At 37.7% G+C, this 58,987-nt stretch overlaps 5 protein-coding genes across 10 annotated transcripts in view; 3 read left to right on the top strand and 2 right to left on the bottom strand.

Annotated features, from left to right (window-relative positions):
• Positions 1 to 6,804: 6,804 nt before the first annotated feature.
• LOC131958338 (transcription factor TFIIIB component B'' homolog) lies at positions 6,805 to 22,763 on the top strand. Of its 6 annotated transcripts, none has more exons than XM_059323310.1 (11): positions 6,805 to 6,856; positions 10,934 to 11,317; positions 11,712 to 12,039; positions 12,343 to 12,452; positions 12,790 to 12,957; positions 13,101 to 13,228; positions 13,467 to 13,561; positions 16,590 to 16,644; positions 17,578 to 17,715; positions 19,006 to 19,060; positions 19,511 to 22,763. In XM_059323310.1, the coding sequence occupies exons 2-11, from the start codon at positions 10,959 to 10,961 to the stop codon at positions 20,553 to 20,555; spliced, it is 2,481 nt and encodes an 826-aa protein (XP_059179293.1). In that variant the 5' UTR covers positions 6,805 to 6,856; positions 10,934 to 10,958; the 3' UTR covers positions 20,556 to 22,763. The 6 variants fall into 6 exon arrangements, with proteins under 6 accessions (XP_059179293.1, XP_059179291.1, XP_059179296.1 ...); XM_059323308.1 differs by having other exon boundaries at positions 6,808 to 6,880; XM_059323313.1 differs by having other exon boundaries at positions 6,808 to 6,999; positions 11,715 to 12,039.
• A 1,390-nt stretch (positions 22,764 to 24,153) lies between these two features.
• On the top strand, positions 24,154 to 26,311 carry LOC131958341 (glutathione S-transferase 1). Its single transcript, XM_059323316.1, has 2 exons — positions 24,154 to 24,254; positions 25,426 to 26,311. The coding sequence occupies exon 2, from the start codon at positions 25,435 to 25,437 to the stop codon at positions 26,047 to 26,049; it is 615 nt and encodes a 204-aa protein (XP_059179299.1). The 5' UTR covers positions 24,154 to 24,254; positions 25,426 to 25,434; the 3' UTR covers positions 26,050 to 26,311.
• Positions 26,312 to 29,692: 3,381 nt separating this feature from the next.
• LOC131958336 (uncharacterized) lies at positions 29,693 to 40,031 on the top strand. The gene is made up of 6 exons (XM_059323305.1): positions 29,693 to 29,983; positions 30,654 to 32,126; positions 33,699 to 33,932; positions 34,922 to 36,360; positions 37,189 to 37,495; positions 38,496 to 40,031. Exons 1-6 carry the CDS (start codon positions 29,797 to 29,799, stop codon positions 39,956 to 39,958), a joined length of 5,103 nt encoding a protein of 1,700 aa, XP_059179288.1. The 5' UTR covers positions 29,693 to 29,796; the 3' UTR covers positions 39,959 to 40,031.
• Positions 40,032 to 44,277: 4,246 nt separating this feature from the next.
• Positions 44,278 to 46,007, bottom strand: LOC131958340 (glutathione S-transferase 1-like). Its single transcript, XM_059323315.1, has 2 exons — positions 45,845 to 46,007; positions 44,278 to 44,926 (listed from the first exon to the last, which is right to left on the bottom strand). Exon 2 carries the CDS (start codon positions 44,923 to 44,925, stop codon positions 44,308 to 44,310), a length of 618 nt encoding a protein of 205 aa, XP_059179298.1. The 5' UTR covers position 44,926; positions 45,845 to 46,007; the 3' UTR covers positions 44,278 to 44,307.
• Positions 46,008 to 57,173: 11,166 nt separating this feature from the next.
• Positions 57,174 to 58,987, bottom strand: part of LOC131958342 (S-crystallin SL11) — a 3,907-nt gene continuing 2,093 nt past the window's right edge. The window contains exon 2 of the mRNA XM_059323317.1: positions 57,174 to 58,079. Coding sequence (XP_059179300.1) covers positions 57,449 to 58,069 — 621 coding nt within the window. The 5' untranslated portion in view covers positions 58,070 to 58,079 and the 3' untranslated portion in view covers positions 57,174 to 57,448. The remainder of the gene's footprint in view (positions 58,080 to 58,987) is intronic.

Raw genomic sequence — 58,987 nt, 5'->3', positions numbered from 1 at the left:
AACTTGCTTTCGCGTCTGTTTGTTTGTTTGTTTGTTTTTCCAATCAAATCTTGCGATCGAAATTTCGGGCACTTCCCAGTTAGTTCGCGCGCTGAAATTTTCAGGGAAGCTTTGTTTCTGATGACAATACAATATTCAATTATTATTATTACTAAATTGATCCATGGAAAAATTTTATTGATCATTTTAGACCCCTATTGATTTGTACAAAAAAAATGCATAAAAAAACGTTTTAATAACAAGCTTTTATGTAATGATGCACTAAAAAGTAGAAAATAAATTATAGACAGTAGCGTACGCAGGGGGGGTGCAGGGGGAGCGGCCGCTCCCCCTCTGGCCATTTTCAGCAAAGTGGCGCCTTTTTGGAAACTTTTTAAACTCAAAGTTTTAAACAATGATATTTGTAAAAAACATATTTTTGGTCGGCACATCTAGATTTATGTAAATCACAAGATTTCTTATCATGCAGCAATTAAGCATTATTGTACTAGTCCAGTAGTGTCTACGTTTACAACACGTATTAACAGCTGCATCAGTTTGCCATTCTAAAAATAACCATTACGATGCATTGGTATTTTTTTTTAATAACCTCTACCGTTAGTACTACTTGGCAATAGGGGTGTTAAGTTTAAGGCAACTGTATAATGTATTTGCTTACGAATAATTGCATTAGAAAATGTTATACATAAAACTTCACACATAATTACTTTGTATATACAGTTTAAATCGTGTGATTAATTTTTTGAAAATTACAATACAGAAACAAATACAACTGATGTGACACCTCTATTTAAATTTACTTATGGGCAAGCTGCGTAGTGGTGGGGAAATTTTGACAAGTTCAACAACGTCATCACGATGAAGTAGTAGTATTATTACAGTTATGGCGATAGTGATACGATTACAAATTATATGAAACAGTTACAACCCTCCTCCCCCATGGACCCCTCTGTAGAAAAAAATATTGTCATAATACCACTGCTACTTATTTAAATCTATTTCTGAATCAGTATACATGTGTAATATATATGTATGTTTAGAACAGTCATCTAAAAACTGACGCTATGTTCACTCTGAGTTCGTTATCTCCCCCCCCCCCTCCCCCACACCTCACCACCACAATTGTGCAGAGCGACATTAATGTCACACCTAGGTATACACTGGGTTGGATAGTTGACCTAAAGTGACCGGACAGTAAAAAGGTGTTTGAGCAATACAGTGATCTAACCCATACCTATCACTATGTTAAAAAAAATTTCGTTAAAGAACACAAAAAAGCAGTAGTTAATTGAAAAATATATGATCGGATTTAAAAGACCGATCTTTAGTTAAATGTAGGTTGTTATTCCGAATGTTTTTCTTTGAAATCGAAAAGCGTTGTTTTATACCAACTCTGATTTAAAAAACTTTCATTATGCTGTAATACTTTAGCATTTATGATGGCGATATATTTAATTCTGATTATAAACAAAAACATTTTGTTAACACAAATTGTGTTAAATAATTTCATTATATTCTAAAGTAATTATTTATTTGTTTTGACATTTATAATTAAATGTGTAGATATGTACATATTTATATTAAGAAAGTGATTATTTCCCCTATTTCACTTGTCTTAAATAATTTCCCAGGAATTATTATGTAAGAATTTTTTAACAAGAATTACAAAACAGATTGTGTTACATTCATTGTTTTTGGTTGTAGTATGTGTATATTTTGTTTGCTTTTTGTTTAGATTGATACAATTTTTGTTTTGTCGGCCTACATTGTGTGTTTTCTTATTTCTTCAGAGTGCTACTTTCAATTTATTTTACATCATAGCGAAGTAATGACATACAGCTAGTAATTATATAAATAAATAAATAAATAAATATATATATATATATATATATATATATATATATATATATATATATATATATATATATATATATATATATATATATATATATATATATAAAATACACGTTTATAGAACGTGTTAAAAATTCGGCGCCTTTTTTTTGCTCTTTTCGCTCCCCCTACAACGAAAACCTGGATACGCCTCTGATTATAGACTACTATTTAAATAACTATAAAGAAAAGCGTGGGTCACTTTAGTATCTATTGGATACCTTTACTAATGTTAAGGAAGACACCCACGCTTTTCTTTATAGTTATTTAAATAGTAGTCTATAATTTATTTTCTACTTTTTAGTGCATCATTACATAAAAGCTTGTTATTAAAACGTTTTTTATGCATTTTTTTTCCAGTACTTTACATGTTTTATCACGTTCAGTAGGCGCGCAATGGTTTTTGAACGCAGCCATTACGTGATGGCGCAGCTATTGAAGGTGATGACGCGTGTGGTGTGGTTGGCTAGACATGCCTACTAATTCGGTCCAAATTTTAATTAATTCATAAAAAATTTATTAGGCATCCAATTAAGTCAAATTTAGATTCAGATTGCATTGTCTTCATGTCTTGACCCACGTGCCAACTGTGAATCGTATCGGTCAAGTAGAACTGTCCGAATTTTCACTCCTGCGTTTCCGTCTAGACAGACAGACTGTCGAGGAAGTGAGTTAAATAAAAGCTTGTAAAAAAGGGACATAACCTAGTAATTGTAATTTGATAAAACAAGGTTCGGTACTTTCCCTCTTCTGGCGAGCACGCAATTGGCTGAGTAATGGTCACGCGGTGTTTGTGTACAAACCTATGCAAATCTGACTGATCAGGAAGTAGAATGTTGATGGTCGAATGGTTTGAAAGAAACGGCAACACAGAAGAAACGTCGATTAGAAAAGGCACGTGTTTTTTACGAGTTGTCTTCGTTTACCCAAAAAAAAGTGAATGCGAGAAGATAAAATCGATAGCAAGGTTTGAATGCAAACAAACAGACAAAGACTAAAAAGGAGAAAATAATTATCATTAAACAAGTTAATAAAAAGTCTAGTGACAATTTAAGCGCAATTTCCTTAATTAATTTTTTGTGACCGAACGAAAGGATATTTTTTAAAACTTTCTTCGGCAGTATTGTTCTAAATTATGGCAGGAATCGATTGGTAAATGTTTCTAGTCGCATTTTTCGATATTTTTTTTTTTTTTTTTTTTTTTTTTTTTTTTTGCTTTTCCGGGAAATCCAGGAAGGAATTCCGGGAATTTTTTGGCCCACAATCATCCTCGGAACTTGCTTAACATATTTGCTTTGGAACTAGTCCTCAATATTGCTTCGTTGAGGAGGAGATACGACTTAAAGCCGCGCACATCCATCCATCCATCCGTCCATCCAGAAATGACGAGTTAATAATCGCAATTCCTGTAAGGAAAGTGCGCTAAAAAGTTTTTAAAAACTCACGTTTTCTGATTGAACTAAAAAGTAGAAAATAAATGCTATACATCACAATAATGCAAGCGATCACTCTACTATAAACGATCGCAAACTTGTCGTACCCACAGTGTTTTAAAGCTTACTTTACTTAAGGTATTTAAGTACATGTTCATCCAGTACATCTGTACGTGCTGACCATCTTGACTCATACTAACGTTCTTGAAGTTATGTGAGAAAATGGAGTGGTGTGGTTTGGGGGTGTGGCAGAGGCGTAGCGACCCATCCAGGCGCCCGGGGACAAACTTTCAATTCCTCTTCCTCCCCCGCCCCCCCATATATTTTTAAAAAATATTTATGCTTTTATAAAGCTTTTAATTTTGTCCAACCCATTTTGGCGCCCCCTACAGTCGGCGCCTGGGGACATATGTACCCCCCCCCCCCCCCGCTACGCCTCTGGGATGTGGGGCGGGTGGGAGGGGTTTGGTCTACTCTGTGTGTTGAGAGGTTTTTGTGTATAGTGGAGTAGGCTGTGGTGTATTGGGATGGTATGGGATAAGTAACTGGTTGTAGATCATGTAGGTAGCGCGGCTGAGATGTGGGTTGTGCAATGTAAAGTGATATGAATCCTGGACAGTGGGTTTTAAATATACATTGTAGCAGTAGCGGAACTAGAAATAAAGGGCCACCCCGCAAAAAAAAAAATTATATATATATATATATATATAAACTAAATACGAAAATATGAACGTTGAAAACTCATTACGGGCTTATTCGAAACTTGGAAACATTAAAAAATTTAGTTTTTATTATTAATTAAAATATGTTACAACAACACATCATTTGTGCGAGTGCTATTAAGTCTGTTTTGAAATTCTGTGTTTTGATGTCTGACGTAGTGCTTTATAATTTATAAGTCGGTCAAAAGAATATGAAGCATGAAAGCTTTGTATGTGTAATGGTTTCTCCCCTTATGTTTACTTTTATGTTTTTATGTATTTACATTATTAGTTTTTAATACATTTCCTTTTTGTACTATGTAATTCTTTATTATGTTTTTTAGCGCAATTTCCATTCTGGAGAATTGCGTTTATTAACTCGTCATTTCTGGGAATGGATGGATGAATGTATGGATGAATGTGTGTCCGGGCTTTAAGTCGTATCTCCTCCTCAACGAAGCAATATCGATGACTAGTTCCAAAAGCAATTATGTTAAGCAAGTTACGAGAATGAGCATAGGCCATAAAAATTCCGGGTTTCTTTCATGTATTTCCCGGAAAAGCCAAAAAACCTCGAAAAAATTCAGTTTTTGGCCCATATCTCTGCAACCAGACCACTTAGCGACTTGAAACATGTACCAATCGATTCCTGCCATAATTTAGAACAATATTGCCGAAGAAAGTTTTCAAAAATATCATCTCGTTCGGTCACAAATTTTAAAATTACATAAACACCTACAAACCGATTGTTCTTCTAGCTTGAACGCACCCCAGCATTATACGTCAGAGCTATTTTTAGATAACATAAGGAAATTGCGCATAAATATCACTAGACTTTTTTAATTAACTTGTTTTAAATAATTAAGAGAAGTAATTGCTTTTAAATTTCTTAAGTGCAAATCTATTAAAAGTTTCTTAAGAGCACACATATTTGACTATTTAAAAAGGGAAATGAGTCATGGAAGGGGTTTGAACGTTTGCCTATCTTTCATAATACAATTCATGTAGCTTATATATATTTTTTTCCTTTACGAAACAGCGTGTGTTAGCTACTGTAGTACATCACTACTGTAGTAGATCTGTTTTTTACAAGAAAATTATTTTTTTAACTATTAAAAAATTGATTATGTTCTGCCGTGGGCCCCTAAACGAACGGCCTGCCCCCCCCCCCCCCCCCTCCGCATTGCGGGATCTGGCGGCACTGTAGTTCCGCCCCTGCATTGTGGGGTGTTGTGTTTTTGTGGGTGTGGTGTGCGATGTTGTGGTTCAGGATGTCGGGTTACGTTCAAGAGTGTGTTGACGTGTGGGCCGGAGTTGTGTGGGGGTTTGGTTAGGTGTGTAGTTCATGGTGTCGTACTGTGTGAGGTGGTGTGAGTTTTGGTATGAGTGTGGTTCGGTGTATGGTAAATCGTGTGTATAGTGTGGGATGAGTGACTGGGTATAGATCGTGGGGTTAGCTTTGGGTTATGCTAATGAAGTTTATTTTTAAAATATTACTACAATTCAAAAGGGCAAATAACCATTAAAAGGATTAGAAATCCCTCTATCAGCTAGCTGAGGGCGGTGACCTGGTGATAACGGCTGGTTGGTTTTAAGTCCAATAGCTGATCAAAGACTTGGAAGGGGAAGAGTATTGTCAATGATGAGTTGCAAGATTATACAACTATGTGCTATATACTTCCTTAAAAATAAACTGAAAGAATTATTAAATTGTGTAAATAGCAAGGTTGTTTATACATAATTATAAATATTTTTTTTTCAAATAAAAATCTTGTGAAGCTAGCTAAAAAAATAAGTAGTGCCTTCCTTGTGACAAAAGGCTCTGAAACAGATTGAAAAATAAAGTCTTTCTCCTTTTTGATGTTTGTATCATTGGCGGGAGACATTATAGAAAAAGTTTTCTTGTACTTGTCCTGTAGGTGGGTAGAGACAGCTGCTTTCTTGTACTGGTCCTTTAGGCGGATAGAAACAGCTGCTTCTTTTGTACTGGCCATGTAGGAGCTTTTTACAAACAAGGGTGGGGAAAACAATATAAAAACTTCCAAAATTGGGTCTGTGAATGTGACCATTCTGTTGTTAGAAGCGTTGTGCCAGACTAGACAACCCGGCCCACCACTGGCGATGAACTAGATAACCCGGCACACCACTGGCGATGCACTAGGCATCCGTTCCGACACAGGCGATGGACTAGGCATCCGTTTCGACACTTCCAATGGACTAGGCATCCATTCCGAAACTTGCGATGGACTAGGCATCCGTTCCGACACTTGCGATGGACTAGGCATCCGTTCCGACACTTGCGATGGACTAGGCATCCGTTCCGACACTTGCGATGGACTAGGCATCCGTTCCGACACTTGCGATGCACTAGGCATCCATTCCGACACTTGCGATGGACTAGGCATCCGTTCCGACACTTGCGATGGACTAGGCATCCGTTCCGACACTTGCGATGGACTAGGCATCCGTTCCGACACTTGCTAGTGATATAGATAACTTTAATTTAGTCGATTAATATAAACTACATGTAGCCATCGACATTTTTAAAGTGTTGTAGTTAAATCTCAGATTTAGTGAGAAATCATATTAAGTAGCAGAATACTACAGTTTAGTTACATGCGTTTGTGTATGTTTTAGAGTATATTTAATAACGTATAATTAAAATCTGTATGTTATATATTAGTAGTACTTTTTAATGGGGCTTTTATGTTATCATGGTCACACCGGAATCAAAAATTGCACACTCGGTGTTTAGGTTTGCGTCACTCTGTCGTTTAGTTTTTCCTCAACACGTGAAACAAATCATTAAACATTATTTTTATCAACAATGTAGACTACTTAGACTACTCAGTAGTACTTACTATTTACTTAATTTGACTTAGAGATTAGTTAATATTATTAGAGTAAATAATTAAATTATCTAATCAGACTTTAATTCGTGTATTTTTATTATGTAAACTACGGTCATTGGGGTGAGTTTTTATGACTATTTTATTTTTCCTACTGTTAGGCATAGCCTAGTGAATGTTGTAGTAATGTAGATCTCGGTGTACCTGTTATCGATAACTGAACGGCGTTTAGAATATCATACAATAATTTAGAATTTTTAGATGTAGGTAGGGCCTAACCAGTTCCCGGAGTAGGCCTAGATCTATATCTAGAATCACTTTACTCATTGTAATCTACTAGTGTAGAGAGAATAATACTTTAATACTAGATCTAGTTAGTTAGTAGTAGTAGTTAGGTACAATGAACGGTAATCTATCGTTTTGGGTACGTAAAATCGCCCGCGATTTGTAATGTGAAAAACAGGTGACTCCTTAAATTTTAATAATTATTTCACATTTTGAGGAGGATTTATGTTTTTAAAAATTCAAAAATGTTTCCTTGATTCATTTATGTACCTGTTTTTAAACAATTGAATTAAAACTTTTCCGTAATAAATGAAGACTAGCGATGTTTCCAACAGATGCAATCATGCTCATTTACTATAGCAGCCATCTTGTCTAAGTTTTATTTTTATAAGCTTTTAGCGCCAAATTCAGGGGGAAGTCACTCTATTTTACAAATGGCTGCTGTTTATATAGCAAATCTTGCTCTCAGACACTGCTGTTTAAAGTTAATTTCTGGCCTATATCGATATATTTAGCCATTGATTTAGGTTTATTATTCATTTATCTATAATATTTGACACAAAAGTATGACAATATACTTCTATTAAAGCCTTGACAATGTGGTAACGTTTTCGTACATAAATAGCCGCGGGCGATTTTACGTACCCAAAACGATAGATTACCAATGAACAATGCCCAGCTGGTAAAAGTAAAAACTTAAAAATATAATCGTGTTTTAGTTTTAGGAAAATTTAGGTGCGTAAAAGTAAAATAAAAAAAAATCGACCGATGCTAGATCTAGAAATGTGTGAAAAAGTTGCCTCATTGTTAAGATTTATTTAAGATAGATCTAGAAGAGATCTATCTATAATGATAGGCCTATCGGATATCGTGATATATTTAATATTTGTGTCAAATATTATAGGGCCTAGATAACTGAATAATGGTAAAACCTTAGTTTAGCGTTGGAAATTATCGGGTAATGTTTGTTGAGTTTCGGTAAATAGAGTTTATTTGACCATTGAAATATAAATAAATTGAAAGTCGATTGTAGTAAATTGATGTTTTAATTTTTTAAGTTTAATCGACAAAAGGAAACAAGAATAAATATAATAGTAGATTTAAATTTAGTAGATCTAAAAAAAAAACATATATTAATATAAATAGCCTATAAATAATGAAGTCAAATGACGAATGTAATAATTTAATGTTTTTGGCTTGCAGCGGATTTGCGACCATTAATTAATTAGATCTAGCTAGATATCTAGCTGCTAGGCCAAGTTAAAAAATCTAGATTACGAAAATAGTAAAAATGGTTACAAAATGTAAAAATGATTACAAAAATAAATCTATCCAAATTTTAAACATTCTGTATAAAAATAAAAGATGGCGCCAAATAAAGTATGGTTTACAGTACTTCCGGTGAATTCCGGAAGTGTGTGACAGACTTTGGCATTGTTTTACTGTTTTTTATTGCTATACTATAATAACCGACGCTAAACTAAGGTTTTACCTGAATAATAAATAAATATAGTAGGCCTTATATAGCAATATAAAAATACGAGAAAAATGGCCCGTTGAGGAAGGATACAACGGGCGCTAGGTAGATAGTGCTGTCTATTTAAAATTTTCTCTAAACTAAAACCAAAATCACCAACTTAATTCAATTTAACCGGAAACGAAAAAATGACATTGAAACGGATTTTTATCCAGAATCGGTACTTTAATTTATACAAAATATAGTCATAGGCATATCCCTAAACCATGCACCTAATCTCATTCATGACAAAAGTCGCATTTAGAGTTTCTTTCGGGCAACTCTACTTGGGAGGAGGGGGCTCCACCCCCCCCCCCCCCCCCCCCCCCACAACCCCCAATACATGTCTACCGTCCCATTCATCGAAATATAATTATATACTTTTTTCCAGTGTCCGCCCCTCCCAGAAAATTCTATCCCCGCCCCCAAAAACTTCAAGTACCCCCACCCCTCGCTGGGAAGGAAAAAGTCTGAAAGAAACACTGGTCGCATTTGTAGATCAAACAAACTAAAGGAAGAACCTGGGCGGGGAAGAGAAAAAAACTGTGCACGCTAAACACTTTTTAGATTAGAAAAAGTTCCCCCCTCCGGGGAGGAAAAAGTCTGAAAGAAACACTGGTGTCGCGCTTAGCCACTACCTGAAGAATTGCATGAAACAAACTGCAAGCAAACAACTTTTAAGATTAGACACATTAATTAGGCGGTAATTTTTATTATAGAGTATCGATGAAGAAATTTCTTTTGAGTTGGGGGGGGGGGGCGGCTTAGATGTTCTTTCGCGAGGGTGGGGCTTCGCCCCTACCCGAAGAATTGTATGAAAGAAACTCTTCACGCAAACCACTTAGATTAGACAAAATTGCCTTTTTATTCAATGTTTACTAGAGAATCAATAACGTCATATTACTGTGTGCACTATCCGGCTTGATATTATTTTCTACTATATGCTGAATATGACGTCATATTTCGCTTCCGCTTTACTGTGCATTTTTTAAGTTGCTTGTGTTTTCTCTAGAGCGTTCTTGTCAGATAAATAGATAGATAGATACATAGATAGACAGACAGCGAAACTATTAGTATTAATAGTTTAATATTAAATATAGGCCTAGACCTAAGCCAGAAATTAAACTTTAAACAGCAGTGTTTGCGAGCAAGATATGCTATATAGTACTATATGATTATATAGGCCTACCTATACTATATACTATTATATAGGCCTAACTATATTATATACTATTAATGCTAGGCCCGAGGCCCTATATAAAAATATATATGATAAACAGCGACCATTGTCTACTGACACTGGTGACTATCTAACTGCAACTTTCCTACATACTCCAATGGTCAATGTTCAACAGCGACTGACCTAATATGTTTGACTGATACACAGTTTATCTCCAATTGCTAACTAAACTAAACACGTCTACTGTCCAATTCTTCTCTAGTGCTACCTATCTCTAACCTCTGACATACGCTTCAGTGGTCACATGACTGGTCATTTTCTGCAATTTTATTGTTCCACCTGACTACTCTGTCTCTGCTCTCTTCTGCTTGACTGTAACATATAACTTGCATCATCACAGGCCTATAATAATTAATTATTTGATAATTATTTTATCAAAATAAATTAATAAATGTGAATTGTGTGAGTGGCACTGGTAGTTGATTTTCGTCATTAATTTTAAGAAGATTCTATTATTGTGGCACAGATACAGGGTCTACTTGTATTATAATCGAAATCTAGTGCTAGTTTGTCAGAGTCTAGTTACTCTTAAGTAGACTCAACAAGAGTATGAATAGTACTTAATATTTACTAATCTTATGTTAAGTTGCTATGGCTAATGTCTGGGGATTGCGTGGCCTAGCGATTAAGTAATATACTGCTAACCTGAAAGTTTCAAGTTTGAATCCAGGTTCAAGTCGGTTGAACATCCCTTAGTCCACCCAGCTCTGATAGGTACCTAACTCACATTAGGGAAAGTAAAGGCGGCTGGGCATAGTGCTGACAACACTGTCCCTTCATATGCTGAGGTCATAGAAATATGTGAACACTACTTCAATTGTCCCTTGGACTGTCAGGTAAAAATAGCTCACCGAAGAGCATGCAAAAAAACTACATCAACAGTTGCGGTCCCACAGGGGCTGCAACCCAATGAATTACAACTTTATTACTTATCCCCCCTTGGCTGGTAACCAAATGTGTTACATAAGATTAGACTGTTAAGATTATTTTAAATTTAATTATGTTGTATATTTCAGAGTAGTTTCATTCATAGCAGTAAAAATGTCCACTGCAACAACATTAACGCCTTCAAATTATGATCAAAGCAAGCCTGAGACAACCTCTAAAAGTGTTTCCCGAAGACCACGATTTGTTGTAAAACCTAACATTCGGCCAGGTCCTTCTAAGGCAACAGCTCCTGCAAAGACAAAACCAATAACAGCAGAGGCAACTACACCTTCCTCAAAATCACAAGCTGCCAATGAAGATATTGTACAGACTTCACTTGATCAAACAGATAACAACACTGATAATACTAAGTCTAGCCAAGAGATTTTGAAAGAAAGTGCTTCTAAAAATGATGTATCATCATTGGAGAAAGTAAAAACTAATCAGGATGTCACAGTCAGTGATTTTGATAGGTAATATTTTGTGTAAATAAATAAAAATTCCCTAAAATTAGTAAAAACAATCCTTATGATTGGAAAAAATGAATAGTTTAATTCTTAATTTTATCAATAATTGAGAAATATTTATGCCACAGCTCTCATTTTTTATTTTGGCTCTCTTGTTTTGAAAATGAAGTGACATTTACAGGACAGTAGTCCTTGATTTAATCTATTGTTATGAATTATATTAGTATATCATTTGTAATGTTGAAACCACTATAAAAAACAAGTATTTCAATCTATTTCTCATATTTTGTTAGCTTGCACTACAGTTGGCAAATCATACTTCTAGCGATGTTGTTTTAAACAATGCTTTCTAGAAATAATTACATTATTTATATCTTAATGTTATCTTATCTTTTCACAGCAGTTCTTTAGAAAAGACAAGGCCAGAAGAGGAAAATAATTTAGAAATTTCTGTAACAAAGACATCTGTAGTGAAGGATGAACAGCCATCTATTCTTGGCCAGGGTGGGGATTCAGTCTCTGATGGCGATGCTGAGCCAACACAAACTTTAAAGGAGATTAACCCAAAACTCGAGCAGATTAAAGGCAAAGAGGAGAGTAAAGGCAGTACTGAGCCATCCTTGTCCGAGGTTGATGTCTCCTGCATGTCTGATGCCCTGTCTTTAGAAGCAGATGAAGAAAGACAAGCTGATGCTGATGATGATGTGAAGAGAGTTAGACGAAAAAAGGTGTGTCATATTATCTTTTTTTATTTAATGAGATATTGGTAACAGTGCATGACTGCTAACTCTGAAGTCTTAAGTTTGCAACACTGGCTTGAATCAGTAGTATGTCACCAAGTCCATCCAGCAGTTCTTGGCTAACTTTAAGTAAAGTAAAGGCTGCTGGACATAGAATTGACTATACAGTCCCTTAATGTGAAGAGATTGCTTAATAATCATTTCCCCTACATACTTAAAAAACAAAAGGAAACACTTATGTCACATAAAATGCATGTAACAAACCATTTTGTATAATTTTTTGTTTTGCAGACAAAGAAAGTACGAACTGAGCCTCTTCCCAGCAGAGAAAAATCACCTGATCGACAGAAGATGAAAATGAGTGATCTACTTTGCTGGAATCCCCAACAAAACTTCCTACAGTAATTTTTTGTTTTAATTGTTATAATTGGAATTTCGGCCTTTTTTTAAAGCACAGCTCAGCACCAAAATTTATAATTTGAGGTGTTTATGTTTTTTGGGCTAATAAAATCAAGTATTGAAAGCTGGCCTCAACATCATTTATTTGTGAGATGACGTGTGGTCATTTAATTGTTCTTTTGCTATGCTACAACAATTACCCACATATTCTACTGTTACTCAATACTTAAGCTGATTTTAGCTATTACATTTTTCATCAGTAGCTCCATGAACTTCCCTTTATAGGATTTTCACCCTAAACTTGTAGCTAATAAATCCTGATTAAAATCATCACTACAGGAGGAAAAATAAGAAAAAGTCAACTACCAATGTCAGCACAAACTCACCAGTGGCAGCGGCGGCACCCATTTCGGTGGAAGACAAGGAAGAGAGTAATCAGAGCGTGTCATTGCCAGCTCCACAAATTATGATTGGTCCTGATGGGAATGTTGTGCTCAACACTGAAAGGTATTTGTTGAGTTGCGCCCCTTTTAATATTAACTAGATATTATCAATATGTTTATCATCGCAGTTAATTTTATTTTATACCTTGTGTTTAAAAAGTTTTTACTGCAGTAATATATTGAAAAGATTGTTTATTTTGTCGGCAGTTTAATGATTCAAACAGTGCAGGAAGACCACACGCCACGAGAGGTAATTGAAGAGGATGATGAAGATCGTTATTTGAATACAAATACTTACAGGAAACACAAACAAACAAAGTTTTGGACAGAAGGAGGTAAATTATCTATTTCATTCAATTTTTTTTCATATGTTTACCCTTAAAATTACTTGCGAATTTGATTTCTCAATTTTCTTTATTTTAATTGATTACCTCAGAAGAGTAAACTTACCATATGTTACATGTATGCTGGCCATTAATTGTGCTTTGTTAAATTTGTAGCTTTTACCTGCCAACTATTCTAATAATTATACCAATAAAGTTTATTTTGAATACTTTTTTATCCGTTTTTCAGAGACTGAAAGATTTTTTATTGGGCTTAGCATGTGCGGAACAGATTTTTCTTTACTCACTAATCTCATGACTAACCGCTCAAGGAGGGAGCTTAAGGTAATTAATTTACTTGTTATAGCCATCAGAAAAGTAGAAAACAATTGCCAGTCTGTTGACACAACAATGCCAAGACAGTTAATTACAATGGTTTTGTTGACTGTCTATTCTCATCATATTCTACATTTATTAGGAAAAACCGGAATTAGTTATTTTGTAAATCAAACAATACAATTGTATCAATCAGGGATGTGACTTTTCCGAATTTTAGCGGAAATCCGATTTTTCCGTTTCCGTTGCGATTTTCCTCCGCTGATTTAATTTTCGCCGAATTTTTCCGCTGACTTTCAATTTTTGTCGATTTTTTACGAAATTTTAAAAATTAGGAAAAAACACGGAAATGTCTTCTACGGAAAGGGCCGACTTGCTCATTCCACTTATTCGTATTTAAATTTAAATCGACAACTACTGTACTTAGGTCAAACGGACACTGGAATATGCGCATTTCTTTTCGATTGGTCAATTGCGCTAGGTCTGACGGTGCTAGATCAAGATTAAATATAGATTAAGATTCGGAATTTCGGCGGACTTTCGAATTTTTCAGAGCACACTTTTTTTAGTTCAAATTTTCCGCTGATTTTTTCAGTTAACTATTTATCAAAAACACGGGAAAAGGTAATCTAAAATAATGCAGTTATCAAATGAAACTTACATCTCTTAAGCCTGGTAATCTAGCTATCGATATAGCCTAATTTACCTATCGGTATTTTAACCCGCCTAAATCTAGAGTTTCTCTCTGATTCTATTTTATTTCGCAATCTCATATTTATATTGAAATCCTTGCAAAAGGTGACTATGAGGACTAGACTAACCCGCCCCACCTCGTAGCAACGGTGGCTCTTGTGACCTCACCTTGACCCCAAGTACGTTTTCGGTACTGCTTGTGGGGGAAAAATGACGTCACAGTCAATTTCAAATAGCTGTTCCTGCAATACGTATGCTTCGTAGGCCTACAGATTTAAAAAAAAAATACTAAACTCAACGTGACTACGATCGTGTCTTGTTTGTGGAAGAAAAAATACGTTCAGAGGTCTTCCATAAATAACGTCACACTTGTAAGATAGTGTAACGTCATATTTTTTATATTTAAAAAAAAGTAATGTTAGAAACAACTGTATTTTAGCCTCTATTAGAAAACTGTTGTAAAACATTGTAATAGAAATTGAATAAAATACCCTTTGTTGGTCGACCTCAGTCAATATTTTAGAAAAAAATCGATGTTTAAAAAAAAATCAAATTAATTTCGAGGAGGGGGGAGCATTTGTTGGCTGAGATGTGACGTCATTATAGGGGGCGGGGGGGGGGGGGAAGTCTGGCTTTTGTAGGAGAGAGGGGAGGTAAATATCGTCAAAAAAACCTGGATAGCCCCTAACAATTTACATTTATTAAAAAAAAAACATAACTATCGACATGGCTTGGCTATCAAAATGATTAACTTTGGTTAACACGTCAGACCCTTTCTAATTTTAGCTAACCTGGTCCATTTCATTTTTCCATCACATGAACCTAAAACTTTAAAATTATAACTAATCTTAATCTAGGCTCTTTACAGTTGAAGACAAATATTTTTACATTAGGCCCCCTATTTAAAAATTGAAAACATAGTACATCTAGAATGTACACTAGATTAGTACAGTTTAAGTTAGCTTAATGGTAAAATATAACTTAATTGCTACTTTTGTTACATTGTAATTTTTAAAAAGTTGTTTATAAGGTAAACATTAAATTGCAATTAGACAAGACTTTCAATGTTATTTTAGAGTAACATAAACTTCTTGTATTTAAAATATTAACTTCATTAAACAATTAATTAGTACAGTAACAGTATGAAGCTGCTTAACTGCGGTATGAAGCTGCTTAACCGCGATAAAAAATAGATAAAACATATTGAGTTATTATCCGAAGAAAATTTCCTAATTTTTTTTCCTGGTCTGGTCACATCCCTGATCAATCTCCAGCTCTTAGTTCTATAGACTTGGTGTACTGTTGCGGCTTCATCTTTGTCCTTCTTCGTTTCAGTGGCTCTCATATTGTTCATTCCTGTTCATTCAGTTGTACCATATGAGTTTTTGTATTTTAATTATTGGATCCTGTCTCACTGCATTATTAAAGATACTGTTATTATGTGATATTCTAGTGACTTTCTTTTCCATCGCTTTACTTTTACAACATTGCATTTTGTGGTATAGTAACATTTGTATTAATACCCCATATGCTGTTAAAAGTAAAATGCATAAACTGGAAGTTCAGACAGGGTGTCTGTGGTACTTTAATTTTGTCATCATTACTATGGACTGCCTGTGGAACAAAGGATGCAACCACACTTCTCCATTATTGTACTTGATTTTGGGGCGACATCCACACATACCATGATGTTTTGGCTATTGGTAACATTCTGGCTGATTGTTCTTTATTGACAACTGAACTTTTCCATGTTTGTCTTTTTATATTCTTTTCTTCTCTTTCCTTGACGATTCTAATCTTGTGCATGTCTGGCGGTGTTTTTGTGTTTTACTGCACATAGATTTATTTTCAATGGATTTTAAGGCCAGGTAAACTGTACTGACCAGTACATAGTACTGACCAACATAGATGCTTTTTAGGATTGAGTATTCAACTCCTGCATGCGGAGATTATAGCAGGTGATCAGTGGGCATAGGCGAATGTAAATCTTATTATTGTGTTAAGATGCTGTGTAGTTATCTAATATATTGTTGCTAGCAGATTATGTACAAAAAAAGGTTGTGATTGGGATATGTGTTTACATTGTTGTTAAAGGAACAAATTGCTTGATTAATTGTGTAATACAGTAAAGGTAAATGAGTGTACTGTTGTTGATTTTAAGGTTGTGTTTCAAAATGAGAAATATGTTTGTTGAAATTGTGTTGTTGTAACATCAGATTTACACTTTAGAAATTTCATGCTTCTAACTTAAGCTGTTTTTTATTTTTAAAATTGTCCATGTATCAATAGGAATTTGTACTTGGTTAATATATTGTAATAATATACATAATATTTACCATTACAGAATAAATTTCAAAGAGAAGAAAGAAGGAATAGACCGCTGGTGGATAAAGCCTTGGGTAAAAGTCAGAATTTTTTTTTATTCACACACGTGTGTATATGTTTGTGTATATATATATATATATATATACTCACATAATATAGTAATAATAATAAAGTAAGTGGGTCTTACGATGACAGTGAAGATTTCAAAATAATTTTAATTGTAACTACTAAAGCCATTTAAACTTAACTCAATGAATCAAGTCGTTTGTTTATTGATATTCTTTTTTATGTGAGTTTTTTTTTACATTAAAAAAAATACACAATCAATTTGCTACATATTTTTTAACCGCAAACAATGTTGATTGAAAATATGTCTATTCTCATCATATTCTACATTTATTAGGAAAAACCGGAATTAGTTATTTTGTAAATCAAACAATACAATTGTATCAATCTCCAGCTCTTAGTTCTATAGACTTGGTGTACTGTTGCGGCTTCATCTTTGTCCTTCTTCGTTTCAGTGGCTCTCATATTGTTCATTCCTGTTCATTCAGTTGTACCATATGAGTTTTTGTATTTTAATTATTGGATCCTGTCTCACTGCATTATTAAAGATACTGTTATTATGTGATATTCTAGTGACTTTCTTTTCCATCGCTTTACTTTTACAACATTGCATTTTGTGGTATAGTAACATTTGTATTAATACCCCATATGCTGTTAAAAGTAAAATGCATAAACTGGAAGTTCAGACAGGGTGTCTGTGGTACTTTAATTTTGTCATCATTACTATGGACTGCCTGTGGAACAAAGGATGCAACCACACTTCTCCATTATTGTACTTGATTTTGGGGCGACATCCACACATACCATGATGTTTTGGCTATTGGTAACATTCTGGCTGATTGTTCTTTATTGACAACTGAACTTTTCCATGTTTGTCTTTTTATAAACAATGTTGATTGAAAATATATATATATGGTTGACATATTCTTTTATGACTTTAGCAAATCGCCAACGTTATGACCCCTCAGTTCTAGAAAAACTGCTCTCAGAAGAGGAGGAGAGGCTAAAGCGTTTGGTCAAGAAGAAAGCTAAGAAAATGACAGAAAAGAAACAAAGACAGAAAAGGAAAGGAAGAAAGAGTAAGTGGATAATGCATTCATACATATTGGCTCTGTGCTTTTTTAGCGCAATTTCCATACGGACAATTGTGATTATTTACTCGTTCAGGATGGATGTGTGTCCGATCTCCTCCTCAACGAAGCAATATCAAGGACTAGTTCCAAAAGCAAATATGTTAAGCAAGTTCCGAGGATGATTGTGGGCCAAAAAAATTCCCGAAATTCCTTCCTGGATTTCCCGGAAAAGCCAAAAAACCTCAAAAAAATGCAGTTTTTGGCACATATCTTGGCGACCAGACCACTTAATGACTTGAAACATGTACCAATCGATTCCTGACATAATTTAGAACAATATTGCCAAAGAAAGTTTTCAAAAATATCCTTTCGTTCGGTCACAAAATTTTTTTAAAAATTACATAAACACCTACAAACCGATCGTTTTCCTAGCTTGAACGCACCCTAGCATTATACGTCTTGTGTTTTGTCCCCGTGTGTGCTTTACGCTACGACAGAGCTATTTTTAGATAACATAAGGAAATTCAGCTTAAATTGTCACTAGACTTTTTATTAACTTGTTTCTTTTTAGTCTGCTTTTTAACACAAGCCTACAATTTTCGTTCTTTTAAAGCAGAGAGCTAATTGTTCTACGAATTTTGATTTAAGTTCACAAGTTGTTTGCAAAAATTTTGGAAGTTAGAATGTCATTTTTTTTCAACTGTTTAAGGTACAATTTTAAATGGGTTTTTTCACATTATCAATTATAATCCCTAGTTGTTTGTTTTAAAGTTTTTATATTTATAAATAATATTTTAATTTATAAATTTAAAGAAAAACATTCTATAATTTAATTCTAGCTGAAAATTGTACTAGATATACAACTTAACGAATAGTTACAAAAATCTATACAAGTTAAAAAATGGTGTCTTACACCTGATAAAATCAAAATTGTTAATAAAATCCTGATTCAAAGATTGTAATCACAACTAGAATACAAGCAAGGGTCTATTATTGTCAAACAATACATAATTATTGGACCTACTATTTTTCATTTATATTCCAAAAATTTGATTTAGAAAATACTTTGTGGATATTGGTGTATTACTTAATACAAAAGTTGTAATTTAAAATAAGGTTACCTAGATTCATCTTTGGTTTATAGAAAATGTATATAAGGAAATTTCATTAGTTCAGTTGTTTTTTTTATAATAAGCTTTTTTTTCAGGATAGGTGGATGTAATTCTTTTTATACATTTTAACAATTTTTAAGATTCACAAAATTTAGGTAAATATTAAAAACAAAATTTCTTTCAGGAAAGAAGGTAGATTCAGAAGACGAAGAAGATGATATGGGACCAGAGTATGATGAGTTCGTATATTTTCAAACAATCCATTGTATTTTACTTATTTATACTACTTAGCTAGCCGATAATTTAGAGATACTATATAGACATGTTGTGCAAATTATTTGCTAATATCATAAACCTTGATTTACGGTAGTTTGTACTTGTCTTTATCTTAAATTAAATATAGAAGGACAAAACTTTAATGTTTTGCTCAAAAGTGAGCGTCTGTTTTATCTAAAGTATTCTACAAAAATGTATATTGTGAAAACTAGTTATTATCTTTTTTTTTATCTGGATTGGCATTTTTTAGAGGTTAGGACAAAATCCATGTTTTCAGTTAGCTGCTTAATTTGATATTAATATTCTAGTTGAATAGTTCATTAATAAATTTAAAAATTGTTTTTATTAATTACATCACCAATGCTTTTAATAAAAAAAATAATAATTTTTTGTTTTCAACTTAATTGTTCCAGAAATGAAGAACAGGAAGAAGCCTCCAAAGTTCCGGCTAAAAAGAGTAAAAGTAACAGAGACAAAGATTCCAACGTACTTTTTGTCTTGCAGTCTCCAGACAGGGGCTTCCCACCATATGGGTCTGAGACCCCCAACACAAACAGGTCAATCAGCATTGGGAGAACTGACTCGCAAGGAGAGGCAGCGTTCTCCACCAAGCAACCGCAGAGTAGCAACATCATTGACAGCACCGCCTTCACCAACATTCAGTCAATCCCAGGCTCCACCCAAGTTCAGATTGAAATGGAGGGGGTCAGTACACCAGTTCAAGGTGTTCTCATTCCGTCAACCATGGTACCCATTATTGGCCCTCATCTGGGAATTCCGGACAACCTTGGTTCTATTCAGATTCTTCTAGTTCAGGAAGATTCAGCCTCTGGAAATCTTGTTCATGTTTACGTCATTCCTGAATCTGATAAAGAGACCAACCCTGTACCTACCTCCGCCGCACCAGGTCCGGGGGGCCTCTCAGTACTTAACTCTCCTATTCCAAGCCCCCACCCACAGAGTCCACTTCCCAAATCCCACCACCCACAAACAAATGGTCACACAGGCTACAATGCCTTAAAAAGCCCACCTGAACCTAGAAATCCTCATTTCGTCGTGCCATCTTCCAACAGCACAGACTTGCATTTATCAACAAACCAATTGACTACTGAACAACGATGTCAGACCACAGCTTCCTCCCCACAAATTGCGTCACACACAGGGAATACCTCAGAGACATGGACTTCAATCACATGTACCGCCATGTATGACACCACCGAACGTGTGCTGCCTGTTGGACAACACACAACCTCCAGCAACTCTCATAGTGTAGTGTTCTCACCTCCCTTTGCTTCTACCTCAGTGGTTCATACACAGGCAGCAAACTTTGCCTCACAAGCCCAAAGTAATGACAGTCATAATAATGCCCAGGAAACATTTCTTGAGGATGACAATTGTGTGATCATAGTTGAAAACTCAGATTGTACAAACCGGAAAGCTACTTTCATTAATCTTTAACTAGAATTGACCCCCATTCCCTCCCCCCTTCTACCTGTGTTGTTTGTGTATATGTATATTACACTTTAATGTAAAACAATGTTTTGTTTCACATTTTTTTTGTCTGTTACTTTGTTCCTGATATATTTATTTCTAATTTTATTTTGTGTACATCTGATTTTTCTTTAAATACGTGTAACATTTAAAAGAAAATCCTGGTGCTTGGTTTTTGCTGATGTCATGCTGAAGAATTTGTTTCTGTTCATTTTTTAGTACCATAGGAGGATAGTCTCAGAAATAATACTAGGGGTCATCCATAAATTACGAGGGGGTAAAGGTCATAAAGTGTTACATTACATATTCGGGTTTAAAGAAGTAATCTTTTAGAGTGAATTTTAAGCTGTTTTGCATGTTTGAGACTTGTAATAAAATTAATCTTGACCCATCTTTTATAATTTTTTTAAATTGATGAGGGTGTGGGATAAGCTAAAGTGTTATACTGATTGTAGTCTGAATTTTTGTGACACTGGGGGAAATAAAATGGTCACAAAAATGGTGAATTAATTTGTGGATGACCACTAGCAAAGTTGGTGAATTAAAACCCTGAAAATATGTCAAAATCTTAATGCCCTAAGCAGTGGTTACAGTTACAGTTTTCTCTTTAAACAACTAAATCTGGCTCTTAATGAATTAATGCCATAGTTACTCTGCCTTATGGATCATCAGATCTTAATGGGTCCTCTACTTGAGTACAAGAATTTTTTCCTAAGAACATCATTTGTAGACATGTTTACTGATTTATTTTATTGTAATTTCTACATCTTGAATTCTAAGTAAATATTTTTACTGTGACGTCCAGTATACTGTAATAAATATGTCTGCTGAAACATTGCCGGTAACACCTGTTCTTTTTCTAAAAATATCATAATTTTTGTTGCTATGATATTTGAGGCAGCAGAGGACAATAATATTCATTGAACAAGATCAATGTATTGCCAATGCAAACTTCCTTCCAGTCATGTGCCATTTTCATTGATTTTAATCTGAAAGCTTGAGATGATACAGAAAGGAAATAGGGCGTGGTCGAATGGTAGAACTTTCATCTGCTATCCCAGTTCGGGTCCCAGGCTAGTCGTAGCATGTCTCTGAGTCCACCCAACCCTAATGGGTACCTGACTTACATTAAGGAAAGTTATGCAGAGGTCACAGAAACTGGTGAACTCTACTTCACCTGCCCTGGGCTGCCACGTCCGAAAAGGATATTTACTTTTTACAGAAAGGAAAAACAGATTTACAAAACTAATTTACTTGTGAACCTTAAGCAAAATCTATTTCTGCATGTATCGTCAAAGTGTATTTTTTATCCAATTTGCATTGATCTAAAATAACACTTTTTTAGGAATAGGTAGTACTATCAAAACAGAAACAATTTTTAAAATGTTATAAAATTTATTTATATATTAGTTATACATTTTACAATTTTAGATTTAAATTGCAATAACCCTTGATAGTACTTAAACCTTGAATTTGGAAAATGTGTGTTGGATATACATGAAAATAATTATAATTGTTAGTCTGTAAATAACACTTAGAAAAGTTATTATATTACCACTTCAAAACGACCTCATTGTTACTAATGTGTGTTTAATGAAGCTATGATCACTTCTCTTTGGTGTGTGTGTGTGTAAGTTATATTACTGGCATTAATTACCACCAACGTTTGTGTTGTCAATGAATTAACTTCCTACCACTATTGTTTAATTGCTGTATCTGGATAAATAGTCAAGCTGTTTGATTGTGCTTAAGTGGTACACACTCTTGGCTTATCAGTTGATGAGATTACTTGTGTGGGTCGTACCATACTAGGCTTGGAGTGGATGGTAGGGCAGCTCATGCTGCATACTCTGGGCTCATTAAATCTTCATAAGATGGTTGAGACAAATGTAATTACTATGGGCATTTCTCGTTACACGTTAGATATTTTTTTGTAAAATGAGAGAAAAGCAAGCTGTACTTGATGGTATAAGACAAAAGTAAAAATACACAATTTTTTTGTAAAAATAAAGTGGCACATTGATATTGTCAATAATTATAAAAATAATTTATTTTGAAAATGTAAAGGAGCTTTACACTGATATTGATATACTGACAGTAAAATATTTTTTTGTGTGGAGAAAATGTTTACATGGATATTGTTATTTTGACAGATGTTTAAATAAACTTTAGCTGCAATTTTCATGCCAGCTTTGACTTGTACTCATATTTTTTTCAATATTGTTGTCAAAACTCATTAGGTGCTACTCATTAGAGAATTTACTCCTACCTTTAAAACTTTAATACAGTGACACTTTCTAATTAATTTTCTTAAACACTCATTCCATAATGGAAAATGCATAGGAACTATTAAAGAATGTGCTGAGGGACACATTTTAGATGTTAAGTGTGATGTCACACTATTTGAAATCCCCCCCCATTCTTACACATCCCACATGCTGTATTAACTGGAGACAAAAAAAAATGATGACACAAAAGCTTCACCACATACCAACTATATAGACTCCAACCAATAAGCAAACACTAACAGGTTTAGAAATTTGAATACTTTAAAAGATGCTGAGTAACTAAAAGAATGTTCTAGTCTGAGGATATACACCCCCCCCCTCCCCATCGAAAGGTATTCTTAAATTGCTGAGTAATACTAACAACATTAGCTCATAATTTAGTCTATAATTTTTGTGTTCATATGGAGTTAATAAGATGATAAATATTTACTTTATTAGTTAGGCCTGCCTATAACAATACTCTTATTCAAGTTATTGTTCTATTTAAAAAAATTTCTACCGAAAACTCAGTCTATAACTGGAACGTAAATCTACTAATACCCTGATAGATATCAAGTGAAAAGATAATAAAAATCTTAAATTTTTTTGTTCCACTTTGACCTCACTTTTTCCCTCAGTGACATGACCGTGACAAAGCAGCTTTCACAGTGCATCATACGTGTAAAACACATGACTCGCCTCCCCTTGGTGTCGAATACAGAAGGTGAAAAACTTTTTGCAGTTAACCGAATTGTAACAAGATTTAAAAGCTGTAGATGGTTAAGTGTTGATTTCTAATATATATATATATATATATTTGAAGCTCACAGTATGAATTAACAACTTTTGAGGAAATGCATCGTATGCATTAAATAACTAGATCTAGGCCTATTTATTCATTTAAAAATTATAGCTTTACAGTTAATAATAGGCCTGGATATCAAATAAATAGTTATAAGCTGATTGGGAGTGGTACGCAATATCTTTTAGATAGGCCTCTAGATCTATATTTTAAAAATCTATTGAAAACTACTTCTCTGAAATTGCTTGGGGAAGGGGAATAACATTACTAGTTTAAAATCTTAATTGTATAAAGTAGCTTCCAATATCCAAACATACGATTAACCGGATTTTCTGTCAGGTGAGCGATAGATAGGTCAAAATGTATAATAAAGAAGAAGAGGGGATGGGGGTGGAGTTTTTTAAGTAGAAATGTCAATAGAACGCTCTGCAGGGTAAAAAAAAATCGTTGGTCTCGCAGCCGTTGTCTTACAGGCGTATATAGATCTAGAGTCTAGATCTAGCTGAGCTCAAGTTTGCATACATAATCCATAGCCAGATAAGTGTTGAGCAGACGTCGGGTCGAGTGCGTCGTTTACGTTTTTAAATTCTAATCCAAGTAAGTCCTAAATCTAGATATAGATCTAGATTCTAGATCTACTAGATCTATATCTAGATCTAGATCTTCTATATCTACACAGTCCGCTTAAACTTTTTAATTCACCGAGTACCGGTACGATCTATTTAAATAGATCTACTAATAAATAGTAATAAATACGGCCACGGTAGGCCTAGCTTACTAACTACTAGAATCTAGATCTAGATCTAGATCTAGAATCTAGATCTAACTAGATCTAGGCCTAAGTTATTTTTTTTGGCTAGATCTAGATTAGATCTAGAATCTAGTCTAAGTCTAGTCTAGTGTAGTAGATCTAGATTCTAGCTAGGATCTAGAATAATCTAGATTATAGAGTTTAGTGATCTAGGGTTAGATTCAAGGATCTAGATAATAGTATAAATAGATTATTTGATTATAGAGTTTAGTGATCTAGGGTTAGATTCAAGATCTAGAATCTAGATCTAGATCAGTAGATTAGATCTAGTCTAGATCTAGTTAGTTAGTAGAATCTAGTCCAGTAATAATAGTAGTAAGTCTAGAATCTAGATTTATAATAAATTGGTCATTAGGCCTAAAGATTCCTAGTCTATATAAAATACTAAGGCATATTTTAGTTAAGGTAGATCTATACAATAGTGTAGTGTATAGTGTATAACTGTATACATATTAATTAGCCATTAGGCCTACATATTACATAACTAGCATATAGATCTAGATCTACATATGGACCCTTTTACGCTAACTACTGATGCACACATTAAACATTTAGAGAAGGATAACATAACACATTAGTACATTCAACTACATTGTTGGACATTACAGTGCACAACTGGGACAGCCATCACAAAAGTAGTGAGTCCCAATCCACATATGGATCGAAAGAGTAGCTTTACTCCAGCTGTCTAACAATATGTTGGTGCCTGTTATAAAAAATTTAGTAGGCAAATAGACATAATTTGTATTTTCATTTGTCTCCAAAATGTGAATTTTTAATGCATCCCTTTTTATTGCACTGGTGTCTGAAAACAACAGCCACCAAAACAGAACAGCTATCATGACTTGTAATTACTTGTAATTAATACTAATTAATAGGATTCATCATTTTTTACATTAAGAAATAATGCACCATCAGAATTCTTCTACTATTTCTAATTCATTATTTTTTCTCCAGATAAAAAAAATGGCCAGTGCTAAAAGTATTAAAGTCATCTACTTTGATATCACCGGGCGAGCTGAGATTCTTCGTCTCCTGTTGAATTTTGTGGGCAAAGAGTTTGAAGATGTCAGGCTTGCCAGAGACAAATGGCCTGAAATCAAACCAACAACACCTTTCGGCCAGGTCCCAGCTATGGAAGTAGATGGGGAAATGTTTGCCCAGTCCAACGCCATGGCTAACTATTTAGCTCGGGAGTTTAACCTGTACGGCAAGACAAACAGAGACGCACTGAGGATCGACACAGTCTCCAATCTTACAGAAGATCTGATTCAAGCTTTCGCTAAATCCTTCCGTGAACAGGATCCTGTTAAGAAGGAAGAAATTCTGAAAGAGGTTAAAACCGAAGCCGGCCCACGATTTCTCGGCTTCTTTGAAAAACTATTGAAAGAAAATGGCACCGGGTATTTCGTAGGCGACAGCATCACTCTTGCTGACCTTGTACTGTTTGACATTTGCACTGGTTTCCTCAAGGTCACAGTTGAAGATTCAATCGCCAACTTCCCATTGGTGAAGAAACTTGTTGAGACAGTGGGAGAGCAGGAGAACATCAAGAAATATGTTGCTGCTAGAAGTGCCTAAATCTGTTCATAACTTGACAGTTTTATTTATAAATCGATTCACATACTTGATTGTTGCAAGAGCAACATTTTTATGTATTGTTCTAGTTCAAAGCTTGATTAATTAGAGATTTTTTTTTTCTTTTCCTTATTGCTTATTAATGAGCACTAGGTACAAAAAGCTAGCTGGCAAAGTATCTGACCTGTCATTCAACCAGTTGTCAGTATTTTGCAGAAATTATGACAGTACTATGACAGTTTTATAATAAATGTAATCAATATTTCTCTGGTTTTTTTTCTTTAGTAGGCTTACATGTTAGTGTCTTTTGTGTTTTGTGTTAACCTTCTTCCTTCCCTTAATGAAAGAGAATTACCCTCACTGATTATACACAATACATGTCTTAATACAATCTAAAAGTAAGCAATACAGTTAATGTAATAATGTATTTGTAGTGCATTACTTCAGTGTACAGTCACCCTTTTGTGGGCATTGTACGTTGTGTTATTAAAAGTAAAACAGCCTAGATTCTAGATCTAGATTCTAGATCTATATCATCACCCCTTGTGGTAATAAAACAGCCTAGATAGAGGCACTCTATTCTAGGTCTACATCATCACCCCTTGTGTTAATAAAACATCCTAGATAGAGGCATTTAATTGAAACAATCACTCCTCTTGGTGGTACCAACATACTTCTTGAGTTCTTACAGTAGCATGGTATAGCTTATGGAGGTTGAATCCTTTCCAATAAATATAATTTTTACTTAACATTAAAGTTGCAATGCACCATTTAACTTAATTTTTAAAAAATGTTTAAGGTTTTTGTTTTGTTTAAAAAAAAAGTCAGCACATAGTTGTATTAACACAAAGGCCATCACATATTCCAGTCAGAGTTTCTTACAGGCATCTCTTCGGGGGGGGCGAAGCCCCCCCGAAAAATTTTTACCGCCCCCCCGAACGAAATGAAATTTATATAATTTATATAGAAAATACATACTTTTAACAGTGTCCGCCCCCCCGAGGAAAGTTTACCGCCCCCCCGAAGATTTTAAGTGCCCCCCCGGAGAAAAAAGTCTGGAAGAAACACTGATTCCAGTTCTAAATATCAACAATTTAAACTCTAGCCATGGGCTGCGTGACAGAAAGGTCAAAAGGTTGTATAAACGGTTTTCCAATGACCTTAACATAAGTGCACTATGTGAAATACCACAGAAAGTAACTGCACGGAGCATGGCATATTTAGCTATTTTTTTTGTATGGACAAAAAATGTAAGCAAGTTTACAAATATTTGCAGCATAATTATCAGTCGATCACTGAATTATGCATCGATCAGGCAAAACCTCAGTGGTTGAATTGGTACTAATTATACATGAACCCAGAGGCGTAGCGAGGGGGGGGGCGGAGGTGCGGACCGCACCGGGCGACACCAAGGCAAAAAATAGCAAAATATATGAGAAAAATTAAATAGAAAGTTTGAAGAAGGGGGGGGGGGGTGCAAATCGAAAATTGAAAGTTTGTCCCCGGGAAGGGTCGCTACGCCTCTGGGGGGGGGGGGGGTGACACCATTAAGTGCCGCACCGGGTGACACCCGACCTCGCTACGCCACTGCATGAACCTCAGATTAATAAGTTGTTTTTTTTTAAAAATATTTTAGTAGATTTAGTCGTGTATTGTGTACGTAGTATGTTTTTTTTCCATAGATCTAGCAAACAAAATGGCGCCTTGCTGTTTTAAATGGTATAGCGCCAAAGTAGCGCCCCCCCCCCCCCCCCCCCCCGAAGAGATGCCTGGAAGAAACTCTGTTTTGGGTGTGGGGGGATTAAGTGACAAAATGTAGACGTTCTTCGGGAGGGGGAGGGGGTCACTAACCCCCTAAGAGATACCTGAAAGAAACTTTAGCAACATCTTGCTCATCTCAACATGCTACTTTGCGTCTGGATTTCCAAGGCGCAATCATTCAAACTTCTATCAGACTAAAACCCACCCCGGTCATGCGGGCGCCACACCGGGCGCACACCCCATTATTATAGTTCCTCAGCTTAATCTACGTTTGAGTATATGTGTAGGCTATTACAAACAAATATTTCCATGAATTAAACTGCTGTTAAGTGAGTTCAAGTAGGCCAATAGCAAATATTTCCTTAACTTAAACTACTGTTATAGGGGTCGTCCATAAATGACGTCACACTCGTAGGGGGGAGGGGGGGGTCCGTAATTTTGTGACGGTGTGTGATGAGGGAGAGGGGGGGGGGGTGTTCAGATGGTGTGACGTCACACTTTTGCATTATAAAAAAGCATTATTAGAAAACGTTATTTCGCGTTTTAGAAAACGGTTTTAATAAACTGTAGTTGGAATTGATCAAAATACTCTATGTTGACAGTAATGACATAACTCAGACAAGATTTTGGAAAAATATCGATGTTTTAAGAAAAATTCAACAGCAATTTTGAGGGGGGGGGGGGGGTTGTGGGCTGATGTGTGGCGTCATTTTGGGGGAGGGGGGGGGGGGCTGGCTTTTTGTGACGATGTGTGACGGAGGGGAGGAGGAAACCCCTAAGTGAGTTCAAATGGGCTAACAACAAATATTTCCTTAACTTAAACTACTGTTAAGTGAGTTAAAGTAGGCTAACAACAACTTGATATAGCAATTTTTCCGGTAAAATTATCACAATGTCTAATTACTTGTGTTTTCGCTACCACCCGGACAATTGAATATACAGTGACAATAGACCTAACACATCCATCACTGTAACATATTGAAGACAAGTCAAGGGGTAAAAAAAAATGTTACAGTTCTGAATGAGATTTATTAGTCTGTTACTCAGAAGGGGCGGGGGTGCGGAACGCACCGAGTGACATTTAGGGAGGTGACACCAACTGCAAACTTTACAGAGGAAAGAAGGTTTTGTTGAGTATTTGGAATAACTGATAAGTCATTCAACAACCGGGGAGAGAGTGACACCAAAATCTATTAATTTACGATGAAAACGCTTTTTTTCACTTGAATTAATAGTTAGATTAATATAATGTGAGTACAAATTGACACAATTAGGCGTAGACCTTTATATATAAATTTAATTTTTTCAGGGGGGAGGGGGACACCATGAGGTGCCGCACCGGGTGCCACCCGACCTAACGACGCCACTACTGTTACTATTACTATTACTATTACAGGCTGGCCTGTTCCAAGCTGACGGAAGTGAATATGGACATCCGGAAAAAATCCCGACGGGCCGCCCGGTGTATGAAAAAAAAATGCGTTATGGAAATTAAAATTGGGATGTGGGCGTTTTTTTTTTTCTGGGTCACACTCACCCTGCAACCTGACCTCTCTTTTTTGTAGCTTATCCCTTATCAGTCTCCTTGTAGCGAATCTTTAGGCTACCTCTTCATGTCCAAAACGTCACTGCTATCTTTATGGCGTTCACGTAGCAAACCGTCCAGCCACCAACAGGACTGTTCACCCCCCCTCCCCCCCCCCCCCCGTCCTCCATCCAAACGTTCTCCTTTCTCACCCGACATGTTGCCCGGCCCTCTCCGATGTACTGTTCTAGAACTGTGATATTTAAAAAAAAACACAAACCAAACAACTAATTACAAAGATAAGGATTCAAGTGTGACGTCTAAAGCACTGTCCCACTATTGAAGCTGCACATTTAGAATTTTAAAGTGTGTCAGCAAATGTTAAATCCCAGGAAACTTTTAAAAACTTCAAAATTAAGGTTACACACTTGTTGATCGACTGAGATCTTCCAAAATAGCTGAAGATGGCGGCAAGTGTGTTTTCTATCGGCGCTGTTGTCGCGCTGTTCGCCCATGTCCTGAGTGTTACAGCGGATGATGTGGTGGTCGAGTTGGCTAGCGGTGGACAGCTGAAAGGCGTGACCAAACAGTTCAACTCCGGGCAGATGGTAGACGTATTTTATGAGATCCCGTATGCACAACCCCCTACAGGTGAGCTTGGTGTCACAATTGATCTGATACTATCTTTCATTACAGACAATAGAAAAAATATACAAATACCAGAGTTTCTTCCATGCATCTCTTCAGGGAGGGGGGGCGAAGAAAGTCTACCGCCCCCCCCTCCCGAAATGGAATTTATATAGAAAATATATTTTTTAAACAGTGTCCGCCCCCCCCCCCCCCGGAAGTTTGAGTCCGTCCGTCTGTCCGTCCCCCCCGCCCCCCCCCCCCCCCCGAAAATTTCAAGTGCACCCCGGAGAAAAAAGTATGGAAGAAACACTGCTAAATATCCTCCCTAAACCCAACTTCTGCATTTTGAAGTTAGTGGGTGACTCACGACTATGAAAAATATAATGTGTAAATAGGCCCTAAATGTATTTTGAATATACCTCACTGCTGCCACGCCCTCTTTACTGCACCATCACCTCCCTTTCTTATCGAAATAAATAGATTTACATATTTACTACTTTAAAATAAATAGCTTTAAAGTAAACATTAACAATAAATAAATATTTGTCTTCACCGTAACAAGAAAGGTAATCAATTAGCCAAGGCCCTTAATAATTTACCTTTTTTTCCCCAAATAGATTGATGGCGACAAAGTGTTCCTGCTGTAATACAATTAACGAAATATACATTTTTAAATTTTAAAACATTTCAGGTGACCAGAGGTTTCAACCCCCGACCCCAGCAGCCCCCTGGACGGGGGTCAGGGACGCTTCTAAACCTGGGGTCATCTGTCCACAAAAACCCGGCGAGATCATGTTTGAGAGACGGTCTGAGAACTGTCTTTATTTGAATGTCTTCACACCGGATGTCAACGGATCACTTCCGGTCATGGTCTGGATTCACGGCGGCGGTTACAGAACCGGTTCTTATTTTAACGACGGGGACGGTTCCACCTTAGCCCCTCACGGGATTGTCGTCGTTGCGATAAATTATCGTTTAGGGCCTTTCGGATTTTTGTCCACGGGCGATGACGTCATGCCTGGAAATTATGGGATGTTGGACCAGGTCCTGGCTTTGAAGTGGGTTCAGCAAAACATCAAGGTGTTTGGTGGAGACCCAGGTCAGGTGACTATAGCAGGGGAGAGCGCTGGGGCTTTTAGTGTCGGATTGTTAGTCGTCTCCCCTTTGGCGAAAGGTCTTTTTAAACGCGCCATAATGGAAAGCGGGTGTTCTTTATCCGGGGCTGCTATTGAAAGACCAGGCTCGCTGTACAAGATCAAAGACTACACGTTCAGAGTTGCAGAGCTGGTAGGCTGCAACCACACAACTTCCTCTGAGGTGTTCGCTTGTTTGCAGAACGCAGATACCGAAAGTCTGCTCATAGCTGCCGTCGATGTCGGAAAATCGATGGGGTCCGACACGATAGCCATCCCCAGAGTCGAAACCAAGTTCGGATTTTTACCCGACTACCCGAAAAACATCCTGGACAGTAAAAACATCAACGCCGTTGACACCCTGAGGGGGTATAACTCTGGGGAGATGTCCTGGCCAGTACAAGACCCGGACGATAACGGCATCACCAGAGACGAGTTCAGCCGTTATTTCAGGGGCGTTCTTAAGGTTGTCTCCTACGTCAACAACGACGCCATACAAAAAATTGTTGAAGAAATGTACCTCTCCGATGAGACAGATCCGTTTAAACTTCGCGCCAACCTCGTCACGGCTTTATCGGATATGGCTTTCGGCGCCAGCGAGTACTTAGAACTAAACAAAACGATAGCAGCTTTAGGGAACTCGAAAAATCATTACTTCTACCAGTTCTTCTACCTCGATAGCCACAACAAGAACCCGGCCTGGCTTGGGGTGCCACACGCGGCTGAAAGACCGTACGTCTTCTACAACCCGGACTCCACCACCATGTCAGACACGGACAAAAAAGTCGGCGCCGGTGTCCAGAAGATGTGGGTCAACTTCGTCAAGTACGGCGACCCCACCCCAGCCGGACAGAGCGACGGGTTAGTGCCGTGGAGCAAGTACGAGGACGAGAGCTCGAGTATTCTCAACATTGATGCCAATGTCAGCCTCGTTCTGATGCCGCGTCCTGGAGTGTCAGCTCTCTATCAAAGAGTGCTAAACCTGATGCATGTGACGTCAGTCATTGATAATACAGATCCTATCATTGGCTGAGATCTCTACAGTGGTGAAATCCCTATATTTTGGGGATCATTACTAATAAGTAATCTATTTTAATGATGAATCCTCGTTTACATAAACACTATCATAACTTTTAAGTAATGATTTGTTTGTAAAAATAAAATGTTAAGGTGTGTTGAATTATTTTTAAAATGAAATATCAGTAAACACAGGATTTAAGTATGTGTGGTTATTATTTAACAAAAATAGAACATCGCCTTAAACTGTAATAATGATGAGCTTAAATGGAGCTCTACAAACCCTGAGTAACTTTGAACAGCTGTCTATATTTAACTGACAATGAAAAGTTGGTAAAGAAAATCTCACAATAAACATTTGACAATGAAGAAGTAACAATTAAGCAATGAAACCTACATCGACATTCATTGATCCACTATAGATAGACGGCTACTTTCTTCTGATCTCCAAGTAGCTTTAGTAGAGGGGCGCTTGTTGCCTTCTTCTTCGTTCTTATTTTTAGTGTTGGAAAGGATCGAGCCTGATCTGCCAGAGGGTTTGAACTCGAGGCTTTTTCGAATTTGTCAACCATGAGCTTTTGCCGACTCGACCACGCCTCCATCACAATCAAGGATACGTGTCAACTGGTTATGCGCCATGGAGGCCATTGACTCCGATTTCAGCCTGCTTTTCTTTTTGGATTTGCTTCCATAGCCTTTGTCCAACCAAGAAGAAAAAAGGCAGCAGTTGTTTGATTTTGGAGTTGTTTTTCTTAGACAGGTGGCTCTCCTCAGCTAACGAGCCTCAAAGCCCGAGGGTTCGAACTCGAGACTTTTCGGTTTAGCAACCATGAGCTTTACCGACTCGACCACGCCGACCCATGTTGCCTTCTGATCTCCAAGTAGCTTATATAAAGAGGCGGCAAATGTCTTTTGATCTCCAAATAGCTCATATAAAAGATGACCGAGTACAGATAAACTTCACTCTCCTACCCTCCACACAAAATCTTTCGGGTTGAAAGTTAACCGGGATTAAGTTTCCCATAAAAATAGATTTTATTTTTAGTGTCACGGAGGGGAAGGACAATTTTAGCAAATTAACATTCTTGCCCGCTTACCCCCCACCATCATTTCGTCACTACTCCCAATGTGTTTTTTTTTTTATTGACGACATGAGCTGTGAGTAAAAAGTTAGCTAAAATCACATCACGTGATAAACTATTAACAAACTAATACATGTTGTTCGCTAGACATAGTTCTAGCTGATTCATCGTTCTTGTATTAATTGATGACAGTAATTACTTTGTCAACAAAGTTACAGCGCAAGCAGGCGTCGGTACATGAGATTATTATTTTTTTTGCCTCGATGTAATCAAGGGGAGGGAATGGGGATGGATAGTGCTTGGAATGTAAAGCGTCTAGCAACATCAGCATGATGGTCCTGAAAGTTGAATCCTTCATGCAAGCATAAAAAGGTAGTTCCAAAAACACCTGGCGAAGAAAACTCGATTCAGATTATGACGATAAAGATGATGATGTCACACATATTATACAGCTGTTAAAGAAACATTGAAACCAGTTCTGGAAGATGGCAACACATATTTGACACTCGGTGTCTGAAACATACGACATCAACTTTCGTTCAGGAAAGATGGCAACCAGTTTGGTTGTTCTCGTGCTTACGTTTGTTGTTGTTGTGATGAGGCCTGTCTTAGCACGCGGGGAAGACATTGTGGTACAGTTAAATCATGGAGGAAAGCTGAGAGGTGTGACGAAACAGTTCAACTCAGGGCGGGAGGTACAGGTGTTTTATGAGATTCCTTACGCACGGCCGCCCACAGGTGAGTTGATACTTAATCCACCCTCGCGTGTAAGTAAGGGTATGTCCAAACATAGATCACGAGGAATCATAATTGTAGTTCTGTTATTTTTGTATCTTTAATGCATGTTTATGATATACAATGTACATAACTGCAGATCATTGTAGAATACCTAATCAAATGTGGAGTTCAGGTCGATGGTTGGGGTTGTGGCACGTCCCAGAGTCCACCCAGCTCTAATGGGTACCCTTACTTACGTTAGGGAAAGTAAAGATGACTTAACATAGTGCTGAGCACACTATAATTCATATGCCAACGTTACAGAAACAGGTTAACTAAGTTTTACATACCCTGTGGATCATCAGGCTCGAAAAGGAACTTAAACTTTAATCAGGTGTGAAAAGATTTTAAAATAAAGAACTTTTTTTTTTTAGATTCGAAACTCCCAAAAACGCCATGGGTTTTAAATTTATATATTTTTGCTGAAATATTCTATTTCTAGCCTAGAAAATAACCCTGACCCCGCGATAATAGTGCCAATAAAAGTCGGTACTATACTACGATGCTGTACGTAGGTTTCTAGCACAACTAGCATTGTTCACACACGATGTTAGGGAGCAACCAATGGCATTAGGCTCAGACTATGACGTGAATTATCTTGTCTATCTGCTTTAGACGATTTTAAACATGACACTATGGGAAAACAAAGTGAGAATTTTTAACTGAGCTTCGAGAAATCAAACGACATTTTGATGAATGATACGGCAGTTCTAGTTTCAAATATCAGCACAGAGCTAAGTCGATAACCGATTTCAAGATTGATAAACCTGTGCAGATAGATAAAGAGAACAGACTTGTCCTTCATATCATAGACAGCGGACCAGACTCCATTATTTGTCATTAACAGAAGATACACTATCTGGGCCTATTAAGATCTTAATAAATTATAACATGATAACGACTTCGAAAGTAACGAAGTAATTCAGCATTTGATAATTTTTGTCTTACAGGAGACCTGAGGTTTGAACCCCCGACCCCAGCAGCCCCCTGGACGGGGGTCAGGGACGCGTCTAAACCTGGGGTCATCTGTCCACAAAAACCCGGTGAGATCATGCTTAAGAGGCGCTCTGAAGACTGCCTCTATTTGAACGTCTTCACACCGGATGTCAACGGATCACTTCCGGTCATGGTCTGGATTCACGGCGGTAGCTACAAAACCGGTTCTTACTTCAGTGACGGAAACGGCACGACTCTAGCGCGTCTTGGTGTCGTTTACGTGGCGATAAATTACCGTCTGGTGCCCTTCGGTTTCCTGTCCACGGGCGATGACGTCATGCCTGGGAATTATGGGATGCTGGACCAGGTCCTGGCCTTGAAGTGGGTTCAGCAAAACATCAAGGTGTTTGGTGGAGACCCAGGTCAGGTGACTATAGCAGGGGTGAGCGCTGGGGCTTTTAGCGTCGGATTGTTAGTCGTCTCCCCTTTGGCGAAAGGTCTTTTTAAACGCGCCATAATGGAAAGCGGGTGTTCACTATCCGGGGCTGCTATCGAAAGACCAGGCTCATCGATCAAAGCAAGAGATTTTACACTTAACGTCGCATCGCGAGTCGGATGTAACGTTTCAAGCTCTCTAGACATCTTGGCATGCCTGAAACGTTCAGACAATCTCTTGATAGCAGCGTCAAACGCTGGCGGAGACATAGGCCAACAGCTGATCGCCGTCCCCAGGGTGGAGACCAAGTTCGGGTTTTTACCCGACTACCCGGAGAATCTCCTGGACAGCAAAGACTTCAACGCTGTCGACACGCTGAGAGGCTACAACTCCGGTGAGATGTCTAGGCTAGTCAGAGACGCCGAAAACGACGGAATCACCCGAAGCGAGTTTAGTCGTTATTTCCGGGGTATCCGTAGATTGGCTTCATTCGTCAACAACGACGCCATTCAGAAATTGGTGGAGGAGATGTATATTGCTAATGCAACCAAACCGTATGAACTGAGATCGAATCTTGTCTCTGCTATAGCAGACATGTCATTTGGCGCGTGTCAATTTCTGGAATTGAACAAAACTTTGTCAGTTTTAGGTGACTTGCGTAACCATTTCTTCTATAAGTTTCATTACCAAGACAGCCGCAACAAACAGGGGTCGTGGTATGAGGTTCCACACGCCTCGGAACTACGGTTCGTCTTCTACAACCCCGACGCCACCTACATGTCTGACAGCGATAGAAAAGTCGGCGCCAGTGTCCAGAGGATGTGGGTCAACTTTGTCAAGTACGGCGACCCGACCCCAGCCGGACACAGCAATAGTTTGGTTACATGGAAGAAGTTTACCGGGGACAGCCGGTTGGTTATGAGGATCGATTCCAACTCGAGGTTAATCCAAATGCCGAGGCCTGGCGTTGTCTCACTTTATCAGAGGGTTCTCAACTTGATGAATCTGAGAACCTTGGCTGAATAACAACTTTAATAGTTGATAAATGGTGTATACAAATATGATTTAGCTTTAGATTTGAAATTATTAAATGAACATGCACGTTTATTAAAGAAAAAAAACGAATGCTTTGTGTTTTGTAATTGCAAAAGGTAGTTGACCTTGTATCAAATGCTGTCCACATGTATGTTTAGCATCAACTGACCATTGGACGTAAATAGAGATTTCCAGTTGGTGAGATGTCCACGTATATGTTTAGCATCAACTGACTATTGGACGCACTGATAGATTGCAAGCTGCTACTTCAATGAATGCATATTTAATGTCTTCTATTATAAAATTTACCTTTTATAGTAAGTTACCTGATTTAAAGTTCTAATTTCTAAGTACTAGGTATAACATTTAGTGGGATTTTAATAAGTACTCAAATTAACTCGGGAAAATTTAAACGGCTTGGTATTGTACAGACCATACAACACAATTTTTTCATAACCTTTTACAGATACATCATTTTAATATACTCATTTGAACCAGCAAGTCTGAAAAAGAACTTAAATGTATTGTGTCATAATTACATGAAGATTTTTTCTCATTTTATAAGCGTACAGATGGAACAAAGCCACTCCATATAAAACTAATGTGTAGCTAGACACACGAATACAACCCATACAGTTTCACAGATAAAAAAGCCAGGTAAAAACATGTTTTCTGGTTATTTTTTTGTTATTGTCCATCGGACACTAGCACAAAGGTGAGGAGTGTTGACCAAACGTGCGACATACCTGGTCCGTCTTTCTTTCACCTGGGACAATCACTGGGTCGGGATGCTAACTTGAAAAGTAAATGTCAGCCACTGACGTTTTTTTTGTCCAGGTACACATCCAGACATTTTTTTTTATCCACATACACATATTTGACACTCGGTGTCTGAAACATATAACATCAGTTTCTCGTGTTGGAAAGATGGCAGCTAGCTTGGTTTCTCTCGTGCTGACGTTTGTTGTTGTTGTGATGAGGGCTGTTGTAGCACGCGGGGAAGACATTGTGGTACAGTTAAATCATGGAGGAAAGCTGAGAGGTGTGACGAAACAGTTCAACTCAGGGAGGGAGGTACAGGTGTTTTATGAGATTCCTTACGCACGGCCGCCCACAGGTGAGTTGTTCTCTATCTAGTTTGATATTATATACAGGGGTCGGCGTGTCCGAGTCGGTAAAGCTCATGGTTCGAACCCTCGGGGGGATGAGGCTCGTTAGCTGGGGACAGCCACTCTTCTGGGAGAGACAACTCCAAAATCAAACAACTACTGCCTTGTAGTTTGTTCTTGGTTGGACAGAGGCTGTGGAAGCAAATCCAAAAAGAAAAGCAGGCTGAAATCGGAGTCAATGGCCTAAATGAAGCATAACCAGTTGACACGTATATTTAATTGTGTTGGAGGGGATCCCTTCCAACACTAAAATTAAGAACGAAGAAGAAAACGATAGCAAGCACGGTACGGTGTGGTCGGAGAGTAGAGTACACGACTGCTATTCTGAAAGTCTCGAGTATGATTCAGGAGTCGAGTCAGTATAATGTCTCTGAGTCCACCCAGCCATAATGGATACCTGATAGGGAAGGCAAAGTAATTCAGTATAAAACTGATTACACTCACACGCCATGGTTATGAAAACAGATGAACTCCACTTCACCTGCCTTTTTGACCACTAAATATTAGGGAATATTTTAATGATAAACTGAGGGTCAGTGGGTTTATAACAATCAAGATTAATACATTATTTAGGTATACATTTGATCTCAATATATACTTAATGAGTTTTGATTTAACTAATTAAATTGTAAGATGAACAGAAATGCGACAGCATTTGCATGTAGCGAGCCTTAGATCAACTTTGTTAATGGGCGACTATAAAGAGGTTAAAAGCTACTTTTTACTGGCAAATTCGTTTCTCTTTCAACAGCATAAGTTATTACAATAGTGCTAAACGGTTTCTTGTACTTACTGTTTACAATTTTTTAAAAATTAAAAATGTTAAACTAGCGCTCACTACACTAATCATTTATAGGCAGGAGTCAAATGTATAGAAACAGCGCTGAAGAGTTCTAATAGAAAGTTTAAAAATATTTCACGTTTTTTACTACAGAATTTTCGTTACAGGAAACTTGAGATTCGAACCCCCGACCCCAGCCGGTCCATGGTCTGGCACCAGAGACGCCTCGGAGCCTGGTGTGATATGCCCTCAGTTTCCTGGCGAGAAGATGTCCGAGGGCCGCTCCGAAGACTGCCTCTATCTGAACGTCTTCACACCGGATGTCAACGGATCACTTCCGGTCATGGTCTGGATTCACGGCGGCAGTTACAAAACCGGTTCTTACTTCAGTGACGGAAACGGCGCGACTCTAGCGCGGCTTGGCGTCGTTTACGTGGCGATAAATTACCGTCTGGTGCCCTTCGGTTTCCTGTCCACGGGCGATGACGTCATGCCTGGGAATTATGGGATGCTGGACCAGGTCCTGGCCTTGAGGTGGGTTCAGCAAAACATCAAGGTGTTTGGTGGAGACCCAGGTCAGGTGACTATAGCAGGGGAGAGCGCTGGCGGATTTAGTGTCGGATTGTTAGTCGTCTCCCCTTTGGCGAAAGGTCTTTTTAAACGCGCCATAATGGAAAGCGGATGTTCTTTATCTTCGCCAGCCATAGAAAGACCAGGCTCTCTGTTCAAAGTTAAAGACTTCACGTACAGAATAGCAGCAGAGTTAGGCTGTGGTAAAAGAAACTCGTCTTCCTTGTTAGCCTGTCTCAAGTCTGCTGATGCTAGGCGCCTTTTGTTCGCGGCTTCAGAAGTCGGCAACAACCTCCCCACCAACGTCATCGCTGCTCCTAGAGTCGAAACCAAGTTCGGGTTTTTACCCGACTACCCGGAGAACCTCCTGGACAGCAGAGACTTCAACGCTGTCGACACGCTGAGGGGCTACAACTCCGGCGAGATGTCTTGGCTAGTCGAAGACGACGAAGACGACGGAATCACCCGAAGCGAGTTCCGGCGTTATTTCCGGGGCATCCGGAGGCTCGCGTCGTTCGTCAACAACGACGCCATGCAGAGAGTGGTCGAGGAGTTGTACCTGGACGACGAAACAGACCCGTATCAGCTGAGGTCGAATCTCGTCTCGGCTTTGGCTGACATCTCGTTTGGTGCTAGCGAGTTTCTCGAGCTCAACAAAACATTGGCAGCCACAGGGGACGCAAACAACCATTTCTTTTATAAATTTCATTACATGCATAGCGGAAACAAAAAGCCGGCGTGGTACGGGGTCATCCACGCCGCAGAACGACGGTTCGTCTTCTACAACCCCGACGCCACCTACATGTCCGACAGGGACAGAAAAGTCGGCGCCAGTGTCCAGAGGATGTGGGTCAACTTTGTCAAGTACGGCGACCCGACCCCAGCCGGACACAGCAATAGTTTGGTTACATGGAAGAAGTTTACCGGGGACAGCCGGTTGGTTATGAGGATCGATTCCAACTCGAGGTTGATCCAAATGCCAAGGCCTGGCGTTGTCTCACTTTATCAGAGGGTTCTCAACTTGATGAATCTGAGAACAGTTGTTGGAAAACGCACGTGATCGTTTACAGGCTGTGGTTATATGTTTACTTTTGTTGTTAGATGCTGATACACATGTTCAATTAAAAAAAGAATTTACCCATAAATAAAAAATCTGTTCTTTGTTTTGTTCTTGTAAAATTACATTTGTTTTGTGTGTTTTAATGGTACCGGATGAATTGTATCCCAGTTTAAAATAGTAATTACCCGGAATAAATTGTAAGGTTTCATCCCAAGTCAGATCGTTTAGTATGCTTTAACCATACTGTGTATACACAATTTTGTTTTTCATATAACACAACTGTTAGTCTATAATTAAGTACAGCAGCTAAAGATTTTATCTTTTCAAATAGAAGCTTAGTAGTTGTAATTCCCCTCAACGCGCTTCCGTTAGCTTGGGGATTTGTGCTGATTTATTTCACAAAAGAGTTCATTTGTAATGATTTCTGTAGCTATCATGGGTGATTTGTAGTAATTTATGCGGTTTGAATATATGATTTACAAATACTTTTGCAAAGCCTAAGAAATGGCAAAAAAATCAACATAATTAGGTTTTTCTAGTCTTAATTTTGTTTATATATATGTGAACAATTTTTACGTAAAAGTGTTATCGTTACGACAGTGTGAAAAAAATGATGATAGAAAATGCTTTTGGAGCAAAATATTTCTTCTGTCCATAAAGATATGATCCGATAGTTACATAACATTAGCTGACCTGCACTTAAACATTCGTCAAAATGACGTACGTTCTCTTATCATGCCTTATCAGCATGTTTCGCCGATTCCCAAAAAAAATCGCATTGCGACACACGCACGCACGCACACACACGCACACATACACACACTTACAAAACATCAAACATTTAAATTTCTTTTCTTTGATCCAGGATAATGGAAAACGTCGAAATCTGTAAAAATATCGATTTCACGAATACAATACTTCCACTATACTACATATTCGCTGAAGTAAAAATGAATAAAGATATATATATATATATATATATATATATATATATATATATATATATATATATATATATATATATATATATATATATATATATATATATATTGCCAAAAAACGATAAATTTTAGTTAAGCGTTGGTGTCCTTGAACAAAATTTAGTTAAGCGCTGGGAAGAAATTAGGTGACCTTGAACAAAATGTAGGGGACCGCTGCACCTTCAACAAGATCGACATTTTTTGTAATAATTGTTCCAGGTCAAGGTGAATTGAAGTTCACCGAATTGAACTAAACTATCAAAATTTACACACGCTGTGCTATCAGACCTAATCAGCGTTGAGGTAATAATTTTTAATTAGAAAAAAAAACAGCCGTTTGAAGAATATTTTGCAAAGTTTCCGGTATATCACATAGACGATCACTGGTAACTTATCGCAAGCTTGTAGTAATCGAAAGGTAAGAAATGTGTTCAGTTTTTACTTTCTCGTATATACGAAGTATAGAGAAAGTCTTGTAATCGTGCAAAAACAAAATCGATATTTTTGCAAATCTCCACGTTTTACACCTCCCTTAGTCGGAAAAAAATAGTTTCGCAATCTTGTCCGTATGTCTGTGTGTGTATGCGCATGTGTGTGTGTGTGTGTGTGTCTGTAAACACGATAACGTGTGTACCATTAAAGCTAGGTTGATGACATTTCATATATAAGTATTATATCAAATTTTGTAGATCCGTATCAACTTTTGAGCGATTTCCGATAACCAGAAGTGAAACTTTTTCTACTTTCAATTTTTCACAATCCTCTAACTTGAGTACTAGTCCAGATAGATACATCAAATTTTACATGTAAGTAAAAGCTTTAATTCTCTGCCTTCTGAGTTATTTCCGTTGACCGGAAGTAGTAATTTACGCTATTTACGATTTCTAAAAAAAAACTCATGTGAATTTATAAAGTACTAATAATATTCTGCACTATTATGCACATTTTGTTTGGCGTTCACTTAAAAATAATGTCTGTATCCCGAGTTGCCATCCCCTGATGTTTTACATAAGAATATTCGAGAAAGTTTAGGGGATATCACTCCCGGTTTATTTGTTGATATTCCCGGTTACTATTACTCTAAGAACAGCAATTGCTAGCACGCGTCTCATGGATTAAATTAAGATCGTGTAGAAGTCCACGAAAGTTAATATCTTTAAGTATTGCTATTTAACACTGTTACAAAAATCAATGATAAATTGAAAATAAATTCAGAAATTGGTTATTTTAAAATGTTTTTCTACCTTAAAAAGGTGTAATATGATACCAAATAGCCTTGTAATTTATACACATGTGATAAAGACTAGTTCGTGAAAACTAAATTTTTCATTGTAAAAAAAAAACTAAATGAAAAGTACAAGTTATGATTGAATCTACGTACCTAATCCTCAGGTTAAACTAATTAAATAGTGAAAAATGCGTTTATATATTTGTCGATATCACCACCTTAGTTCCAGTGTTTCTTCCAGACTTTTTTCTCCGGGGGGGGGGGGGGGGGGGGCTCTTGAAGAAACTCTGCTTAGTTCTAAAATGAGTAAAATTAACAAGCTATTGTTCCGAATGTGTTAGTATTTTTTTTTGGAATGAAATCAATAACCAAAACTATAGTTTTTGTGTCCCAAAGTCACTGGTTCCTATCACGTGATGTGGACTAAAATGTATACTGTGTGCCTCATATCAATTTTACCATAAGCAATCCTATGGGTTAGGGTTGGAAATGGTGTGTTCGAATGGTAGCGCGTTCGACTGCTAACCCAAAATTCTTGAGTTCAGATCCTTGGCTTGCGTCCGTATGACGTCCTTGAGTCCACCCATCTCTTATGGGTACCTGACTCACGTTAAGGAAGTGCTGACCACATCTATCTTTTCATATGTAGAGGTGAACTCTACTTCATCTCTCCCATTAACTCTTAGGTTTGCAAGGGTTACTTAACGTTTAGTTTAATTTTATTTTATTATTTTAATTATTTTTTGCAATTTTTCTGCAATTAAAAAAAAGATTATTATTGTTACAATTACACCAATATTTAACATGGACAGTGCTGTATCATGCCTGGCCTGAACGAGTACCACTACGACGGTAAGGACTTAGAGGTCAGCGAACAGATGCTGAGCGACTTCTCAGAGGACGGTTTCATCGTGGTCCGGTCTCTCCTGAGTACACAAGAGCTGTCTATCATTGAGGTGAGTGGCCTATGGGTTAGTGCTAGCCAGTGGCGTCGCTAGGTCGGGTGTCACCCGGTGCGGCACTTCGTGGTGACACCTCCCCTAAGAAACAATATATATATATATATATATATATATATATATATATATATATATATATATATATATATATATATATATATATATATATATATACACTATAGTGAGCACGTTTACGTCATTGTGTCACCCCCACCCTCTCTAGTAATAATTGTCGATTTGCAAAAGGCCTTTTTTTTCCTGCACATTTTGCATTTTTTTTGCCCTGGTGTCACCCCTCTATATGGTGTCACCCGGTGCGGTCCGCACCCCCCGCCCCGCCCTCGCTACGCCTCTGGTGCTAGCACATAATTTACATTTCTCTCCCCTTTAAGATTATGCTTAGCTGTGCAATACGTCACTAAATTTTGCGTACGTATGCGCTACTTCAGCGTCATTCTTCTGTCCCTCTTTAGTGCAATGAACCGACGTCTGAAGTATCCATTTAATGTTGTCACCTTGTTTAAAAATCATAACAAAAATGTGCTTATGTGTGCACTACGTCACCACATTGTGATTACTTTTGTGTTCTACGTCAACATAGGCTCGCGGAAAGAATAACTAGGTCAGATATGAAAAGGCAACGGTGTTAATTGTTTTACTTGAATGGAAATATTTAAACACCTGCAAAAATCAAGAATGCGCTGACTCACTTGTCTAGATTTTAAAAGGCTGACGTCCGAACGACAATTAACGAGCTTTTTTTTTTTTTCTTTTGGGAATACTTTACTTGAGGTATTTAAAAATTACAGACCATTATCTTCAGCATAGGTCTGTTAATACTGTAATAATTATAAAAACCTAATGAACTATGTTTAAAGCAGTAATTTTTCGTTTGGACATTCGCGAAGTCCTCAGAAAACAAATCACAGCATCCAACCATGTATTATTATTTTAAACCGTCAAATGCAGTAGTATATGGATGTACACTCACACGCACACACGCACACGCACACACACACGCACATGCACATGAACATGCACATGAACATGCACATGCACATGACCACGCACGCACACGCACGCACGCGCACACGCACACACACACATATATATATGCGTGTGTATGTATCTATGTGTGTGTGTGTGTGTGTGTGTGTGTGGGTGTGTGTGCATGTCCAATACTTATTCTCGAGTCTCTCTCGAAATTAAGTACGCTCCAATTTTCGGGTGGGCTTTTGTTAGCTCCAAATTTTTTCTTAGCAGCGGGTAGCTATTGTTAACATCCAACAGCAAGGCGAAGGACCCAGTCACAATATCCAACACGCAAATATCCGCTAACGTCAACCTATCCCCGACAAAATATCCACTTCCGCTGCTTCTCAGGAACTTCTCCAGGAATCCCAACATCCGAGGTCCGGTTTCCTCTTTCAGTTCCCGTGTTCCCGAGGCTTGTTCCTCCTGGTTTGGTGTCAGGAACAAGACTTTAGTGGCGGCAGTCATAAAATCATTGACGAGATGAACGATTTCATCAATTTTAAAGTTTTCCAAATTCGTGTTGCCATAGAAACCGAACTCTCTAGCCAGAAAGGCGTTGATGGCTAAACTCTGGGCGAATGCCACCCCATCCACCTCCAAGACCGGAACTTGTCCGTAAGGAGCTCTGGTCTTCTGCTGCAGCCAATCGTCTTCGTTGCAGCGAATGTCTTGGAATGTTTTCCCAGCGGCCGCCAAAATAATCCTAGCGACTTCCGCCCGACCTTCCGTGTCGAAATAAAATAGCTTTAGTGTAGAGTGAGCCATTCTGTTAGATGAAACACAAAACTTTGGTAATAACCGAATTTCATACATGCCGTTTTGATTATTATATTTTACCGTTACTATCCAAGACACATGAGGCAGATAGAGTTCATCTGTTTCAGAGACCCCGGCATATGAAGGGATAGTATGGTCAGCACTATGCCCAGTCGCCTTTGCTTTTCCTAACGTGAGTTGAATGCCCATCAGAGGTGGGTGGACTCAGGGACATTCTACTAACCGTCTAGCTCTCTACTGCATTGCTAGGCCGCGCAGTCCCATTTTTAAAAGCTTTTATTTAACTCACTTCCTCTGTCTGTCGTCAGTCTGTCTAGATCGAAACGCGCGAGCGAAATTATGACATTAAATTTGACTTAATTGGATGCCTAATTAATTGTTTTATGAATTAATTAAAATTTTGGTTATCACGCTGTTCTAATATGCTTACTGGTGGTCTAATTAACAGTAATAGATTGAGACAGAAAGAGACAAGGAAGGAGAGTGTGCCTTAGTGATACATATTTACCCAATCAAAATGTATTGTCATTACTGGATGTATCTTTCACACATTACCATACGTCTCCAATTATTTTTTAAAAACCTAGTTTTGACGATTATTTGTCTATATTTGTATTAAAGTGATAGACGAAAGATTTTTCTCCTCTTCTAAACGCTTACATTGATTTAGTTTTGAATCTTTTTTGGGGGGGGGGGAGTTCAGCCCCAGCTTAGCTACGCCTCAGCTTCGAGAATCTAACAGATAAACAAAAAAATGTGCTCTTCTCGACTGACTAAACTAAGATGAAGAGGTCATGAGGTTACTTTGTTAATTTAAGACACACAGTAAAATTCCAATCTATAGCAGTTTGCGAACGATGCCCTTCTTTTTTATTAAAAAAAAAAAAATTTCAAAATTATTATTTACCTTAATTATGAAAAGACAACACAAAGTTTGAACGCACTTTAGAATTGTTGAATGGCGTATCCTTTTGGCATTTATTTAGTCTATGTCCCAAAGGAAATAAGGAATTTAAAGTCACAAAGCCAGATATACAATTACTTGTTTGCAGTTGGAATTTTTTTTGTTTATCTGTGTGGACTGTGTGAATTACCGCCCTTTTATTAAGGACCGAATGTGTTTTTGTTTCACCTCCGCCCCGTGACCAATCGTTTTTTCCCGTGACCAATCGTTTTTTTTCGTGACCAATCGTGTTTTTTTTTTCGTGACTGATCGGTTTTTCTATGTCTATGACACGGCAAATAGTCGGTACAACGGTTCCCTGAAAAATGCGCAATCGGAAAACTGCGCAGAGAAAAACTGCGCAAATACAAACTAATTAAACTAATATTCTTTAATTTTTTCCTAATTATGTTGAAATATTTTGTTATTATGTTACAATGTGCATGTAGTCACTCTTTGTTATTGTATATAAATGCGCGATTTAAGAAAACAAAAACTGTTTTTTTAGTGCGCAGTTTTCCGTTGCGCATCTTTCCGGTCACCGGTACAACATATGTTTCTTTAATACAGTGGTACATAGACATGCAGACCCGAAAGTCTCATTTAATTTGTGATGGTTTATAATTTATATCATGCAGAGTTTGTTTATAATTGATATTATGCTGAGATGGTTTATAATTTTATACCACGCTGAGATGGTTTATAATTTTATATCATGCCGAGATGGTTAATAATTTTATATCATGCCGAGATGGTTTATAATTTTATATTATGCTGAGATGGTTTATAATTTTATATCATGCTGAGAGGGTTTATAATTTATATCATGCCGTATCAGTGCAGCTAATTATAATATGCACTAAAAAATACTCCATGTTTTGGTTCCCCATGTTCCCCTTGTTGCTTTTACGAAGTTCCACATCCGTTTACCGGAAATCGCTGAAAAATCGATACAGAAATACAAATTTGAAATAATACTTGTATATGAAATCTCATCAACCTCGCTGTAACGGTATACAAGTTATCGTGTTCACAGACATACACACATACACACACAGACATACGGACAAAATTGCAGAAATATGTTTTTGGGATGTGTATAACGTCGAGATTTGTTAAAATTGCGATTTTCGATTTTCTGCACGATTACAATACTTCCTCTGTACTTCGTATACGAGAAAGTAAAAAATCACAAAAAAATAACAGGTGAAGGCCAAATGATAGAACCAGATAACTGGACGAAATGATTACTTCTAATTGCTGTTATCAGGTCTCCCTCACACGGTGGCTAGGCATGCGCTAGCATGCAGTTAATTATCGGAGGACAAACGTAATTGTCTGACATGTAGTGATTACACACGGGACCCGTGCATAGCTTGGGCTGGGGAAGGGAGAGGGGGAGGGGAACGCACAACACGGAATGTTTAAATATGTGCTGTAATTATTAAGTCGTGGGGATACAACACATATGCAGCAGACTAGCTAGGGGAGCGGATATATATGTATATATATATATATATATATATATATATATATATATATATATATATATATATATATATATATATATATATATATATATATATATATATATATATATATATTCACGATTGTGTGTGTATGTATGTATGCCTTTGTGTCTGTGCGTATAAAGTCTGCAGAAAAGAACATACAAATACCAGCAATCTACTCCTGTCCACCCATATAATACACACTAATTTTGCCCCTGCTCTATAGAGTTACCCTGACTAAGTTTTGTTCAGTTTAAATTTTGGAAAAAAAAATGTTTGTCAGAAAATTAACCTTCCGCTCCTATCTCATTAGTCTCCAAGATATAATTACATGCAAACATATCCTTCACTGCAACTAATAAACAGTTACTGTTAGGTATTTAAACGCTTAGGCATCTGATCCACATATCGCATACGATATACTACATTCATATTTTAATACTTTCCCCCCCTCCCCCCCCCCCCCTCACAGAATGAGAAAAATGTGCATCGTCACTGCCCCCCGGTGACCTGTTTAGCAGACATGCACTAGACCTGTAAAAAAAAACTTTCAGCGACCTCGGGGAAATTAGGTCAGACCATCATGTGCTGGCTGAGCATGTGATATTTGTGGCTGCTCATTGGGTGCCATTTTCTGTCTGAAATTGTGTTTTTGTTTTGTGACTGAGCAAAAAAACAGTTGTTAAAACCAGTCCTGATATCGAAAATGCTATTGGTTACATGATACATTTTGTAGATTTTAATACATGATACATTTTCTTGAGTTATATTACATGATACATTATCTAGATTTTAATACATGATACATTTTCTTGAGTTTAATACATGATAGAAGGCCAATGTTGTAGAGTTTAAATTAAAAGGTTCGCTTCTTCATTCATTACAGGTTACAAAAATGTTGTAATGTCTCTCTTTCTGTACACCATACTCCGGCACACAATGCCCCCCCCCCGACCACTCCTCTCAAGAGAATGTGTGGGGGATCATTTATGAAAATACAGAGTTTCTTTCAGACTTCTTTTCGGGGGGCACATCTACCCCCCCTCCCCACCCCGCCCCAAAAGTTTCAAATGTCGGAAAGAAACACTGTTTATGAGCCACCCCTAAAATTACATGTTCATAGAGACGAAATATAAACATACAGCATCCCCAGCCTTAACTTTCCTCGACACTAACCCTAGAAACAGATGTCACCGATTCAACGGGGTCAGAGTTCATGCTTGAATAACTTTCATGCCAGTTCATCATCGGAATCAACTAAATGCACCCATCTCAGACAGTCACTCGTGTACCCAGTACACCTGGTTTAGACTACCGCGTGTTGTTATAGAAACTACCACTAACACAAACCCAACTGCTACAATACACAAACACAACAATGTAGATAACCCTAAACATAAAACTATTTGTAGACTTTCGTTGTCAAACTTAACATACGCATCTATATATTCTTATTTTACACCAAAAAAAAACAACAGAGCTATGAATATTTTCAAGCTTGCATTCTTTGTGAATGAGTTTCATTTTTATTTCTTTTTTTTCCAATTCCGCATTGATTTAACTATGGATATAAAATAATACGACGCTTAGTCATGTTAGGAGGTTATGTTATGTTTTAATCAATGGTTTCAGAATGTCATTTCCCTGATGTTACCGCGCAAAGGTGTGTTACCATGTGTGTTGTTGGGATAACTCAACGTGTGTTAGCACTGGACAGCAGGGGTTGTGTTGCTAGGAGTGATGTAACGTGACGTCAGGGCTGTGTTGCTAGGGACGACGTGACAGGCAGGCGTCGTGTTGCTAGGGTGTAACGTGACGTCAGAGTTGTGTTACTAGGGGCGACGAGGTATACAGGGTGGTGTTGCTAGGGGTGACATGACAATCAGGGATTTGTTGTTGGGCTCATCAATATACGATGGGGATGGATGTGTGACGATGGAGGGGGGGGGGGAGGAGGATTCGGAAAGTGTGATGACACACATTTGCATTTTATAATGTAATTTTATAAACTAATATTTAGCTATTAATAAAATGGAGGTTGGGGGGGGGGGGGGTCGTACAAAAAACGTGACGTCATATATGGACAACCCCATTCCTTAATATGACATAACGCTTCAACCTAACCTCCCCCCCCCCCAGTGTTTCTTCCAGACTTTTTTCTCCGGGGTGGGGGGGGGGGGCACTTGAAATTTTTGGAGGGTTTGGGGGGGGGGGGCGGCGGACTAAAATTTCCGGGGGGGGGGGGGGGCGGACACTGTTAAAAGTATATATTTTCTATATAAATTTCATTTCGATCGGGGGGGGGGGGGAATTATTTAGTGACCTCGGTAGTTGTTGAGTATACACATCACATTTTGTAACCCCCCCCCCACCCTCACTCGTCCCACGTGATCATAGAAGTCCGCACGCCCTTTCACCCGAGGTGTGTGACGTCATTTATGGACGACCCATAAATGCAAATCATAAAAATGTTTTTACATTTTTTCCTATACTACATTCGGTTTGTATAATCAGCCAGCTTGAATATAATCATTAGAATCTTACTCATAGTGGCTAGAATAATCATACATGGTAACGGGGTGGGGGATACGTGCGGTATCTATTGAATTCTGTTCCTAATTAGCGAAATTAAATAAGGAAGGCTATAGCACCTGCGCGATGAGAGAACGTAGTGTAAATATTGATTTTGTGCGTCGTTTTTCTTTACGGGATAGATTCAATATTAAAACGTGCTTTATGGATATCGCATTTTTTAAAATTAATATTAGACATGGTGTTGAGAAGAATATATAAGGCACAGGGTGAAGGTTGTCCGGGGATTGTGGGAGAAATTGTTGTTTGTAGTCTATACAAGTACTAAACGTGAAGGGTAATGGGGTTCAATTATGTAAACAAGAGAATTCAAATGTATTTATTTTCTAACCATTTTCAGTTCTGAAGACGTGTATAGAGTAAATTTCTCTTCACTTATCTGCATATGCAGTGGCCTTTATCCACAGAGTGGAAGGAGTCGGAGGGGGGGGGGTGAATTGGATGAACGAATTGTGAGATTAGGGGAAAAAAATCAAGTACAGATACATGTTTTTTGCTGTGTTTGGGAACAGCGTTTCTTCCAGGCATCTCTGGAAGAAAGTTTACCGACCCCTCCCCCCTCCCCCGAACGAAATGGAATTTATTTAGAAAATATTAAATATGTACCAGTGTCCACCCCTTTTGGAAAATTTAGTCCGCCCCCCAAAATATCAAATGCCCCCGCCCACCGCGGAGAAAAAAGTCTGAAAGAAACACTTTTTGGGGCGGGTGGGGGTCGGCGCGTGGCAGGGTGGGATGGGGTGAGGGAGATGAGAAGAAATGGGGTGAGAAAAGGTGGACGAGGGTAGGGTAGGGACTAGGGAGGGTGGAGACGAGGGTAGGGTGTTCACGTTCAAGTGTCAATTACTGAAGGAATCGTGTACACAATATATAATACAAATTTTGGACTTCATAAAAAGCCATCCATACCCATTATAATGTTAACGTCGATTTTAATTACCACAACCCTTAAATTTTATATTTTGGACCCCCCCCCCCCCCGGATTCGGGAATGTAGGAACTCACCCGGCTCTGATGGATACCTCATTTAGTTGGGAAATTAAATGTACATAGTGCTGACCACACCATCCCTTAGTTTGCGGAGGTCACAGAAACATACGAACTCTACTTCATCTACCCTATGGAACTTTGGACCTGAAAGGGAAGCCTTATTTACTTTATGTAAGCCGAAGCAGGACTAGTCATCTGATCAATCTAAATATTAGAAATTCCACAAAGCAAACTTGAAAAAAGGAAGTGTTATATAGCACTGTAGATCCAAAATGACAAACGTTGTTAGTTGGAGAAAGACGGTTTTTTGGGTAGGAGCGAAGGGTTGAATCAACAAGAGGGGGGGGGGGGGATGACCAACACATGTATACGTCACATTCCGCCCATATGACTGAACTTTGTTTTGGCCTTTTGAATGACCTTTTGGGGGTCGTTATAAATGGCATCAAGTATTTAGAGAATAAGCGGGGGGGTGGGGGGTGTGGTCAAGTTTAATAACCATTAGCTACGTGAGAAGATGGCAGAAAATGTGAAGTGTAGTCTATTTAGGAGTTCTAGAATATAAAATAGATGAGTTAATTTGTGTTACAAATTTGTTATCAAGGACGGGAATGGAAACCTAGAGATGTTGTTTGAGGCAGAGGTTCGTGGATATAGTTATTTGTTTTAAAGTCGGACAGTAAGAAAGTGGCTGCTAAATGGTGATGGCAAGAATTTCAAACAACTACCTGAGGCTTAGCGACCTGATCTGGCGCCTGGAAGGAGATTTAGATTTGCCCCTCCATATATATGTGTGTGAGTATATATATATATATATATATATATATATACATATATATATATATATATATATATATATATATATATATATATATATGTGTGTGTGTGTGTGTGTGTGTGTGTGGCGAGATGTGATTTATATTTACTAATACTTTAACTACACCATGCCATTTATATTTCCTACAGTTGTTCATCCTTTTACAAAATTTTAATCAAATTTATCACCTGGCGTCAGCTAATAATTTGGCCCAGTTTTTTTTTATGCTGCTGTATCTTTGGAACAATCTCGAATAGGGTACTACTTTTTATTGTTTTATTGCTTGTCCGAACGAAGTCACAGGTTTGCTTTAACTACTGGTACATTTGAAAGCATTTGGGAAAGGGTGGGGGGGGGGTTCTCAGGCATTCATATGCCCATTCTTTTTGAGCTGCACATATGCCGTTTTTTTTTTTTGTGCTGCTCATTTGCCCAATCTTTTTCTGTGCTGCATGATTGTGTCATTAGTTTTTTTTTATACGTATCATGTGAAACTGTTAGTGTAAAACTATACTATTCTCACGAAACTGCGTGTCTTGAAGGAATTACTTTTGTAAACTACTCAAATGAACCAGTGGCGTGCAGAGGGGGGGGCGGACGGGGCCCAGGCCCCGGGCATCCACCACTGGGGGGCATCCAGCGGAGGCGGAAATTTTTAATTTTTTTTTACTCCTAATTTTTTTTTTTTTTTTTTTTTTTTTTTTTTTTTTTTTTTTTTTTTAGTAATTTAAAAATTGTTGCGATATGTGACTTTTATGTCTTGTCATATTGTCATCGCATATTTCCAACTTTTTTTCACTCAAAAAAAAAATTGTAACACTCAATCATCTGTCACTTGTTTTAACATTACACTGTCCATATATAACTTATATAGAAAAAGCGGGCATCAGTGAAGGAAGTCAATGATATTCCCTTAATAAATGTAGGGGCATCGTTTAGAGTACTTGTGACCAAGTTATTCCCATGCACTGTAAGGGCATCTTAAACGTAATATGCGCGTATTCGTTATACTCAGTTTTAAGGACATCCGTCGAGTAATTAAAACATATTTATTTTTATACACTGTAGGGGCATATTAAAGTAATTATTCGTATAATCATTATAATATATTTTATGAGCATTTAGTAATATGCCCACTTCACTTTATAATACATTTTAAAGGCATCCATACAGTAAGTATGCCCATCTTCATTTTATATATTGTAGGGGCATCTTGAAAGTAATTAAGCTTATATTCATGTATTACACTCGAAGGACATGCAACAGTAATTACACCAATCATCGTTGTTAACATTGGGGGCATCTCTAAAGCTATTTTTTAATGTACTTCTTCATTATGATCCATTTTAAGGGCATCCAAAGGGTAATTATGCCCATATTATTATTATAATTTTTTGGAGCATCTTTGGTGAAATATATGGCCATTTGTTGTGTAATAACGCCCAAACTTTTTATTTTTGTTAAATTGTATGGGCAGGCTTCAGTGGCGTAACTAGGATTTTCGGCCCTTATGCAATAATTAACAATGTTAATAATGTTAGTCGTCCGACCTCCCCCACACTGAATGCCACTGCCTGTACACTAAGAAAGGACTTTGCGCCTTTTTGAAATTAAATTATTTCTAAAGTAGAAAAAAACACCTGATTTCATTTTTTTAAAAATTATTTATATTAAATAAATATCAAAATTCCAATGTAAAAGATTTAACTTTTTAAAAGAAGGAAAATTACCCCTATTTGCCTTGAGCCCTATGCCTTGCTTACTCTAGCGTTACGGTAGCTACGCCACTGGCAGCCTTTAGTATATATTTATTTTTCTGCATTATATAAGCATACTTAAGAATAAGAATGTCCATATTGTTTTTGATACACTGTAGCGACAATCTCAAGAATACGAATCAACATATTGTTTACTAAACATTGTAATGATATCATTCAGAATAATTACGCTCATATTGATTTTTACAAATAGGAGGAGCATGCTTTAAGTAGTGTTAAAGTTAAAGTATTTTAAAGTAGAGCTTTCTTTAAAGTAATTGGGGGCACAAACAGAGCCAGTTTTATTTCAGTTAATAGTAGAGCTATCTATAGAGCTATTGAGCCCATAATGATGTAATGAAATGTGGGGATGCGGTGTGGGTTTTTAGGCTATGGTAGCCGTTAGTGGATTATCCCCCACCTGAACTAGACAGGCGTTACCTGGGTGTTAAATTTGTGAAAACGCGTCCAAGTTGTGGGGAGGGTCTGACATAGCATAGTGAATTTTTAAACACAGTCCGGTGTAGAAGTGGTTTTTTTTTTTAGGGCTGGCAGCTTTAGCCAAACAAGGTACACTTCTGTTATATTCAAGGTTCAGATAGTTTGAGAGTATCTAGCATCACCCATCTCTTTAAAGAGTTGAAGTTTTGACCAAGTGGTTTACAGAAAAAAATCTGAAACATCTCTAGTTCAATGCACACTCTCACCTGTATTAGTTACACTATAGGAATTCCTAAACAGGCCAAGAGAGAAACATCCCATCAATAAAGGCGTATCTGACGCCCTAATTGTAGACACGGAGAACGTTTTTGTCCCTGCGGTCCCGGGCAGTAATACAACACCGGATGAGACTCTTTTGTAGTGCATCACAGCCCCCCCCCCCCTCCCCACCACGACACGTCCCGCAAATGTCTCCCCCCTTTCCAACCCCCCCCCCCCTCCCCCCAAGTTCCAACCATTCATACCATTTGGATTTAGCTGGCTGTAGTCAACGTTTTCATCTTAATTAAGATAAGTACAATTTTAAAAAAATGCTTTTCTATGTATATAAACGTCCAACATAACTTATTTGTTTTTTTTAACTAAGCTATATATATATATATATATATATATATATATATATATATATATATATATATATGGGCATCTTCCGCTTGAGTTTGCCCCGGGCATCTACATAGGTCTGCACGCCACTGATTAATGAACTAGTCAAATATACTCAAACCTGCTTTAATGACGTTTGGGAAAATGTATGAATCTGTATGATGTATTTGTAAATCGGCTTAATTAGTACAGACATAATTGTGATGTATTAAAACACTCAAGCTCTCAATTGTGCTCAATTGTGCTATAAAATGCTCAAATATGTAAACAATGGAAGGAAAATATGACAAATGACAAGTGACAGGTCACAATGGGATGATAGAGGGGGGGGGGAGGACAATAGAAGACCAATGTGACAAGTTTGAAGACTCCTTGTTAGTGAGATAGGAGGTGGGGGGTGTATCCTATCTCTGTGGCTCCGCCATTATCATAACAACAAGGACACACCACTTCCCTAGCCAATCAGCTTCAAGCTGCCCCGTCACGTGACTAGAGCTATCATTTGTTGGTGTAGGCCTATTTGTGTATGTGTGTGTGGTCGAGTTCTCAGGCCCGCCACGCTACCAATCCAGTTTAATCGAGTCTGTGATCGTGTCACTCTTGTACAAAGGCGGTTCTCGTGTTTTAGCTCAACTACCCCAGCTATGATTACTCGATTAGGTTAAGGGAACAAAACCTACCGTGTCATTCTTGTATAGACGCGGTTCTCAAGTTCAGCTGTGCTCACCCAGGGATGAATGGTTACGTGTAACCAGGGGCGTAGCGAGAGGGGGGGGGCGGGGGGTGCGGACCGCACCGGGTGACACCATTTAGAGGGGGTGACACCAAGGCAAAAAATAGCAAAATATATAGAGAAAAACTTGAGGGTGGTGCAAATCGAAAGTTTGAGGGTGCCGCACCGGGTGACACCCGACCTCGCTACGCCACTGCGTGTAACCAAATCATTTAGAAAGCTTTGCAGAAAAAAAAATTAATAAATTGTTCCGGACCTTTCACTGAGTTAAAACTTTGCGTTGACCCTACGTTTGAGTGCATGCGGACGTCGGTACTTATGTAATCATTAGGAAAAAAAACTGGACTAATTTAATCTTGCATACACTATTAATTTCTACGACCGGTCTTTTGGACGACGTAAAATTAAATCTGAACAAGAAGATGGTATTCTCCATTTCAGGACAAAGAAAAGCTAAGGAAGGGGTGGTGGGGGGTGGGGGGGGGGGGTCAAGATTTTGTCTTTAAAATAATAACGTCGAACAGCAAGACCGATGTGATTGCCTTCACGCAATTGTAGAATTAAGAACATTTTACAACATTGCAAAAAATAAAACTGAAACCAACTATTGAAATAACGTTTTAAAAAACATTGACTCTTCTATTCCGACGTGGAATATCGCTGTGGTGTATAGCGCAGTTACGTTTCTTACTCTTAAGATTAGTTTGCTTACTCAGCGTGAAACTGAAGTAATATTTTCTTCAATGCCCCTCACCCACCTTTTTTTTACCCAGTAGGAATGCCTGAAAGAAAAACTTTTTAAGTTTTTTTGCTAGAATATTCTGGCAAAAACTTAAGAACGGGCAAAATTGGGCTTTAGTACGTCAAACTGGTTTGAGCCCCTTTAAACTGCGCACCCGATCATTGAGAAGTTTTTAAAGACAAACAAATACTATACTCTTGTCTTTTGTTGTGAGTTGTCCCTACACAAGTAGCCCTAGGCTCGTCAAATATTTGCAGAGGGTTTTTTTCTTACCCAAGACATTTTAGAGCCGTTGATTTTTTAAATGTCGGGAGAATTTTCCAGAACCGTGTACACATGGTTGTTTTTGTGGCTTTTCATACTTGTTTTCATCTCTACATTTTATTTGAAAATCTAGTTCTATGAATTAGGTGATAAACATGTTTGACTTGAAAACTTATTACACCCCCTACACTAGGCCTACTTAAGAAGCTTAGGTTCACAGATGAACTTTTCTTCTGTGGATACTACATCTAGTAGGGCGCTGAAAAAAAAAGGGGGGGGGGAGTTCAGTTGAGTTGAAGTTTGTTGTTGTAGCCATTCTGTTCATTTTTTTGAAGTTTTATGTGTAAATAGGGTAAAAGCTAAATAGCCAGGCACCTATGTGACAATATACCAAGGTCGCCGGACCAGGAGACCTCTACTTCAGCTGCTATGTAGACTGAGGTCTAGATCCACACTGTTGAGAACGAGTGGGGAATAATGCCATTGCTAAGCCAGCAGCCGTTCATCAGTATTTAACCTACCAATCTATTAGGTACCTGGCTCGAGCTAGGCGTCATTGAATCTACCAGTCAGACAGGTACCTGGCTGATGTATAGGAAGGCATCAATGGATAAGCACGGTGATCAATTTTACAACGTGGCTGAAACAGATGAACTCTACTTCATTGCAAGGTCTGAAAATGTACACCCCTACACCATCTCTACTAGAGACGCGTGCATAAATTACCTGTGTGTTATGTTTTTGACTAACAGTACACCAACTATACTATATAAATACAAAAAGTAACAAGTATGATGTATTTAATCCAATAAAATAAAGAGCAGTAACATGAGCATTGTCAAGCCTGTTGTAAATTTAAATAATGGACATAAATGTAAATTGAATGATGTCTAGGAGCAGATAACTCCCTTCATACATCATCAAGATAGATTAATTTTAATGCTGTTAGCGCGAATAACGAGTTACAGTTATAGCTTGTATAAGAGTTAACATAAACTGAACTGTTGAAATACTTGTAAAGCAAAATGCAAGCTGGCGTTTCACAGAGGACCTGGTTCCTACCAGGGGGTATCTTTTCGGCTGGCCAGGTAGGCTGCTATCTTGTCCTGCCCTTTCACGAGTTCCAGATTCTTCTTCAGCAAAGGGTAGTCATCTGTGATTTCCACGACTGAGCTCAAAGTTCCTGTGTTCAGGTCTAAGGCTATGATATCAGCTAAAGTGATGCTGTCTCCCACAAAGTATCCTGTCCCGTTCTTTTTCAGATTCTCCTCGAGGAACCCCAAGTATCTTGGAGCATCTTCCTCTTTGAATTTCTTGATGCCTTCGTTCTTTTTGGTTTCATCGTCAGTGTGAAACATGTAATCAGCAGCCTTTGTGAAGTAGTCGTTGTACAACTGAACAAGTTCATCAATTTTGAAATTTTCCAAATTGTTCTTCCCGTAGAAGTTGAACTCGCGAGCTAAGAACGACCAGATGGCAATACTCTGAGCAAACATGACGCCGTCGACTTCTAAGGCAGGTGCCTGGCCGTAGGGAGTTGACGGTTTGAATTTTGGCCAATCTTCCATGGAAAAACGGACGTCCTCGTATTCTTTACCAGCAGCCGCCAAAAGTAGTCGAGCCACTTCTGCCCTTGCCTTTCCGTCGAAGTAAAGAAGTCGAATTTTTGCATTGGCCATGATTTCTAAACTAAAAAGTTTCAAAAATAGAAACGAATTAATTAAAAGAATAGATTGTCGAAAGACAAATATTTCATTTAGACAAACGCAATGCTGCATCATCTGTAGAAAAAACCTGTTAACAAATATTATGGAGTCAGTCACATAGTACGATCCCACCCATTTTATTGTTTTATTATCACCACCCCAACGTTAGAGCGTTTGACAGCTAGCATGAAAGTTATGTTCTTGGTCTTGATGTGGGGTGCGGGTCCCTTGCTAGAGTCTTAGCACACCGCTGTCCCAAGTTAGGGGGAAATAAAGACGGCTGTGCTTAGTGTTGACCACACTTTAACATGAAACCTCTATTCGCCCCAGTTGCGAAAGGGTTCTTTAATATTTTTTTTAACTACCTAATTCAAGACTGTGTGCAGCTATTAAAAACAAAAGCAGATTTTACAAGAGTTTCGAGGTCGATTATTTTAGTAGAACATAAACCGGTGAAAGCTTTTAAAATTATAAAGGAACTTGTTGTTCCCTTTAGAAATGCTCCATTGTATTTAACCTTGTTTCTAAAGAAGAATTTTGTTTTAATACTCTACCATTTTATTTTCTGTTTACCGCATCTAAGATAAACGATACACCATTGTAGTACATACAAATAAAAGAAACTTGTTTAGAGACGACTTTAAACAAAACTGTAAGTACAAATGAGTACGCGGATAGAGTATTTTAAAACACTGCATTACTTGTCCGCACTTGTAAATCACGCAGATAGCTATTGCCAGAATATTCCATCAACGTGTAGGCCCACACTTTTTATCGTGACAATGCAATTTTAAATGCACAGCAAAAATGAAAACCCAGTGAGTCGCTCATTTTTATTAGAACGCCGGTAATGTGGATAGACCTACAACATCGATACATTATCTTTTTCTC

Source organism: Physella acuta, unplaced genomic scaffold (assembly GCF_028476545.2).
Source record: "Physella acuta isolate Inbredline_101_S28 unplaced genomic scaffold, ASM2847654v3 ptg001318l, whole genome shotgun sequence".
NCBI lineage: Eukaryota > Metazoa > Mollusca > Gastropoda > Physidae > Physella > Physella acuta.
The sequence above is the reverse complement of the archived record's forward strand: the minus strand, read 5'-3'. Positions and strand labels throughout refer to the sequence as shown.

What these genes read in the sequence shown, in the direction of transcription:
- LOC131958338 (XM_059323310.1), top strand. Translation starts at nt 10,959, where the DNA reads ATGTCCACTGCAACAACATTAACGCCTTCAAATTATGATCAAAGCAAG. An exon ending in CCCCAACAAAACTTCCTACA is followed by an intron (nt 12,453 to 12,789) that starts GTAATTTTTTGT and finishes TCATCACTACAG; the next exon opens with GAGGAAAAATAAGAAAAAGT. An exon ending in GCTGGTGGATAAAGCCTTGG is followed by an intron (nt 16,645 to 17,577) that starts GTAAAAGTCAGA and finishes TTATGACTTTAG; the next exon opens with CAAATCGCCAACGTTATGAC.
- LOC131958341 (XM_059323316.1), top strand. Translation starts at nt 25,435, where the DNA reads ATGGCCAGTGCTAAAAGTATTAAAGTCATCTACTTTGATATCACCGGG.
- LOC131958336 (XM_059323305.1), top strand. Translation starts at nt 29,797, where the DNA reads ATGGCGGCAAGTGTGTTTTCTATCGGCGCTGTTGTCGCGCTGTTCGCC. An exon ending in TTACGCACGGCCGCCCACAG is followed by an intron (nt 33,933 to 34,921) that starts GTGAGTTGATAC and finishes TTTGTCTTACAG; the next exon opens with GAGACCTGAGGTTTGAACCC. An exon ending in TTACGCACGGCCGCCCACAG is followed by an intron (nt 37,496 to 38,495) that starts GTGAGTTGTTCT and finishes TTTTCGTTACAG; the next exon opens with GAAACTTGAGATTCGAACCC.
- LOC131958340 (XM_059323315.1), bottom strand. Translation starts at nt 44,925, where the DNA reads ATGGCTCACTCTACACTAAAGCTATTTTATTTCGACACGGAAGGTCGG.